Source organism: Lathyrus oleraceus, chromosome 3 (assembly GCF_024323335.1).
Source record: "Lathyrus oleraceus cultivar Zhongwan6 chromosome 3, CAAS_Psat_ZW6_1.0, whole genome shotgun sequence".
Classification (NCBI taxonomy): domain Eukaryota; kingdom Viridiplantae; phylum Streptophyta; class Magnoliopsida; order Fabales; family Fabaceae; genus Lathyrus; species Lathyrus oleraceus.
Genome location: NC_066581.1, coordinates 257,792,435 through 257,864,523, shown reverse-complemented (window position 1 = coordinate 257,864,523; position 72,089 = coordinate 257,792,435). Strand labels below are relative to the sequence as shown.

General features: G+C 35.5%; 2 protein-coding genes and 1 long non-coding RNA gene across 3 annotated transcripts; 2 read left to right on the top strand and 1 right to left on the bottom strand.

The window, feature by feature from the left end:
* Nucleotides 1-24,093: 24,093 nt before the first annotated feature.
* LOC127126749 (histone-lysine N-methyltransferase, H3 lysine-9 specific SUVH4) lies at nt 24,094-32,096 on the bottom strand. Its single transcript, XM_051055734.1, has 16 exons — nt 31,924-32,096; nt 31,202-31,831; nt 30,975-31,124; nt 30,751-30,816; nt 30,134-30,188; nt 29,886-29,995; nt 29,557-29,730; nt 29,249-29,347; nt 28,734-28,832; nt 26,201-26,250; nt 26,025-26,113; nt 25,568-25,727; nt 25,385-25,490; nt 25,129-25,311; nt 24,796-25,029; nt 24,094-24,456 (listed from the first exon to the last, which is right to left on the bottom strand). The coding sequence occupies exons 2-16, from the start codon at nt 31,823-31,825 to the stop codon at nt 24,343-24,345; spliced, it is 2,313 nt and encodes a 770-aa protein (XP_050911691.1). The 5' UTR covers nt 31,826-31,831; nt 31,924-32,096; the 3' UTR covers nt 24,094-24,342.
* A 6,623-nt stretch (nt 32,097-38,719) lies between these two features.
* LOC127126748 (uncharacterized) lies at nt 38,720-40,112 on the top strand. Its single transcript, XR_007805083.1, has 3 exons — nt 38,720-39,126; nt 39,229-39,438; nt 39,853-40,112. It is a non-coding gene; the product is annotated as an uncharacterized LOC127126748 (long non-coding RNA).
* Nucleotides 40,113-54,311: 14,199 nt separating this feature from the next.
* LOC127126747 (uncharacterized) lies at nt 54,312-54,958 on the top strand. Its single transcript, XM_051055733.1, has 2 exons — nt 54,312-54,587; nt 54,671-54,958. Exons 1-2 carry the CDS (start codon nt 54,382-54,384, stop codon nt 54,783-54,785), a joined length of 321 nt encoding a protein of 106 aa, XP_050911690.1. The 5' UTR covers nt 54,312-54,381; the 3' UTR covers nt 54,786-54,958.
* Nucleotides 54,959-72,089: the final 17,131 nt, after the last annotated feature.

The following is a 72,089-nucleotide window of genomic DNA, read 5'->3' as shown; positions in this document are numbered from 1 at the left end:
TCCCTAAAGTCCAATCTCAAGGAGTGTAGTATCGAGTATCAACCAACCCCAGTCGGAACCGAAGTCAGTTATCTCACTACTTTCTAATGGCTAGGATGAGTCAATTAGGGTTCTAAAGGTCTGGTTAATGCTTTGATGACACCACGCGGAAGCCAAATTTTTCCTCAAATAACATGAGGACCATCAGGACAACCAAAGTGTCACATTAACCGTAGCTATCATTTTGACCATTCCAGTATACGCCGGATAGTCGCGATGATCTATTGCTACTTACCTAAGGTACACTAGATCCGGGTGTAGGATCTTTCACTCAAAGCCCCCTTAAAAGAAGGAATAATAAAACATAAATGATTTTTTTTTTTTTTTTTTTTTTTTTTTTTTTAAGATGGACCTCTCTTTGTAATCCCCAGCAGAGTCGCCAGTTCTGTCATACGGTGAACTGGACTTTAGGTATTTTGCTTTTTATCGCAATGTCGCGGATAGCAAGAGTCGCCACCGACTTTTCTTTTATCCCATAAGGAAAGGTGGAAAAGAACAGGAAAGACCTTAATTTTAAATTCTTAGGTTCGGGAGGTACTTTATACAAAGGGAAGGTGTTAGGCACCCTTTGTATCCATGGTTATCCATGGGCTCTTAATTGCTCAATCATTTATGTTTTCTTTGTTTGAAAAAAAGCGGTTGAGAAATGTATGAAAATGTTTAGAAAATGAGAATTTAACTTTGTAATGATTCTTGCATGAATGTATACAAAGTGGTTATCTCGTTTAATTTAGAAAATAGTTTAGAAAAATATAACTCGGCAATGATCCTAGTACGGATGTATGCTAAGTGGTGATTTCCCAGAAGAAGACGTTTGAAAGGTGCGAGGTGCGAAAAGTATATTTTTTTAGGTTATGACTGAGCAATTAAGGTTATACCTGTCCGAGGTCTTTCCGGGCATTTCCCATCCTTATGAGGGTAAAACTGTCCTTACTATTGAGAAGTAAGTGGTTTTATCCTGGGGATGTTGAAGGGTCATCGTAGGGTCATCGATAGGTCATTGAAGGCAACAGTTGTAAGGATACCTTAGCATTCGAAGGGGCGATCATCATTTAACCGTAGGCTACACCGAAGGGTCGTCGAGGGACAAAATCGTATTTTCGAAGGCAACATCCGAGGGACCACAATTTATTTTATGATGATTTAACCGAAGGGTCTTTGCTAAGGGTATCCCCATATTCGCGGGACATGACCACTATACCGTAATACCGTAAGGCAGCAGAGAGAGGTCCAAGATCATTTATTTAAAGGTCATATTTTAAAGTCAATTAAGTAATTAAGTCCATACTAAAATCAATGCATTAAAATTAATACATTAAAATTAATACATTAAAATTAAGACATTAAAATGAACACATTAAAATTAATTAGGCCACTTAGGATGAGTCTCCACAAGGGTATCCCACAAATAAAGTGGGAGACCTAACAGCAATCTTTTCCCGGGACATATGAACCTTTGCAAAATTCAGCAAACGGGTTAGAATACCAAATCAGGGTGCAATCGAGAGTTGCACCAAAGTAATAGGTAAACAAAGCATGGTTATGATAAAACAGGTCAGATGGGCAAAGATCAAAATAGGACGAAGAACAGCGGCACCCATTACAACAATTCAAAGTATCCAGGCATACTTAAGTTACATGCAAAGCCTCAAATATATTTATGAATCTCAATTATGATATCACATGTGAATTAGGAACATAAGGCGATAATAGTAACGCAAACCTGTTTGCAATGGAGTCGCAACCTTGAATGGGCCGATCGGGTAGAATTGAGCGGAGGTGACCTTGCTGCCGCCGTAAGATTATATTCGGTAAAAAGGCACACAATAGTTTCCGTTGTAGAAACTATTGTGCGAAAAGAATTAACTAAATACCAAAAGGGAATCCGGAATTGCAAAAGAAATAGTGTAGCACTTGTAAAACACAATGCCTAAGCTGCTGGAAAAGAAGAAAAAAAAATGCAAAGGCGAAAACGGCAAAGGAAAAAAGAATCTCCGAAAAAGCTCCCCTTTTAGGTTTTCAAGGTGGCTATTTATATTGTTGTCATTAGGTCATGTATGCTGCCCAAAAAGTCTTCAACGTGCGCATGGATATAGTGGATGCAGGGCCCAACATTCCTCAACGGATCTTCAAATCTCCGAAGCGTTACCTGCGCCTACAAAGTAGGGGAATGGTGTGACGTTCGTCACACCATGTGTGACGCCCGTCCCAGGGGTGTGCTGCGTGACGCTCGTCACGCCTTCTGTGACGCCCGTCACAAGGCTGTGTTGCGTGACGCTCGTCACGCCCTCTGTGACGTCCGTCACAGGCACAACATTTGTGTCTTGCGCTTTGGGCTGGGCTTTGCTGTTTGGTTCGTTTTCTTTTCTTTTTGCACCCCTTTTTCTCCGCTTCCAAATAAACCACTTTCATATTATCACTGGGTGAGCGTGTAGGCCAGTTTGGGTCATTCGCGAGCTGGGCCTTTGTTCCTTTAAGTGTCATAAAATGAGTCGGAGTGCCCTGAAATGTCTTGAAATATTAATGGGCAAATTTTGGGGTATGACAATAAGCATATTTATATTCAATAAATCAATGGACGTTTTGCATTCAAATATTGCGCTCTTTGTCTTTCCTATTATCTTTCAAACGAGCTATGTTTTCTTACACACACGCACGTAACGAATTGCAGATCCCTATCCACTCTGGATCCTGTTGATAATAGTTCTACTACTGTTCATTATGACTTTGAAAATCCGATCTACCGAGCCGAAGATGGAAGTGAGGAAGATTGTGAAGTACCTGAAGAACTTGCCAGAATATTACTACAAGAAGAAAGGACTATACAGCCGCATGAGGAGTCAGTTGAGACTGTAAATCTGGGTACCGAGGTGGACAAGAGAGAAGTCAAAATAGGAGCAGGCTTGGAAATCAGTGTCAAAAGAAGATTGATTCAAATGCTACATGACTATGTGGAGATTTTTGCTTGGTCTTACGAAGACATGCCAGGGCTGGATACCGATATAGTAGTGCATCGTTTGCCGACGAAGGAAGATTGTCGTCCTGTTAAGCAAAAGGTTCGTCGCATGCGTCCTGAAATGTCCGAGAAAATCAAGGCCGAAATCATGAAACAATTCGATACTGGTTTTCTGGCGGTTACTTCTTATCCTCAATGGGTTGCTAATGTGGTACCAGTGCCAAAGAAGGATGGTAAGGTGCGAATGTGTGTGGATTACAGAGATTTGAATAGAGCGAGTCCCAAGGATGATTTCCCACTGCCACATATTGATGTTCTGGTAGACAACACCGCTCAACACAAGGTATTCTCCTTCATGGATGGATTCTCGGGTTATAACCAGATCAAAATGGCACCTGAGGACATGGAGAAGACTACGTTTGTGACGCAATGGGGCACCTTCTGTTATAAAGTAATGCCATTCGGTTTAAAGAACGCAGGAGCAACGTACCAGCGTGCTATGGTGGTTTTGTTCCATGACATGATCCATCATGAAATAGAAGTATATGTGGACGATATGATAGCCAGGTCTCATACTGAAGAAGAACATCTCGATCATTTATACAAACTGTTTGAGAGGCTGAAGAAATACAAGTTGAGATTGAACCCGAACAAATGCACCTTTGGAGTAAGATCTGGTAAACTCTTGGGCTTTATTGTCAGTGGTAAAGGTATTGAGGTCGACCCAGCCAAGGTGAGAGCTATTCAAGAGATGCCAGTTCCCCGTACGGATAAAGAAGTCAGAGGTTTCTTGGGACGTTTGAATTACATTGCCCGATTTATTTCCCATTTGACCGCTACTTGCAAACCCATCTTCAAGTTACTGAGAAAAAATCAAGAGATGATATGGAATGATGAATGTCAAGAAGCTTTCGACAAAATCAAGAAGTACCTCCAAGAACCTCCAATTCTGGTGCCACCAGTTGAGGGAAGACCTCTAATCATGTATTTAACCGTTTTAGAAAACTCAATGGGGTGCGTGTTGGGACAACATGACGAGTCCGGTCGAAAAGAGTATGCCATATACTACCTTAGCAAAAAGTTTACCGACTGTGAAACAAGATACTCACTGCTCGAGAAAACTTGCTGTGCTTTGGCCTGGGCTGCTCGCCGACTAAGACAGTATATGTTGAATCACACCACTTTGTTGATTTCTAAGATGGATCCTATCAAATACATATTTGAGAAACCCGCCCTCTCCGGAAGAATAGCAAGATGGCAGATGATTTTAACAGAGTATGATATCCAGTATACCACCCAAAAAGCAATCAAAGGAAGCGTGCTAGCTGATCATTTGGCTCATCAGGCCGTGAATGATTATCAGTCTATGAATTTTGAGTTCCCAGATGAGGATGTCATGCTTGTTACTGATTATGAAGAACCTGGACCGAATGAAGGACCCGAAGTGGGATCCCGATGGACTATGGTTTTTGATGGATCGTCTAACGCATTGGGCAACGGTATTGGCGTCGTGATCATTTCCCCCAAGGGTGGCCATACGCCTTTCACCGCTAGACTATGTTTTGAGTGTACCAACAATATGGCTGTTTTACCAGTGGAAGTTCAGATTCCCTCTCTAAGGATCATGAAAGAGGCGGGCTTAGACGAGGACGAATGGATTCAGACTCGACTCGATCAGATAAATTTGATGGATGAGAAGAGACTTGCGGCTGTATGTCACGGGCAGATATATCAGAAGCGCATGACCAGGGCATTCAACAAAAAGGTCAAGAGACAAGTGCATCAAATTGGCGACTTGGTAATCAAACGCATCATCCTACCACAAACTGACCCCAGAGGCAAATGGACTCCCACATACGAAGGGCCATTTGTAGTTAAGAAGGTATTCTCAGGTGGAGCCATGATACTCGCTACAATGGATGGTGAAGACTTCCCACATCCCGTGAACGCGGACATAGTTAAAAAATACTACGCATAAAAGAGACCCGCTAGATCGACGTATCTAGGCAAAAGTAAGGGCATCCCGGCGAACCAAAAGGGTTCGGGCAAAAATTAGGGATATATATAAAAAAAATGTACACCCGGCAAGTCGAAAACCTGAAAAGGCGGCTTGGGCAAAAAAGGGTATCCTGGTGGACTGAAAACCTGAAAAGGCGGTCCAGGCAAAAATTAGGGATTAAAGCGTATGACTATGTCCCGTTCTCAGTCAACTTTCATCCAAGTTCGAGGGACTGACCAAGCCAATCACTTCTATCCGACAGCAAGGGATGAGATGCTCGAAGACATAATGACAGTAGTAGACTTAAAATCAATAGGACTTCTTCCACATAGCTTTCTCTTTGTTTTCGACAATTTCCTCTTACTAGGATTTCTGTCTCCTTGTACACAAATTGCCTGTTTATAGGCCTTCTTTCAAAATCAATACAACCTTCTTTCAAAAGATGCTTTTGTTTTTTCTTTTTCTGTTTTGTTTGCGTAAACATCCATTGATTTAATTTGAATTAATATATGCATTTGAATATGACCAATGTTTACCAAAATACATGCATAGAATAGCAATAGCAATTACTACAAGACTTCAGGATCGAGGATAAGGTCTAACCATGCTTCCAATGAATCCGCTACCAATTCTCTTCCCCAGCAAGCCTATTTTTCCCAGAAGAAATTGGCAGTATTCCCCGGCACAGCCAGCTATTCCCCAACAGAGGTCGGCATCGCCAGACAGGCTGATCATCTCATCCATCTCCAGCCCGACTCTGCTGAATATTTCCACCATCAGACAGAAATCAAGCATCCCCAGCCGAGAAAGGGTCATCGACACAAATGTCTCAAATCAGTAGATGGGGATTTATTTTCCCCAGTAGAGTCCCCAAGCAGAACTTCTCATACGCATAACTCATTCATTACATCCTTTCACAGCATACGCATGCATACAACATTCACATTTATTTTAGCATAACACGAAACATCTCATGCATCATGACATAGCATGAAGCTAACTTTTTCTTTGCAGGTTAATTATCCTCCTGATATAGTCAAAGTAGAAGGTTCATTCAGACAGACACCTTTATCAATCACATTCAAGATTCAGATACATATTTCAAATACAGTTCATGGGAACATTCATTCTGACAACACTTCGATATCCTCCTAACGATGGCATCTCTAAGCCCATCCCAGACATTTATTGCAAGTACAACATATACAGGTTATCAGATACAGCCTAACGTACGGTTCATTCTGATTCAGCCCAACATATGACTTCTTCAGCAACTCTAATGCGGTCTAACGTACGACCCATTTGGACCTTCAAATCCTCAGATGCTGCCTAGCGTACGGTACATTCAGGGGTGTAGTCTAGCGTACGACTACTTTCTTTTTCAGATGCAGCCTAACGGACGGCTCATTCTACAACTCAGATACGATCTAACGTACGATCCATTCTGAACTTCAACAACCCCAACGCGGTCTAACGTACGACCCGTTTGGATCTTACAACCCTCAGATGCTACCTAACGTACGGTACATTTCTGAAGTGTAGTCTGGCGTACGACTACCGCTTTCATCATCAGATGCGGCCTAACAGACGACTCATTCTGCGACGGTCTAACGTACGACCCGTTCGGATGTCCATCCCCTCAGATGCTACCTAACATACGGTACATTTCTGAAGTATAGTCTAACGTACGACTACCCCTTTCATCATCAGATCCTACCTAACATACGGTACATTTCTGAAGTGTAGTCTAACGTACGACTACCCCTTTCATCATCAGATCCTACCTAACATACGGTACATTTCTGAAGTGTAGTCTAACGTACGACTACCCCTTTCGTCATCAGATTCAGCCTAACGTACGGCTCATTCTGCAACTCAGATACGATCTAGCGTATGGTCCATTCTGATCCTTTATCCCCAACAGCATATGACACACTCCGACTCCCCAGCGAAGTCGGCAGCCTAATGGATGACTCATTATACGGTCTAACGTACGACCCAGTGTGGCACCCATGTCTTCAAATTGGCCTAATATACGGCGCGATCTGAAGCTTTCGTCATCAAACCTCCCGGATGGCATCTTTAAGCCCATCTCCATCAAGACCAACTGTCGATTCTCAAGTGCAAATTTTTGGGGCATTCTAGTGTTCAATAATCTTCCACCTCCAGACCACGAATGGCGTATACACCATTCTAACTCTCTCGGTCCAAGAATATTGAACAGGGGCAGCTGTCATACCCCAAAATTTGCCCATTAATATTTCAAGACATTTTGCAAGGCATTCCGACTCATATATAACACTGATCTTGAAGAAACAAAGGCCCAGCTCACGGATGGCCCAATCCAGAAAATGGCCCAAACTGGCATGTTCGCTACGCGCTCGCCTAGCGAAGCTGACTGACAACAAAAATTTCGGGCTTCATTCTGAGCCCAAAAAAAAATAAAAAAAAATAAAAAATAAAAAATAAAAAAAAATAAAAAAAATAATAAAAAAAAAAACGAGAAACGAAAAAAAAAAAAAAAGAGAAATTTTTTTTTTTAATTAATTAATTAATTAATTAATTAAATAATTAAAATAAATAAATAAATAAAATATAACAAATTATTTTGGACTTGGGTCTCCCTCATTCCAAGCCCATTACCCACGAAATTAGTCTATAAATACTGAAGTTTCAGTAGGGGAGTGAGACTTGGAGTTTACACTGGGAGATTCACTGGAGAAAGAAGGAAGAGAAGCAAAACACTCTGAGGTTTCCTTGGAACAAAACCTTGAGGAAAAAGAAAGAAAGAGAACAGAGAAGGACGGATAGAAACTTTGGCATAGGAACCCTGCCTACCCGGAGAATTCAGAGTAAAGAAACCCTGAAGGCAGCCCATCTGCACCGAAGCCATCGCCGTCCAATTCCCGCTGCCTAACTTATTCCGATACTACAAGTGGTCAATCCCTTCAACCTTGAATTGGCAAACAGGTTTGCGTATCTCTATTGTTTATACTTTCAATTGGCCATATCTACATATATAATGCATCATGATTAAATGTTGATATATAATTTGCTTTCGTATAGGAATTTAAATATGCCTGAATACCCTGAATGTTTGACCATGTTATTCCTGTGATAAAATGCCATAAAATTCAAAGTTCCTAACATGGGGCTGTTTTCAAATTCAAAATCTGTGGCCGCTCGCTAGCACCTCGCTAGGCGAGCCTGGGGCGAGTATTCGCCTGGCCTTCGCTAGGCGAGGCAGAGGCGAACGAGACAGTAGCTGACTTTTCTATTTTTTTTTTATGTTTTATCATAGCCATGCATTATTCATCCTATCCTATTTATTGTTGTGATATTTCTCCGGTGTAATCTTCGATTGCACCCTGATTTGGTGTTCTGACATGTTTTTTTTTTTTTTTTTAGTTTCGTAAAGGTTCACATATCCCCGGAAAAGGTTATTGGCTAGGTATTCCACTTTATTTGTGGGATACCCTTGTGGAGTTTCACCCTAAATTAATTTTTAATGTATTAATTTCTAATGTATTAATTTTTTAATATATTATTTTTAATAATTTTAATGTGTAGTTTCATCCTAATTATATAATTAATTGTAAAACTTTGCCTTTGAATAAGTGATCTTGGACCTCTCTTTGTTGCCTTACGATTACGATATTACGGTCATGTCCCGCGAACGTGGGGATACCCTTAGCAAAGACCCTTCGGTTAAATCATCATAAAATAAATTATAGTCCCTCTGATGTTGCCTTCGAATATACAACTTTGTCCCTCGATGACCCTCCGATGTTGCCTACGGTTAAAAGATGATAGTCCCTTCGAATGCTAAGGTATCCTCGTAACTGTTGCCTTCAATGACCAATCGATGACCCTACGATGACCCTTTTACATCCAAAGGATAAAACTACTTATTTCTCAATAATAAGGACAGTTTTACCCTCATAAGGATAGGAAATACTCATAAAGACCTTGGGTCGGTATATCTCTTAATTGCTGGCTCACAACCTAAAACATTTTTTCACACCTCACACCTTTCAAAATACCTTCAGAAAATCACCACTTGGTATACATTCATACTAGAATCATTACCGAGTTATATTTTTCTAAACAATTTTCAAAACTAAACGAGATAATCACTTTGTATACATTCATACAAGAATCATTACAAAGTTAAATTCTCTTTTCAAAACAATTTTTCTAAACAATTCACAAACACTTTTTTTAGACAAAAATAATATAAGTGATCGAGCAATTAAGAGCCCATGGATAACCATGGATACAAAGGGTGCTAACACCTTCCCTTTGTATAATGTACCTCCCGAACCCAAAATCTAAATTAAGGTTTTTCCTGTTCTTTTCCACCTTTCCTTATTGGATAAAAGAAAAGTCGGTGGCGACTCTTGCTAACCGCGACATTGCGATTAAAACCACAAAAAAGTCCAGTTCACCGTATGACAGGTTTATCACATTTATAGATGACCATACAAGAGTATGTTGGGTGTACTTGTTAAAGGGGAAATAAGATGTTTGTCAGGCTGTAAAGAATTTTTTTTCCAATGATGCAGAACCAATTTCAAACAAATATCCAAGTCTTTAGATGTGATAATGGAAAATAATATTTTAACACTATCCTGGATGATTTTTTCTAAAAAATGGGATTGTACATCAAAGTTCATGTCTTAATACTCCTCAGCAAAATGGAATGACCGAAAGGAAAAATAAACATTTACTAGAGGCTGCTAGAGCTCTACTTTTTTCAAATAAAGTACCAAATTATTTGTGGGACGAAGCTATTTTAACAGCTGCGTATTTAATTAACAGAATGCCCTCCAAAATTCTCAATTTTCAAACTCTTATTAATGTCTTCAAATAATGTTTTCCTAGTATTCGTGTTTTAACTGATTTGACTTTAAAAATCTTTGGTTGCACAATCTTTGTTCATGAACATAAAAATGTTGGAAAACATGAGCCGCGTGCTATAAAATGTGTCTTTGTTGGATACTCCTAAACCAAAAAAGGATATAAATGTTTTGATCCAAAAAATAAGAAAATGTTTGTCACTATGGATGTTACATTCTTGAAAAATAAACCTTTTTTTGATGACACTCATCTTCAAGGGGGGGAGATAAACGAAGACTCGTTTCAAATTGAGGACATAATTTTTTAAAATAACTTATCTTTGCCAGTATCACAAAATTATGAGATTTTTACACCTGCACCAACAGAAAATGGCCATGATTCTTTATCCGATCCTACTCATGTTATGAGTAAGGAACCTTGTGAATCTGAGCCTACAGTTTCTCTTGTAAAAAACAATGAGAATCCTGAAAACGATAATAATGATGATCTAATTGAAATGCCATAAAATAATGAGTCATTTCAACAAAAAAAATTGAATTAGGAAACAGGACTTGGAAAGGAAAGGTTTTTGTGAAAAAGCACCATAAAGGAAAGGATCAGTCCACATCTTAACACTGTCAGGAATCTGAACCCGAGAATGATCAACTTCCTAACAAAATAAAATGTAAGTCTATCTCTTTTTCTGTGATTCGTATTTTGTATCCTGATATAGATGATCTTGTTGCCATTAGAAAACCTGTCAGATCTTGCACTAAACATCCCATGTCCAATTTTATATCATATTCAAATTTGTCTTCATCTATGTTTGTCTTCACTTCAAAATTGTCTAGTGTAGAAATTCCAAAAAGTGTACAAGTTGCTCTAGAAATTCCAAAGTGGAGGGAAGTTGTACTTGAGGAGATGAAATCTCTTGAAAAGATCAAAACTTAGTGTGTTACGTCACTTCCAGATGGCAAGAAGAGAGTTGGATGCAAATGGGTGTTTACTATGAAGTATAATTCATATGGGTCAATTGAAAGGTACAAGACTCACTTGGTGGCTAAAGGCTTTACTCATACCTATGGTATAGATTACTCAGAGACATTTGCTTCTGTTGCAAAATTAAACACTGTCATAATTCTTTTGTCTCTTGCTGCTAACATGGATAGTCCTTTGCACCAGTTAGATGTTAAGAATGTCTTTCTTAACGGAAATCTAGAAGAAGAAGTATATATGGACATTCCTCCTGGATTTAAAAACAAATTTGGATTAAATATGTGCAAACTAAATAAGTCTTTGTATGGATTAAAGCAATTGCCTAGAGCTTGGTTTGAAAAATTCACTCAGTCCATGAAGAAACAAGGGTACATCCAAGGACAGACTGACTATTTATGTTGATAATATTGTCCTGACTGGAGACGATACAATGGAAATGGCAAGAGTAAAAGAGAAATTGGCAGTAGACTTTGAAATCAAGGACATGGGATTCATGAGATATTTTCTATGTATGGAGGTTTCTCAGTCAAAAAATGGTATTGTGGTTTCACAGCAAAAATACATTCTAGACTTGTTGAAAGAAATATGAATGAGTAGATGTCGTCCTGCATATACCCCTATGGATCATAATGCTAAAATTTGGGGAGAAGGTAATGTTTCTGTTGATACTTGGAGATATCAGAGATTGGTTGGGAAACTTATTTATTTGTCACACACTTGACCTGATATTACTTTCTCAGTTAGTATAGTGAGTCAGTTTATGCATTCTCCTTTTGAGGAACATCTTGAGGCAGTCTATAGGATATTAACATATTTGAAGGTAAATCCTGGAAAAGGATTATTTTTTAAGAAGACTAGTGAAAGAAATGTGTCTATCTTCATCGATGCCGATTGGGCAGGTTCAATCACAGATAGAAGATCAATCCCTGGATATTGTACTTATGCTTGGGGTAATCTTGTGACATGAAGGAGCAAGAAACAAGGAGTTGTAGCAAGGAGTAGTGCATAGGCCGAGTTTAGAGCTATGTCTCAAGGTATTTGTGAAGGATTATGGATCCTTAGAGTCCTAGAAGAACTTAAGATGAAAATTGAGCTTCCATTGATATTGTACTCTGATAGTAAAGCTGCTATTAACATAGCTCATAATCCAGTTTAAGATGACAAAACCAATCATATCGAGATTGATCGACACTTCATAAAGTAGAAGTTAAATGAAAGAATCATATGTCTATCCTTTGGCAAGACCTACTTTTGAGTATTTGATAGACAAGTTGGGCATTCTAGATATCTATGCATTAAGTTTAGCGGGGGGTTGAAAAGTATATCATTTTCGATTTTATTATTTCCTTTAATACTACCTTTATTTTTATTTATTCTCCATTAAGGAGAAAATCAATTGTAATAATTGTGTCTTCACTATATAAACCAGCATAAGGCTAACAAATAAGATATAACAGCTTTTACCTATTTTTTCCAATATATTATAATAATAGAATAATAATTAAATAAATAGAGAATAAGAGGTAAAGAGGTTTGAGGGTAGAAATTAGAATTTTGGTAAAGTTTGTGTAGTAAAGAGTAAATGCACAAGAGTTGAATGGTAAAAGTATGAAAAAAGGGTTAAATATATTTTAGGTTAAATTAAATAGAATATATGAGAGGAGACAAAGTTAATGATGCATAGAAGTTGTGATAATTTAGAAAAAAAGGCAAGTGTTAGAGAAGGAGAACAATGGCTTGAGAAAGAAGAAGAACACCATAGTCAAACTTGTTTAGCTGCTAGAAATTCAGGAATCCAGGGGGTGGGTGGGTGGGGAGATTAATCTAATATATGTGTTATTGCATGAGGGACAGAGAGGGATCATCACCCTCCTCTATATTTTGTTATCTTTTTCACCATTATTGATATTTATGTGTTTTTAGATGGAATTGTGTGCAAACTATTATGTTTGTTGTGAAATATATGCAATTCGTATTCCGTTTCATAATGAAAATTATATATGATGTGACTATGTGTATATGAATGTTGTAGTTGTTGTTGATATGTTTTGGTTTTATGAATAAAAGATTAGATTAATGATTAATTGATGAACCTGATGATGATTATATGTTAAATTGATTATTGATGATAATGATACTTGATGAATTACAGGTTAAATCAATGACATGTGTGACATGTTATGATAGTTCATGTTAAAAATTGGATTGGGATAAATTTAGGTTGAAAAAATGGGTTTTAGAAAGAAAATTGTGTTTTTTTATCGTTACCTAGATTGATTCGGATCATGGTTTTAATATGATTCGGATCACGGGAAAATTTTAGCAGAAAAAGCCTTCAGCTAGGATTGATTTGGATCAAGGATTGCACATGATTCATGACTCCGTTTGAGGTGCAGTTTAAAGAGTTGGGTAGTTGACACGAAATACTACCTTATTATGGTTAATTAGAGGTTTAATATGTGCATGAAAATATGAAGAATATGTTTAATTTTGATAAGTCTTACAAGATGGTTATTGAATTATCATGTAATCGTGAAAGGATGGTTCCCATGTGTTGCGTTTGTGATGTTGGAATGTTCTGAGCGAAGGTTGTTATGTGTTGATGAAAGCATGGCAAGTTTTGGTAATAAAATATCACGATGAGTTTAATAAGTTATGAATTATACTTATCTGTATGAGTTATGAACTATCAGTATAATTATGTGTTGATGAATATAGTTATATGTTTCATAATGTTTGTATAATTATATGATGAGTTATAATTACATATTGTTGATGAGAGATGTGATATGACTTGTATAATTATGTGTTATAAATATGATTATATATATTGTGTTGAGGTGTGTAGTTCAGAAGTGGGGACTACTGTGAATGTTGTATTGCATGTTGTTTATGGTTAGAAGTGGAACCATAATGGTCGTTGTTGCATTATTTTGTATGTCATGCATCATTTTGTGTCAGTGTGTTAAAAGAGGTGAGTCAAGGGTTCAGAAGTGGGGACCGATGATCATTCGAGGTTCATAAATAGGGCCCCGAGGTTCAAAAGTGGGGACCCGGTTCAAATGAGGAACCATTGTTAAGTGGAGGAGATTAGTAACAAACCTATGATGTCCAAATTGGTACTACATGCTTAGAGACGAGTTGTGAGTCACATTGCATACATAAATGCTATGTGAATTGAATTGTTGTGTTATTGTGTAAATTGAATGTATGATTTAAGCTACCCTTGCATTCTTTGACACTGTTAAAATATTTGATTGTATCTCACCCTGTTATTGTTTGTTTTGTGTTATTCTGTACAATGTTGTCCAAATACTCAGGAGGAGTAAGTATTATTGTGAGTTGGAAGAGGACTATGGGACTGTCTTTGTTTTCTTTATTATTTTATCATCGTTTAGTTGGAAATATTGCTCTGATCTGTAACATTGGGGAACATGTCGTTTAATTTGTTTTGAGTTAATGTTTAAATGATGCTAATTTCATTAAGTACCTCATTTGAAGAGACAATTGAAATTATGTTATTTATTTTGAATTCCACTGAGATTTTCGAAATTAATTAGAAGGTATGCATGTTATGTTTGAGCAACATCCTAAAGTGTTCATTTTATTCTTTATTTTATGAGTCGATTTTAGGGTTTTACGTAGTGGTGTCAAAGCAGGTTGGTCCATATGGCTAGGTTGTGTAATTTTATCTCTTCCTTGGTATGCGACATATGTTAGAAACATTGTTCGTGCTCGTTTGTTTTTCTGACTGCTTTCCATCATAAGAGGGACTGAAACAAGTGAGGGAAGATATTTTTCTTCTCTAATATGTTTCAGGTGTGGAGGGTTGGTTCAACATGTCGCTCATTGCAAGATTACAAGTGTTGTTGAGGTTGTGTTGTTTCCCGAACCCGAAGGGAGTACATATCCGAGATTTATGTTTGTTGGTCAAATTAAGATGTCCTTGAAAGAGGATTATGGGGTGCTCGTCATGCTCGCTTCTTTATGAGTGGAGATTGAGTTTGTGGTTAGTGATATGCTTATGATGTGTGAGTTTCTTGATCTTTTTCCTAAAGATATTAGTGACTTGCCTCTCGAATGTGAAATTGAGTTTGCCATAGATTTAATACCTGGTACTAGACCCGTGTAAATGGCTCTATATAGAATGTATGCATCAGATTCAGGCGAGTTGAATAAACATTTGGAGGATCTGCTTAAGAAGAATTTTGTTCGACCTAGTGATTCGCAGTTGAGAGCACCGATGTTGTTGGTTAAGAAGAAAGATGGTAACATGACGTTGTGTGTTGACTATCAACAACTGAATAAGGTCAAAATTAAGAAAAAGTATCCTCTTCCAAGAATTGATGATCTTATGGATCGGTTGGTAGGTGCTTGTGTTTTTAGCAAGATTGATTTGAGATCAGGTTATCATCAGAATCGAGTGAAAGTAGGAGATATTCCAAAGATTGCTTTTAGAACCCGATATGGTCACTATGAGTACTCTGTGATGTTGTTCGGTGTGTTTAATGAGCTAGGTTTAATTATGAAGTACATAAAAAAATCATTCATCCATATTTGGATAAGTTTGTTATGGTATTTATCGATGCTTCTTCGTATATTCGAAGTAAGATGAAGATCATGCGGGACATCTGAGGCTTGTGCTATAGACATTGTAAGAGAAAAAGCTATATGCAAAGTTGTCCAAGTGTGAGTTCTGGTTGTGTGATATGAGTTTCCTTGGTCATGTGATTCTAGTTGTGGTATTGCAGTTGATCCATTAAAGGTTGACGTTGTGTTACAGTGGGAGACTCCAACGTTTGTTAATGAGATCAAAAATTTTCTGAGTTTGGCTAGTTATTATAGAAGGTTTATAGAAGGATTTTTGAAGTTAGCTTTGCCTTTGACTTAGTGACTCAGAAGGGTCAAACGTATGTGTGAGATGTTCAGTGTGAAGAGAGTTTTCAAGAGCTCAAGAAGAAGTTGACGTCAGCATCAAATTTGATTTTGTCGAGTCCAAGTGAGTCCTTTTGGTTTATTATGATGCTTCAAAGATGAGCTTAGGTGGTGTGCTAATGCAGAATGGTCATGTTGTGGCTTATGCTTCGAGACAATTGAAGGTTCATGAGAGGAATTATCCTACCCAAGATTTAAAGTTGGCACCTGTGATGTTTGTGCTTAAAGTTTGGAAACATATATGTTTGGCTCTAGATTTGATGTGTTCAGCGATCATTAGAGTTTAAAGTATGTCTTCAATTTGAGACAGTTTAGTGGTGTCTGGAGGAAACTGAATTTGAGTTGGATAAAAAGTGTAATTAGAGAAATTAAAATAAAATAATATATATTCTAAACTGAGATAAAAAATAGGTTTTAGAGACCTTTTTTCATCAGTACGTGAAAACAAGGGATATTGGAGAGAAGAACTTGAGGAGTAAGTGTTAGGGCTTGAGAGGAAAGATCACTAGAAGCTTGCTTTGCTGAATTTTCTGTAATTACAAGGTAATGGGAATTTTTTTTCATTTATGGGTGCTTAAATCATAAAAGGGTAAAGAGTTTTCCAATAACATCTAATATGAATTTCTCTCTTGTTGTTGATTGTGTTATGTGATGAATAACATGATTCAATTTTGTTTTGTACCGTGTTTTGATTGCAAATTTATATACTGTATTTGGTGTGATTATTGCATAGGATGTTTGTTCATAAACATGAGTTTTGACATGAAATTATGATTTTGAAAGTATGAATTAATTCTGGATTTTGTGGTTAAATCAATGAGACAATATGTTAGATTGATATGAATTAATATGCTTGTATGTGGGAATCATGTGGGTGATGTTTCTCCACTATTTGGGAGTTTTTAGAGTGAGTGTGGATGAGTTTTTTAGGTTCTGCAATAGTAGAATGAAAATCTGCTTCTGTTAGCAGGGTGGCGAGCTTCACCCTAATGACTCCCTTGGCATCATGCGCTGTGAAATGCTAACAGGCGTCATGCATATGACGTGTTAAGTAATGGTAAGGATGATGGACGTCATCCTGGTGACGAGTTACCCGTCATCATGTTAGAATGCGTGTTCTAACCTTCTGAGTGGGGTTTTGAGGGGGGTTTTATTGTGCGGTCGATGAGTTGACTGTTGTTTACTGTATTTTGATGAACATGAGTTAATTAATTAAATTATATAATTAATTGTGTGTTTTGAAGTGAAATCATATATAAGCAAGTATTATGTGAGTTTGAAAAAGTGTGATAAAAGTGAATGTATGATGTGATGTTGATTTATGTTGATGAGGCGTGTGACTTGAGATATGAGTTATTATTAATGCAATGACAATATATTTGATTTACATTCAAAGAGGGGTTGTGTTGCATATGTTGTGTTGAGTAGTTAAGTATAGTCGGAGTGGGATTGTACTGCATATTTTATGACATTCATAATATGTGTCATTGTTGTGAAATAGGCATGCTCGCTAGTTAATGACTTCTCCCAAGCTTTGAGTGGGGGCTTCGTGTAAAGTCTGACATTATTCTGAAGATTTCTTTCAGAACGAGATATGGTCATTATGAGTATTCAGTGATGTCGTTTGGTGTGTCTAATGCTCCATGAGTGTTCACAAAGTACATGAATAAAATATTCCATTCGTCCTTAAATCAGTTTAAGGTTGTGTTAATCGATGATATTCTGATATATTCGAAGTCTGATGAAGAATATGTGAAGCATATGAGAATTCTGTTGTGGACCTTGAAGGATAAGAAGATATATGTGAAGTTCTCTAACTGTGAGCTCTAGTTGAAAGAAGTGAGTTTCCTTGGCCATGTAATTTTTAGTGGTGGTATTGATGTGGATCCATCGAAGATTGATGTTATGTTGCAATGGGATACTTTGAAGTCTGTTACCAAGATAAGAAGTTTTCTTGGATTAGCTAGTTATTATCGGAGGTTTATCGAATGATTTTCAAAGTTTGCATTGCCTTTGACTTAGTTGACTCAAAAGGGTGAAGCTTATGTCTGGAGTGTTCAGTGTAAGGAGAGTTTTCAAGAACTCAAGAAGAAATTGGCATCCACTTCAGTTTTGATTTTGCCAAATCTGAATGAGTCATTTGTAGTGTATTATGACGCTTCAAAGATGGGTTTGGATGGTGTGTTAATATATAAGGGCCAGGTTATGGCTAATGCTTCTAGACACTAAAAGTTCATGAGAGTAATTATCCTACGCATAATCTAGAGTTGGCAACGATGGTATTTATCTTGAAGATTTGAGACATCATCTATTTGGCTCTATATTTGAAGTGTTCAGTGATTACAAGAGTTTGAAGTATCTATTCGATCAAAAGGAGTTGAATATGAGATAGATGAGATGACTCGAATTTCTGAAGGACTACGATTTTTGTTTAAGCTACCATACTGGTAAAGCTAATGTTGTGATTGATGCATTGAGTAGGAAGTCATTAAATATGTCAATGCTAATGGTGCGAGAATTAGACTTGATTGAGTAGTTTAGAGATCTGAGTTTGGTATGTGAAGAGACTCCTAATAGTGGGAAGTTGGATATGTTGAAGCTGACTAGTTGTATTCTTGAAGAGATCAAGAAGGTCAGAAAATGGATTTAAGATTGGTTAACCGTCTTGTGCTAATCAATCAAGGCAAAGGAGGTGACTTCAAAATCGACGAGAATGGTGTAATGAGGTTCACAGATAAGATTTGTGTACCTGGTGTGTCAGAACTTAAGAAGAGTATTCTTGAGCAAGGTCATAAGAACGGTATGAATATTCATCTCAGTTCTACCAAGATGTATCAAGACTTGAAAAAACTATTTTGGTTGCTAGGAATGAAGAAGGAGGTAACTGAGTTCGTTTATGCTTGTCTAACTTGTCAGAAGTCGAAGATTGAACATCAGAAGTCGTCGGGACGGATGCAGTTGTTGAGTATTCCTGAGTGGAAATGGGATAACATTTCCATGGTTTTTTTTACAAGTTTTCTGAAGACGACGAAGGGATGTGATTCCATCTGTGTTATTGTTGATAGATTGACTTAATTGGCTCATTTCATACCGATTAAGATCAACTATACCTTGCAAAAGTTAATCGAGTTGTATACTGAGAGGGTTGTTAGCTTGCATGGCATTCCTTCAAGCATTGTGTCAGATAAGGATTTGAGGTTTACGTCAAGATTTTGGAAGAGTTTGCAAGAAGTGGTGGAGAGGGTTATTTAGTCTTTGGAAGATTTGATGTGAGTGTGTGTTTTGGAGAAGGGAGGTAACTAGGACATTTACTTGCCATTGGTTGAGTTCACATACAACAACAGTTTTCATTCTAGCATTGGAATGGCACCGTTTGAGGTATTATATGGTAAGAGGTGTAGGACACCTTTGTGTTGGTATGATTCTGGTGAGAGTGTTGTGCTTGAACCTGAGATAATGCAATAATACTTAAACGATCAAGATGATCCAAGAGAAGATGAAAGCTTCACGAAGTCGTCAGAAGAGCTATCGTGATAAGAGGAGGAAAAAATTTGAGTTCCAAGAGGGAGATCATGTGTTCTTGAGAGTAACTTTGGTAATTAGTGTTGGTCACGTATTGAAGGCTAAGAAACTTATGTCGTATTTCATTGGTCTGTGTATATGAGGTGGTCTACCGAGTGGCGTTGCTGCCATATCTTTCGAATCTTCATGATGTGTTTCATGTGTCTCAACTGAGGAAGTATATTCTGGATCTGTCTCATGTGATCCAGTTGGTTGATGTTCAAGTTAGAGAGAGTTTGACAATTGAGACTTTGTTGTGAATTGAGGATTGTGAACTGAAGAACTTGCGAGGCAAAGATATCGCTTCAGTGAAAGTTGTTTGGGGAGGTCCTGCTGGTGCAATGTGACGTGGGAGCTCGAGAGTAGGATGAGAGAGTCTTATTCAAAGCTTTTCTCGTCGGATAATTTTTTAGGGCGGAATTTCTTTTAAGTGAGAGAGAGTAGTAACACCCCGATTTATTAATCATTTATTTAATTATTTATTTAATTTAATTGAGTATTTTAATTATATAATTACTTTTGTGAATATGTAACGTGTTTGGTTGGTGACGGTAATTGTGGTGTTTTATGCTAATTAATTGGGTTAGCGAGAATTAATTAATTAATTAATTGGAAGTTAGTGAGAATTTGAAAAGTTGGGCCAATTTTGAAAATTGAGAGAGTTTAGTGGTGAGTGGAGCAAAACTGAATTTGAGTTGGATAAAAAGTGTAATTAGAAAAATTATAATAAAATAGTATATATTCTAATTTTAGATAAAAATTGGGTTTTAGAGACTTTTTTTCATCGGTACGTGAAAACAAGAGATATTAGAGAGAAGAACTTGAGGAGAGAGTGTTAAGGGTTTAGAGGAAAGATCACTAGAAGCTCGTTTTGTTGAACTTTTTGGAATTGTAAGGGGAGGACTTTTCGTCCATGGGTGCTTAATTATGAAATAGTAGAGAGGTTTCCATTAACCTTTAATAGGAATCTCTCTCTTGTTGTTGATTATATAATATGATGAATAACATGATTCAATTATGTTTTATACCATGTTTTGATTGCAAATTTGTGTAATGTATTTTGTGTGATTGTTGCATAGGTTGTTTGTTCATAAATATGAATTTTGACATGAAATTGAGATTTTCAAAATATGAATTAATTCTGGATTTTATGGTTAAAGCAATGAGACAATATGTTAGATTGATAGGAATTAACATGCTAGTATGTTGGAATCATATGGGTGATGTTTATGCACTATTTAGGAGTGTTTAGAGTGAGTTTGGATGAATTTTTGTGATTTTTCGATAGCAGAACAAAAATCTACTTCTGTTAGTAGGGTGACGAGTGTCACCCTAATGACACCCTAGGCGTCATGCATTGTGAAGCATTGACATTGATGTGTTTTTTTATTATGTGGATGATTGTGTAAATGTGTTAATCTATCATGAATGTTTATGCACCATTTATTATTTGAATGTATTCTCACCTTCTCTTTGTGTTGTTGCGTTTGTGTTCCTTTATAGTACAGATAATCAGGTACTTTAATAGGAGTTTGAAGCTGAGGACGATGGTGTACCTCTTTAGTTTATTGTTGTCGGGTCTATAGTTTGAGTCTCTCTAATACGTAACACGAGGGGATCAGGTTGTCTTATATTTGTTTATGTTGCGTATCTTTCTTTTTGATTGGATTTTTGCGATGAACCACCTTTTCAAACTGATAATATTGTTAAGGTTGTTAGACCAAGTGTTTTATTTGTAATTCCGCTATTTATCAAATGAGTTTTTTTTACTATGTGGTTTAAAATGTTTTAATGGTTCGAGTAACATCCTGCTTGGTGAATACTTATGTTTTATACATGTTTATTTATTTAATTGTTGAGTCGAGAATTAGGGTGTTACATAGTAACGAGGCCGAATAGGGCGTAGAGTGATTGTAACACTCAAGTCGAAGGGGTGGGGAGTGGTCGCCCGAATACACATTAGAATGAGAGGATTCTGAGAGTGTGAAGGTATGAGACTGCATGGTTGAAGGAAGACTTATAAAAATTGATTGCAACTACCTATATCAACAAGATGAATCCTTTTTTCGGTAGTCTAACAAATAAGAACTTCATAGTTAAGTGTACTTGAGTTGGAGTAATATTTGGATGGTGGCCTTCTAGAAAATTTCTTAAAAAACGTGTGAGTGAGAACAAAACATGCTGAAAAAATATGTGTTAGTTTGTGGGATCAGTTGGTAATCCTGAAAGCATACTGAGACATTATTGCAATCACCTGAGGTGGTGGAAATAAATTAGAAGCAGCACTTATTTGTAGAAGATTTCAGTTACATTTACAACAACACGTTTTCTTGAGTGATGTCCTAGTTCTTCTGCTAGTGTGTTGTGAACTTATTTTGGGTATTCAATGGCTAAAATCCCTAGGTCCTATCTTATGGGATTTTGACAAGTTCTAAATGGAATTCCAAACTAATGGCAGAAAGTTTGTCTTATGAGGCGCCAAAATGCCTACAATCAAACTCATTAACAATAAGTCTTTTGCTCAAGCGATCAAAAAAGGGGCTGAACTTTGCCTTTTAACAATTGATAAGGACTTATATCAACAAGGTTCTAACTCTTGGATAATGATGACCGCAGATATGTCTAATCTCTTGCCTACTGAAATTAGTCAATTGATGCAATAGTACCAAAACCTTTTTGAGGAACTGGCAACACTACCCCTCATGGACTTAGGTCTGATCATAAAATCTCATTGAAGGAAGGTGCAGTGCTCTTTAATTTGAGACCTTATAGGTACTTACTAGTTCAGAAAAATATCATTGAAAACTTGGTCAACGAAATTATGCAACAAGGGATAATTCAGCACAGTAACAGTCCATTTTCATCTCCTACTATGTTAGTTAGGAAGAAAGACGGTTCTTGGAGGTTATGTTGGGATTTTAGAAGGCTAAACAACTCTACTATTAAAGACAGATTTCCAATTCCTCTAATTGAAGATTTACTTGATGAATTGAGTGGAGCTTCTATCTTTTCTCACATACCGCCAACTTAGAATGGCTAAGGGTGACTTAGATATGGTTCATCATATCATTTCAAGCTTTGATGAACCATATCTTCAAACCTTTTCTCATAAAGTTTGTAATCATATTCTTTTATGACCTTCTCATTTACCGTAAATCCATAGAAGACCATAGATATCATTTGGAACTGATTTTCGATAATATGAGGCTGAATAACTTGTTTTTGAACCAGAACAAGTGTTGTTTTGCTACACACAGAATTGAGTATCTCGGCCACTTTATCACTTCACAGGGAGTGTCTACCGATATCACTAATGATTTTGGCAAAATTGCAAGCCTTTAACTAATATGCTTAAGAAAGCTTCTTTTGTATGGTGTGCTCAATCCACAAAAGTTTTTGATGACTTGAAATTAGCTCTGACTTCTGCCCCAGTTTTAAGCCTTCCTAATTTTAAAGAAAAACTTGTCGTGGAAACCGATGCATCAGGGAAAGGAATATGTGATGTTTTGATGCAAAATACCACCCTATTGCTTATATAAGCAAGTCACTTGGGCCTAGACAGCAAGCTATGTCGGTTTATGAGAGGGAACTTCTTGCAATTGTTTATGTTGTCCAAAAATGGGGATCCTACTTAGCTCATGCTCCCTTTATCATAAAAACTGATCAACGAAGCATTAAGCACTTACTGGAATAAAAGTTGAATACTTTTTTTTCAACAAGCTTGGGTAGCAAAGTTAATGGGTTTTGAATTTGAAATTCAATACAAGGAAGGTGCAAACAAACAACCTTGTTGTTGACGCGCTCTCAAGGAAAGGTGTTGAGTTAATGTTTCAATTCTGCAGATCCACGCTTGTAGGACCTAATTATTTCAGTTTGGCAAAGTGACCCCCACCTCAAGAAAATTATCACTGAATTGGAAATTATTTCTCATTCTCATCCTAATTTTACTTGGACTAGGAATGAGCTAAAAGAAGGGAAAATTAATTAATGGGAATGATATTAACCTCAAACAGATTATCTTACAATGATTACATGATTCGGCAATTTCTTAAATCCCTGTTTTTCTGGAAGGGAATGACAAAGGAAATCCAGGATTATGTCAAAAAAAGTGGAATTTGTCAAAGGAACAAATCAGATTTTAGTGCTTCTCCAGGCCTCTTGCAACCCCTCCCCATTGTGGACAGAATTTGGGCACACATTAGCATGGATTCCATTGAAGGGTTACCTACTTCAGCTGATAAACAAGTTATTTTTGTAGTGGTGGACAGATGGAGTAAATATGCACATTTCATTGCTATTTCTCACCCTTACAAAGCTGCTGATATAGCTAAACTGTTCATGGATCATGTCTTTAAACTACATGGTTTTCCTGACTCTATTATTTTTTAGCAAATTTTGGAATGAAATTTCCAAATTTCAAGGGGCAGCTCTGAACAAATCAATAGGCATATCATCTTCAAGTGTATGTGTTGTGACCAACCAAAAAGGGTCCCCTATATATACTGGACAGAAAACTGGTTAAGAGAGGAAGAGTCAATGCCACAAAAGTCCTTGTCCAGTGGAAGGACAGTCCCCCAGACCAAGCTTCTTGGGAATTTTACTATGACTTGTTGAAGAAGTTTCTAGATTTTCACCCTTGAGGACAAAGGTGCTCTTGGAGGGGCACTCAGAATTTACAAAACTGAGTTAACTCTACAACCCCATCATATGAGAGGCAATATATGCATACAGTTTTGAAGGGTCTCTAAATAAATGTAAAATAATAGAATACTCAAAATCAAGTAATTCTTAAATTTAATTTTCGGAACCCAATAAAAAGGGTTACATCAAGCCGAATAAAATCTACACTATCTCTTGAATTTACAAAAAAAAATAATAAAGTTTCAATTTTGGCCCAATGCATACTGCAAATCAAAAGGTTTCAATTAGGAGGGGGCCTTGTGTTGATTCAGACCAAATATGTGCTCTAATAATTGTGAAAAATCTACTATTTATGCCTCCAAAAGGGAATAGAGATTTAGAATAATCGCTTTCTGCAGCCTGAAGCTCCACAATAACACGCCATTTGCTTTATCTTCCCATCAGAGTCCAAGACGCTATCAAGAGCATAGCCATAGTCATATGTCAGTTCCTGCAAGGGTACAATCAGAGATTTAAGACATTTGGCAAAACAACAAATAGTACTCCATCTCTTTTCATATGTAAAAGAAAAAAGAAACCCTCCAAATAGTTAACTAGCTCCAAATGGAAGAAAAGAGTATTTTTGGCCTTAGGCAAGATCAATAATTTGTACAAGCCATGGTTCATTTGTATAACTTACAGAACATGCATTGTTGTTAGATACAACCTAAAGAACTCATTTACATTTTGGACTAAAATGATTCTAATAAAAGATAAAGGAACAAAATGAGCATTAGGCCTAGATAGAGGATAAAAAATATTATAATTTAGACAATATATTAAATGGGACCTGTAAAGGGGGTATGTTGTCAGCGGCAAACAGCATCACTCGAGCCAGACGCAAATCATGGTGTGTGCTCAAAACACATTGTACAAACAAATTAGGCTCACAACAATGGTTTATAAACCTAGCAATATTTCCAGTAGATCCTGCGTCAATACAAAACTCTGGTGCGCTATCAGGACTTTGGTCATCGTATTTGTCCAAAAGCTTGGCAGCATATGGTACATTTTGCGACCGCCTCTGTCAAAATTAACATCACCAAAGACAAGAAAAAAATTCTCAAAACTGAACAAAAAATAACTCATAGAAAAAGAGTCATGATTTCACAGAAATTGTTACCTCCCTTCCTCCAAGACCTTTAATAGTCTGGAGGCAATCAATCTCAAATATATAGTTGTTTTCTAAACAACTGTCAACGTCGTCAGTCCTGCCGAGAATTCCCGTGTACTCGCATACGGGTGCCCCAGATGGAATAAAATCCCAGGATCGTACAGCCCATCCTTTTTTTGCTGTGCGAAAAACCTGGGTATTATCAAGATAAATATTTAACTTATTTAAAATTAATATTCAAAAGATGTAAGGAAATCAATACAACCTCCAGACGATATCGAGGTCCTTTTTGAGAAATCCGATTCACACAACTAGGACCACAACCACAATTGGGGCCACATTCAAACACAACATCTTTAGCTTCAACTAATCTGTCAATGTATTAAAGATGACATTATTATTATTGCAGCAGACATGATTTAAATGACATTTCACCAGAGTTTCTAACCTGCCACCATCCCTAGATACATAGGGAAATTCAGAGCCATTGCGCTTTGCACATTCACAGGTTGTTGGATCAGTACAGCTACCTTTGCATTTGCACCCAGTGGCATTCGCAGGAAGCGTAACACTTGTTGCAACCTTCAGAGCCTTAAAATACTTGAAACCTATGTAATGTTCAAAACAGTGATGCATATAAGAAATAGGTAGATACATCAAAAAAAATATAATAAGAATTCAAGTTTTCCAACAAAAAATGAAAGACTTAAAATGATGGTATCAAAGCCTAATGTCGATAAGTTGAGCCACCCGTTATTGGGTGACCAAGATTATATTTTAGATATCCAATTCTAGGTGTATGGGAGTGTTCAAGGGTTCCACAAGGGATAATGATAAGGTATGATTAGGGTCTATCTCTGATCTAACGGGTCACCCACTATATATTATCAATTAACTCGACATACCTGTGGGTGGAACAGGAGGGTCATCCACCAAATTTGTAGCAGGAATTGGTATAACTTCCTGACCTCCAGTGATATCCTCACATACTAGCCTAAACAAATGAAAGCAAGGATTTAGGGAAGTGTACTATGTATAAAGCATATTAAAAATTCAATTTTTCAGAATTACTTTTCATTACCCTCGTATTTCTGCAACAGACTGAGGTACGCGTCCACTTGTGAAATAAACCTGACATCAAAGGAAGATAAGCTAAAAAGAAATAAAGAGAACTGCAATTTGTATGCCTAATCTTTCTTCCAAGAGAATATGAAAACAAAGTGTACTTCTGTAATCATTGATAAAAACACACATGGAAACACATGACACATTATAAAAACCAACCTCTTGCACATTTTGTAATTTAATGAGATAAAATCTCAAATTTTCTTCTATTTAATCATTCCCCATTGCGTTGTAAACATCACTAATGTGGTTAGATTGGTATCATTATAAATACAAAACATTGAGAACTAATATCTTATGGCAGCTTAATTAACATTTTAGTAGTATTAATAAACTCAGTTGAGATAGACTAGTCTAGTAAGAGTTGCATTTGCAGTCTTCTAATGAATATAGGGAATAGCCGACGGAGCTATCAACTTTGTATCTTGAAGAAATGTAGCTCCCAATGAGCTTCAACAGCAACACCTAGTTTCTTCCTCTTCAACCACACCCACGCTCTATTTATTCCTCTGCCTTTTTATTTGTACACATTCCAAGACCCGGCACTTTACCATTCTCATCACGCCTCAACAGCAACTCCTAGTTTCTTCCTCTTCAACCACACCCCCATTCTATTTATTCTCCTGCCTTTTTAATTTATTCACATTCCAAGACCTCATAACCAGTGTACGCGAGTTGACTCGTGTACATGTCCGATCCAACGTGCCATTGTCACGCTGCATTTCAGGTGGGTCGCAAGTAACAAAAACGGTAAACCACCACCCAATAGCAGGACCTATGGAACCAAAACTAAATATCATCAAAAACACCTATCGATGTCTTACGTACACCAACGCCCAGATTTTCAAACATTGCAACCCACTTATCCATGTCTTACACCCCGCCACATTACCATTCATATCACCCAACCTAAATTCCAGCAGACCTATAGAACCAAAATCTAAGGTACCATTTGGCCCGGCTTTTTGTTGACCTATCTTCTACTTTAAAGGAGTAGTGATGCCAAACAATATTTAGAAAAATCTCCTTACAAAAAAAAGTGACTTTTCTATTAAGAATAAAAATACAATACAAGGAGCTTCTATTAAAGTAATTGAAATAAACTTTATAAAAAAAAATTGGAATATTTATTGGTACATAACTACATATATATTCGAATCAAAGTAACCACAATTTATACATTATAAATTCTTTTTCAATTCTTTACACCAGCATATTTTCATAATTCTTCCCGTATTACTTTATTTTATCTAATTTTAAAAAAAATTATTCACTCAATGTGCCTACATCATTGTTATTACTGTGCAGTATTTAACTACGATAGAGGATTATAGAATTTGTTAGTTTAATTTGTTAAAATTATTTATTTTTAAAATGTAAACTTTTTCCATAATGTCAATTGTTTTTTTTAGTTTGTGATTTATCCACTCTCACACACATTTTTAAATATTTAAAAAAATATCCATTTAATTTTTTATAACATATTTCATATCTTTTGGTAATATAGTAGTATTATATTTTAATTTGTATCCATTTTTGTGTAAACAATTTCTACATATATATTTAATAATTTATTATTTTTATAAGTATGAATAAAATCAATATTTTCACTCGCAAATATTATACATCAAACACTTGCACTAAATTGGTAGGAACATCATATTTTATTATTTTCTCACTTCGTTAGATTAGTTCATCTATATATCAAATGATTTTTAGTTTTAAATTATTTTTAAAGTTGGAAAAATATAAGTATTACCAAACAACTTTAACTTTATTTATAGAGCTCTCATTTTCAACTTTCTCTTAAAAGTAACTTTTACAACCGAAAAAAGTTTGGCCAAACGATACCTAAATTTCATTAAACCCCCCAAATTTCCTAACACTACCACCCTCCTAGCAAAGCACTACGTACACCAACACCCATCTATCCATGCCTTACATACCCCTACCCCAAAAACCAAAAGCCTAAGTGGCAAATTTTGAAAAACAACTAAAAATCATAATTTTACACCCCAGTGAAAACAAAACCTGAGAACTCAAATTAAAACTGAGAGGGAATAAGAAACAGATCAGAGCAAGTTAATATACCAAAAGCACAAGGAAAATGAAAACAATGAAGGGTAGTTTAATGAAATGGGCTAAAACGTGGATAGTGGCTGAAAAAGAATAGATGATACAGAAACTAAACTCAGAAATCTATGCTCAGTTATAAAGAAAAGTGAAATATCAAAGATGGAGAGGATGATGATGAAGAAGAAGAAGATGGTGAAGGTTTTGATTGAAGAACCAATGTACCCTAAAAAAATTAAATTGGGATGTTTTATTTAAAATATATATTGTTGATTTGAACCTAAAAAAATAGTTGGTTGTCGTGGATGAGAGTGCGGATGTGGAGATGCCGGTAAGACAAAAAGTTTGATAACAAACTTTACAAATAAAATACAAGTAACAATTGAAACGTGAAACTAGAAAAAATATGGCTAAACCTGATTTGTGGTCAATGTAGGCTGTCCCTCAACCCTCCTAAGCCGAAACTTGTAGACTGTGAAGCCGGATATTCCCTTCTCTGCCCAATAATTGACAACCTGCAAAACAAGCACAACATTTAAAATATGGAATTATTGTTGCTGATTAGATAATTGTAGTAAGTTTAAAACACAATAATTAATAAAACAAGTGAATGTAATTATTATGAGCATATCCTTCAACTACCAACCAAAAATTATTGCCCGACATTTAAACACTATATAGGCATATACTCTCTCGCTAAACATGAGTCAACTTACAAATTTATACACACAAACATACAGTGAAAAATAAATATGTAAAGACAGATGGCATGTGTCTTGTTTACCATTACTTGAAAAATTAAGATCTGCTTATTTTAGCTGTCTTTAACACATATGTGGGTGTGCCGTGTGCGCGTGTGCGCACATGCAAAACAGAGATCCAATTATTATAGGGAAACAGATTTAAGTAATAAAGTCTTCATAGAACCTACCTTGTACAATCCATCATATGTATAAACTTTACGAGTATAACTGTCACGAGAGTTATGACCTCGAATCACCCTTACTGGCACACATTGCTCTGAAGAGTTCTACACATGAGATCAAATCATGTTAGATGTGCCTTAGAACATCAAATAGAGTACAATGGATTAGAGAAACGTGCCATACTTAAAAGAAAATAGGTGCATGAAAGAATACAAAAGTAAGGTTCATTGGCTGGTTATTTATGATTTTGGGTGAATTGTAGGAAGCATTCTGCAGATAGAATAATGTTTGCTACAATCATTAGAAAGCATACCTTGAGTGCTAAGTTACCCCGCTCCATTTTCTGATCTCCCATTTGTCGCTTATTACCAGTCAGGTTGTGGCCACCTTGACCAGTGTAAATGACATCTTCGGCATTATCAAGGTCATCTTCATACATTCCAGAAATAACAATGGCCACAGCAATTGGGAGATTGTAGCTGTTGTACTGCAACAACCAAAGAGATGAACGTAAAAAGAGAGGGGTTTGTAAGGAACATTATAGTAAAAAATCTATTAATTAAGATCATATGAATCACTTGAGATCTTTTGATATTAAATTAGACTACTGAGTAAAATAAGGGCAACAAGAAGTTGTATTACCACTTTGGAATAAGATTGGCCCATATAATCAATTCCATTTAACCAGTGGCTATGAAAACCAATAGCAACCATTTCGGCACGAGAATAGAACTGATATCCAACCTCAACACCTTGAATATTAGAAAATTAAAATACATTACCAGCAAAAATGCATGATAATTAATGATGAAACGTGAAAGAAGCTATGTGAAATTTGTAATGATATAAAAAATCAACAGTCAATACACAGGCAAGATGAAGCTGCCAACCTGGAATATCGCCAATTCTTTTTTCAGGGTGCAGTATCTCGCTATTTTGCATCATCTGCAAGATCTCCAATACAAAGACAGTGTTAAAAAACAAAACAAGCTAGATACAACTAAATTGATTATGCTTTTGGCTTTAGCTTATTTTGACTAAATAATACTTTTTGGACAACTTGAGTGAGCATTAGAGAAAGATTGCTCCCCTAGCAACATTTGAAGTGAGTACTAAAATAGGAATAAAATCAAAACAAAGGATCATATGAAAAATAAATAAATTTAAACTGTTTTAGAACTAAAAGTACTCCTTTAAATTGTTCCAAAGATATGGCTCATAGCAAACAAAAATTAAGGCATCAATAAGAAGAGAAAAATCAAATAAAAAACACTAACAATCAAAAGATGATTAAGGTAAACTAATAACAAGTTAGCCACTAACGGCACTGACAATCAGTGTTATCAAATTGCGGCGCCATGGCCACTAACGCAGATATACATGGCAGTTTTTGGGCTCACCGCAATGGTAAATATTGGCCGATATTGCAGTTAAATCCTATACTAAATGATCAGATATATCAGCAGATTTTGTAGTCAAGATTAAACAGAATCAATTTTTAACTTGCCTTGGTTAAGGCCTTCAGATCAGGTCGTTTGGCTGCGCTCTTTGGTTCTATATGCGAAGTATCTTTCTACACAAGTTAAAACATTGAGTTTAGTTAGTAGTGAACTGCAAACAAGTTATGTAAACGAAAATGCAGCTCAGGCCAATTTGCAATGAGTATCTTGTGTGTGAAATTGAAACACAAATAATAAAAGCCACACCTCCACCAACTGCGGAGAGCTTTACCTTAGCATTTTTCTTCCCAGCAGATGACTTAGATTTTTTGGGAGATTTCTTCCCAGGAGATTTCTTAGGAGATTTCTTAGGAGACTTCTTGGGAGATTTCTTCTTCTTCTCAGCTTCAGCTCTTGCTTTAGCACACCTCTCCTCTTCCTCCTGTACATTCGAAAGATGAATTACTTCAAGCAAAACAAGGCAATCAAAAGAAACACTATAACATAAAAGTAACTAACCTGAACCAAATGGAGATAGTGTTTATTAAACAGTCTAATAGTATCCTTCACCTTAGCTGCATAACTCTTTTCAGCAGACGCATCAACTGTATTTTCCGAATCCACCTTCATTTTTTCATCCCAAACCTCCATCAGCTCACGCTTCGCATCCATTGCAGACTTCTTCTTCTTTGGAAGTTTCTCCGAAGCAACCTCTTCCTTGTTCTTCACCTGTTTCTCCGAAGCATCCTCTTCATTGCTCTTTGACTGTGACTCGGAAACAACCTCTTCTTTAACCGTGCTCTCTTCCTCGCCCTCACCGTGACTTTTCTTAACACGTTTATTCGACTTCCCCTTAGCCGTCACAACCACGCTCGATTTCTTTCGATCTTCAACAACCTCTACATTCCGTCGAAGCTTAACCTCTTCAACCTCTTTTAGCTTAGCAGCTTGGATTCGAGAGCTCGATCTCCGCTGCGACATTGGTGTATCTTTAGGTTCAGCTTTTTTTGCACCGTATTTCACTGATATATTAAGCTTAGGGCTCATCTCAATCTCCGCAGAAACCATCAAATGTTGTGAAACGACACCACTACCACCGTCGTTCGCAATTGAATCGTGAATCTCCAAAGATTTCGCAACCATGGAAACCTGCAAAATCGAAACGAGAAGGTAAAAGTTTGAGAAAATGCTAATCGAATAAGAGAATCAATGGTGAAAAACGATTGAGCATGAAGATTTACAATGGAGAAGACGATTCTGAAGGTTTTCTAGGGTTTGAAGAGAGAGAGAGAGTAAAGAGTGAGAAAATGAAATGAACAATTTCTGTCTCGTGTACGATTGAGTGATGATGATTAATAGCTCCACTCTCGAGGTGTAGAAGAGTGAAAGGCCATTGCCGAAATAATGGGAATTATTTTATTTTATTTTTTATTTTTAATTTTAATTTTTGGAATTTTGTTTTTACTTTTCGCCTTCCCGCTTCACGTTATTTTGATCTCCGATTCTCGCGGTATGGACGAAAAAGTTCCATGCTTCGCATGAGTAATGTGTGTTTGAATTAAGTACTCCTAACTTGTTACTATTGGAATGTTTTTCAAATTTTAAAACCTGATTTCATCTGTACTTGTATATCTCTTGCAACAAAATGTTTTGACCGTTTGATTATAATAGTACTACAATTCTCTAGATGCGTAAATTTTATTTTTTTATTTTTTTTATTTTCAAATTTTAAACCGTTATGGTGTTGATCTAATCTAGAAAGTCTCTCATTCATTGGTTTCCATTTTTAATATCACAACAATTAACCATCATTATTCAAATACACTAAATCTTCTTCATTCTTAATTCAGCGGACAAAAAATTTACACACAACACTTCCACTTAAATTTGAATTCAATGTAAACAATTGTATTGAAAATTTATTTTTAAAAAATGATTAACTAGATATATTTAAATGTATTCATATAGATATACTATTTGTATTTAAATAAAAAAATCAAACAAAATGATATTTGAATTTCTTTCAAAAAAATTAAATTAAATTTTCACAGAATTTAATTATTAGATTATAAAATTATTTTTATTTAAAATTTTGAATTTGAACTCGTGTCATCATTCTATCTTCTCAAAAGTTTTTTTTTATAAATATCGTACAATTATATAACATTTTGATTACAAGAGGATAAATAGCTATATTAATTCAATAATAAAATAAAAATTATATTATTTTTTAATATTTTTTATTAATATTATATATTATATTAATTTATTATTTATTTTTTTATAATTTATTTGTTTTAAATTATACATAAAATTTATTAATTTATCTCTTTTATAATAATAATATTGATAATTTAAAATTATTTATTGTTTAGTTAAACATGTTAATGTAGGTTGTTCATCAGCCTCATAAACTAAAACTTATAGAATGTGAAGTAAGGCAATTTGATAATTGGATTATAGATATATTTATTTAATATTTTGAATTCCTTTGCATCATCGTGAAAGGGTTGTTTTCTATAAATATTATGCAATTATCATAGATAGAGATATTTGATCAATTATTTAAAAAAATAGTAGGAAATGTTATATTAATTTATTATTTGTTGGTTTTTTGTTTCAATTATTTGTTTCAGATTACACATAAATCTACTAATTTATCTTTTTTATAATATTAATATTAATAATTTAATGTAGGTTGTTCATCAACCCTCTCTCTAAACCAAAACTTGTAGAAATATGAAGTAAGATATTTCCTTCTTTAGTCAATACTTGACTGTCTCAAAATACCAAAATATTTAAAATATGAACTATTTAAATCCCAAATTTCAATAATTTTATAATTTTCACAGTTTTTATTGCATTGATTGACATTGAAAAACCATTCTCACGGAATTGTTGGCTTGCCATGCTCACGGAATTGTTGGCTTGCATTTTTAATTTCACAATAATTAGCACTCATTCAATAAACTAGGGTGTTCAAATAGACCAATTTAAATTTAAATTATAATGTTCTTCTTTTTTATTTAATTCAACAAGACAAAAATCGATATATTTAGGTAAAATATTATTGTTTAAATTTGAACTCAAGTTCGCACAACTTTATTAAAAATGACTAAAAATAAATAATTAAATATATTTAGGTGTACTTTGTGAATAATAATTTTAAAGAAAGAAAGGTTTTTGAATTCTGTTTTAAAAAAATATTTTTTTTTTTCATATAGATGAAGATTGTAATTTTATTTAAAATTTTCAATTCGTTTGTGTCATCATAATTTTATTTTTACAATAATGTTCTTTCTATAAATATTGTACAAGTGTATATAGATTTCTTCTTCTATTATTGGAGGACCCCAATAATAAAATTAAAATTAGATTATCAGTTTTTTTTATTAATATAACATGTTGTATTGGTTTATTATTTGTTGTTTTTCGTCTAGAATGTTTATTTTATATTTTATATTTTTTAGCAGAGAGAGAGAAAGAAAGAGAGAGGAATGGGTTCAAATTATTTCAAAACTAATTTGACCTTCCCTCTCAGAGTCTGTCTTAGATTTATTGTTGGACTTTCCGCATTGTCCACCCTCTATATTCATTGAAGCCTAAGCGTGAGGGGTGTGTTGGACTTTTTATCTTAATTACGCTTAGTTCCTAGTCATCTTAATTGTGGCACTCTAGTTTACCTTCATTGCAGTCCATAACACCTTCATTGTGTTAGATTTGAAGGGGTGAATTTAGTCACACATTGCTTAGAGATATGACATGTGTTGTGTTTATAAGTGAGAGCAATTCTCACCTTAAAGTCGATTTTGTAGGGATGAGTTATGCCCAACCCAAATTCTAAGATGTTGAGATATAATATAATCCAAGTTGTGAGAGGCCCAAGCCCAAAGTTAATTAGGGTTTATGGTTGTTATATTTGCTACTTAGTAGTCAAGTCACTTAGGTGTATATAAATAGATATTTTGTAATTCAATTTTGTAACCTAGTCATTCTTCAATAATAGTAATCATTATTTCCTTATTTTGTTTCTTTGTTTCTCTCCTCACTAAAAGTGTCTCGCGCACTATCAAATTGGTATATAGAGTTTTGGTTAGATTCTTGATCGTGTTTTTAAGAATCACATGTCGGTGATCGTGTTTCCGGGATCGTCGGTTGTTAACCAATCGCTGCAAAGATGATTGGTACTAATGGCATTCCGAATTCTCTTCCAATTATTGACGGCAAGAATTATATCCGACGGAGAATACAAATGCAGTCCTTGTTTGGCTTTCATGAAACCCTTGAATTGGTTACTAATGGCATCCCTGAGCTTGTTGAGAATGCAACTGATGCTTAGAGAGTTGCGCATAAGAAGGCAAAAAAGAAAGATTGTAATGATGTGTATTGTATTCAATCGATGGTAGATTAAGCGAAATTCGACAAGATCCCTCATGTTGAATCGACGAAGGAGACATGGGATATTCTTGTCAAGTACAATGAAGAAGGTGAGAAATTCAAAGTCGACAAATTGTAGACTATGCGAAGGCAATATGAATTGTTGCATATGGGAGAAGATGAAAAGGTTGCAGGCTATGTGTCAAAGGTGCATAATCTTGTCCATCTCATGAAGGGTTATGGTGAAACCCTAACTGATAAGATGATAGTTGAGAAGGTAATGTGTACGTCAACCAACAAACAATCATTTTCTACTATAAACTATATATATATATATATATATATATATATATATATATATATATATATATATATATATATATATATATATATACCCCTTTCATCCATCGTACTCGATGGGAACCATCTAAGTTGTCTACACGAATAAGTGTTTATCTAAAGGTTTACTTTGCTAAAAGAGAAAATGATTATTTTTTTTATTATTGTGCTCGCCAAGGATTGAGGCCCTTGTGCCTACGTATCATCATTATGAAATGAAGAATCAGAGCTTCGTAGTTCATAGTAGAAAATGATTGTTTGTTGGTTTATTTACCTTGAAAAAGGATTTTCAAAGTGATGTCCAAAAACGCAAAAATGATATTGATGTTGATTTTAGGTTTTTGAAAAGAGATTGTTTTTTATTAGAATTGCACTAAATACTATGGGTAGAGGTGAATATTTCAGACACCCAAGTCAAGTGTCTCGTGTCTAAAATACTCAAAGTAAGGGTAGGAAAACTCCATTCTTACTCATTCTCTACCACCTAAGGCTCATATCGTGTAATTTATTCATATATTTTATTGTGTTTTGGATTTGATTGAGAAAAATGTCGTTTGACGTTGGTTCAAGGGTTTATTCTTTATTGCTTTTGAAACAGTGAGGTCGACCTAATTCATAAAAAGTTCAAAAGAAAAACAAAGGAGAGAAAATTACAACCAAAAAGGGGGAGGATACATGGAAAATTGCAAGGGGAATAATATAAGAAATAAATTGGCTCATTATAAGGTAACCCAATAGAAAGCCTTGTGTGTGCAAAGTGGTATAAGCTAACAAGTTGATAATGGACTCAAAACATGTATCCCTAAGGTAGTGTCATGAATGACATTCTTGCAATAAAAGATTACAGGTCCAAAGAAACTTCAAGTCAAAGTAATAGGTCAAATACAATAATCCAATGTCCAAATGCAAAGGGTCATAACAAGTCTCCTATAAGTCCAACATTAGGTCACAAATGATACATCTTTTTGGACCTTTCATTTTATCATGTTTTTATTCTTTTTGAATATGCAAAGTGATAAAGAAATAACAAGAAATAAAATAGCATAAAGTAAATGATATATGAGGTAAATGGATGATAATGGACAAAAACGTAAAGTACTTGAAACAAAATAAGCAATAAAAGTAAATTACGGAAAGTAAATTGCAAGAATTTAAATAGCGGGAAAATAAAGTGCAATAATGTAGAAGTTAGTAGTTAGTAGTTAATAATCAAAAGATCAATTAATCAAAATGGGGCAATTTGGCGCCATGTTGAGCAATCGTAAATGAACTTATGTAGAAGTCAGACCTTTTTTAGGTCGGTCAATAACAATCTATGTGCTTAAACATGTTAGAAAAATAACTCTCGATTGATGAGGTGGATTGTTGTTATATCGTCCTAAAAGGATGTACAAAGAGTCCAAGGAGAAGTATAGTTGATCTCAAAAAGATGGTCTTGATTGATGAATGAAGAATGATTGATTGATTAATAAATAGGGTAGCAATAAATGAGGTAGCTAGCGAAGAAAATGGGTTCTTCTGCCTACGTATCCTTATAGTGCAATAAAGAAATCAGAGCTTTTGTAGTTCAGCCCACTAGGGCTGAAAACAAGAATGATTAAGGAGGCAAGATGAGTGATAGAATTATTCAATAAATGAGTGGAATAAACTTGATAGTTATTAGATAAGAATCATTGTATATGAATAAAGGTGAATACGATAAGCAACGAGCCAAATGTCCCGCACTCAAAGATATTTAGAATAAGTGTAGGAAAGCTCTAGTCTCATTCCTTCTTTACTACTTAAGGTTCATGGCATATGATTCTCCTCATAACTTTTAAGTTGTTGTAATAGAGAATCTTCGTTATTGTTTCTTGCAATGATGAAGGGAGAAAGACCTGACAGTTGATTGACGAGGATCATACTAAAGTCTATGAATAAGAGTGAGTGCTTTGAATAGCTAGGACCTACGTTCAGTACGCAAAGTCATTTTAGACAAGGATATGAGAAACTCTGTCTCATCCTTCCCTACTACTTAAGGCTCATGGTGTGTGATACTTCTTATAACTGATAAGTTGTTGGAGAAGAATCTTCATTGTTGATCTTTGTGTTGATGTTGTTTTGTACGAAGAAGAATTTGTAGTTTATTCGATTCGTATTGCACTAAAGTCTATGAATAAGGGTGAGTGCTTTGAATATCTAGGGCCTACACCCCGTACGCAAAGTCACTCTAGACAAGGATGAGAGAAACTCCGTCTCATCATTCCTTATTACTTAAGGCTCATATCGTACAATTTGAATCGTATTCACTAAGTGTTGACCTTTGATTTATCTTGTATAACCCGTTGTTCGATGTGACTGAGGATGCTTTGATTGAGAATCTTGACTTGAGGCTGTGAACTTCATAACTTAGAGAAAAAGTCTTGTTAAGTGACCAAAATTCTTTTGGTCAATCAAATTAGACCGTGGGATTATACAAGTTTAAAGGATTTAGTTGATCAAAATTGTTTTTGATCAACTTGAATCGAAAGGTTTGAATTAATTGGAAACTAGGTTAAAACCTAATCTAATGGTTATAATTTGATCAAGCAAACCTGAGGGATCATGCCACTATTAATCAAAACTTTCATTTAAGACTAATTAAAATTCTAAGTCTAAATTAATTCTAAGGGGACATGCAATTCAAAGGTAAAAGGTGACAAAATAACCCCTAAAGGGTAGAATGGTCATATCACAAAATATTGGATATTAAAGTTTAATCAAAAGTTAACTATGCCTAAAATGTAATCAACTTCTAAAATTATTCTAAATGTTAGAAATTTGGCTTCATCAATTAAATTCTAAAAGACCATTAAACCCTAAAAACAATTAAATTCTAATTCCCTAATCCTAATTACAAATATTTCTAAAAATAAAATCTATTGTTTCTAATTAATTCTAATAATCCTAATTAAGTTATAATGTTCTAAAAATCTATTATTTTTAATTAATCCTAAATCCTAATACACAAATTAAGAATCCTAATTAATAGCCGAACTCTTGATTACCAACTAAAAGAAAATCTAATTGATAATTAAACATTAATTTCTAAACCAAAAACAAAAGACAAGCCCATTTCATAAATGGGCCCAAGAAAGCAGAAGGGGGGTGCGGATCCGAATCCAGAGGACACTGCTACCGAAGATGGGCCTGCGTACACCAAGACCCAAATCCAACCTAAGGATTCTATTCCTCAAACAAGAGAGGATGCATCAAGGATTAGGGGGGGTGAATTTGTTAAACCCGCTTGGGGCAAAGGCCCAAGATCCCCAAGCTTCCCAACCCGGATCCAAGCAGGACGAACTCATAAGCTAGCCCGAACTCATCTCCTCAAAAGCTTCGCAGATGAAATGGACGTGAACCAGAGCTTCGCCAACGGAAAATGCGGAAAGCGTCACGTTTGGGCCAAGTCGAAGTGAGCTCCTGAACGCCCTTCGTCGGTGATGACGGATCTTCCTCGACGGCACGTGATAGAAGACGGAAAATGCCAAGGGACTCAGTTCAAAATCCATGGAAGAATCAAACGAAATTGCTTCTTACTCAAGGTTCAATAACAATCGAGATCGAAAATGGAATTAGACGTGTCGTTCTTATGCGTGAAAATACAGTCCGTCGAAGAACGTATCAGATTTTGTGAGCGACATCCCTGCGTGCGTTGCGTGGTGATAGGTGAAGATCGAAGACGAAGAAGAACAACTTTCTCCCAAAAGGTCAGTGAGCTCCTTCTTCTTCAATTCCGCTTAGACTACTTTTGTTTTCTGCTTTCTTCTTATTTTGTCGAGTGATGGCGAGATTTACGAATTGCTCTACAGTGTTCTGTTAAACGGTGATGGTGAAGGGGCTCACTTGCGTTGAAGATGTGGGTGAAGAAGATTGGCTTTGAAGGAGGTTACAACAGATGGGAATAGGAACTCTATAAAAGGTGAAGTTGAGGACGAAGATGACAGGCGCAGAATCGAAAAAATGCAGGATGAAGAGAGATGGTGCAGAGTGCCGAAGACCAGGTGCCTAGCTGTAATGAGGTATTTATATGGTTTCAATTACTTCTCCCTATTTTTGTTTTTCCCAAATCTGTTAGAGTTTTTTTCCAGTTGTTAGAGTTTTTTTCCAGTTGTTAGAGTTTGTTAGAAATTAGTTAAGTTGGTTAGTTGTTAGTTGTTATGGACTTGGATTCAGTTAGAGTAGGTATTAAAATTCTGTCATGAAATTTCCTGAAAATCACTTGGTTAAATCAGTGCACAGTTTTGGTTATTTAATTTGAAATGGTCGTGATTCCATGTGATGCAATTTAGTTGTTATGGTGGAACTCAATTTGTATGTGTGCTTGCTAGTTTGTTTAAGCTAATTGTTACCAAATAAATTGGAATTAATTCAGTTATGTTGTAGATCTTTGATGGGTTGCTCCACTTTAATCCACTATTGTGAATTAATTGCAGGATTTGGCTTGATTATTACAATAATGTGGGACTGTTGTATTCCTATGTTGTCGTGGGTTCGAAGTTATGGGTTGCAGCTGGTTTGTGATATAGTTGGTATGTCGATTAAGATGCTTAGGTGGATATGGGTTAATGGGATATGGTTGGATATTGGATGGGTATTGATATATTTTGGGCTTTTGGGTTAATGGAGTGGACAATGGACTTAGGTGGATATGGGTTAATTGGATATGGTTGGATATTGGATGGGTATTGATATATTTTGGGCTTTTGGGTTAAAAACAAATCCAAAAATCAATTGGAATTGAAAAACCTAAAAATGAGACTTAATAATTCAAGGCTTAATATGATCAATTCCAATAATTAATTAAAACCAATTTCTAAAAATGAAGTCAAATCCAAAAAGTCCGAAATCCACTTAAGATTAGAATTAATTCAATCACCCCAAAATTCATTAATCCCATCATTCATTAGAATTAATTAAAAATCAAATTACAACTAATTCTAATATTCCAAAACTCATTAGAAATTAGAATTAATTTCATTGGAATTAATTCCAACATTCCAAAATTAAATAGAACTTAGAATTAGTCCGAATCAAATTGAAGTTAGAAACCAAATTGACAAACGTAACACCATGATGGATATGACAACAACATGCACTGGATTATGAATGTTGTCCGACTTTGGTCAGCAATTTGACCAAAAAACCGACAAACGACCAAAGTAGGATGTGGGTCTCAAACCAGGGTTTTTGTATGAGTTGTATGGGCTTTAGGGTTTCAAGAACATATATATTTCCAACAAAGTCTTTTGACGAATTAGGATGTTCCACAACTAATTCTTCAACAAGGTGATCTTAAACTAGGGTTTAGAGGTCAAGATGAGGCCTACGGGACAACCATGAAGCCTTATCACTAAATTACCAACAAATTAGGGTTTGATCCCTCTTGGGGAGAACCATGATGGATCCTTATTGAACTTACAACTTCAAAGGTCAAATCAATAAATTGAGTCTCTAGGGTTTCATTAGCTCCAACCTTGGCTTTAAGAGCCAATAACTTGGAATCAATAATGATCAATTGTAGCGGTAAATTCATGACCACCAAGCTATGGATAAGCTAGACATCAATAAAAACCAGAGTCGCTACCACGCTTTTATTATTTCCAAGGGAAAAGGAAAAAGTACGAACAAAATCCAAAAGATAAGAAGTTTTCAAATCAAAACTAATAAAATGCTAGAGATTACAGGTAAGGGGGTTGGTTACACAGAGGGAAGGTGTTGGGCACCAAAAGTGTCCTAGGTACTCCTAAGGAGCCATTTTTGTGTGCATATGTATTTTTGTACAAAATGATGTTTACAATAAATAGAGTGAAGGGACGAGAAAAAAACTCATTAATTATATTTTTGTGTTTGATAAGACCTTCGGACTTGTGCCTACGTACCAACATAAATGAGTGCATTGCTTTTTAACAAAAAATTAAGTTTATCAAAGGCACAAGAGGCCTAAAAGAGTTTGAATGAGTGTTAGTTCTTTTTGGCTTTTGAAATTTTAAGTCAAGTATAATTAAGTCCATTTACTAGTTTAATTAAGAAAAGAGTTTTAAAATGCAATGGCATAAGACCAAAGTTTCTAATTTGCAAAATGATATAAGTTTAGAAAACAAACACAATCAAAGAAGATTTTAAAAGGATAGAGAGATTTGAAATTAAAGAAATGGGGAGGAGATGAAGAGACTAATCCTAAGCACAAATTTAAAAGTTAATAGTTGAAAAGATCTTACCAATGGGTTGCAATCCAATAGACAAAAGTGTCATATAGAAACCCAAATTCCCTTGGACTTTAGAATTAAGCAAAATCAATACACAAATAGTAAGATGAAGAGCAAGACGTCAAATAAAGATAGCCACATCCAAGCTTAGCAACTTCATGATCTTCTTCATAATTTCCCATGTATCAGATGAACTCAAAGATATGCACTAGACACAAGTTCAAAATAACAGCTCCAAAAGACCATGTATCAGATGAACTCAAATGGGATCCCAATACTTGCTTAAGATGAAGTTTCAATTCACAAGCACTTGGTTCCATGAAAGTTGGCATTGACCAAGTTCTTTTGCACGGGGTATGTTGCCTAATTCTAAGTCCAATGTATCATAGCAAACCAACAGTCCACACAAAATGTCTTTTAGGGTTTTTGTTGTTATTATGTACATTAAGGTCAAAAGACCACAAACACAGACAAATATATACAAACACAATATAATCATAAGATATGGCTCAAATGAGCAAAGTGAAAATGACATTAAAGTAAACAAGTTAAATGGTATGCATAATGGCAAATGAATAAAGGCTCAAAGTTAAAGTGCATAAAAGTAAATGGCTTGAAATTAAATGTTAGTTGTTAGTTGATTAGAAATTAGTATTGCTTTTACTTTTGTTTTGTTTAAGTCATTCTTTGGAGAACACTCAACCCACTTGTCACAAGCATGGATCCTTGAACCAAGACATCTTCCAAAGGAAGGAAAAAGGCCAAGTTTCCACACAATACCATGAAAGAGGGGAAACTTACAATCTCACTTACTAGAATGATATGCCTTTTGTGTCAATAATTTAGCGCCATGTTAAGCAATCATAATTGTACTTATGTAGTAGTCACAACTATTTGAGGTCAGGCAATAGAAATTTTAGTGTTAATGCATGTTAGAGACATTGTATTATGAACCATACTCCTAAAACATACCACACTTAAAAAGAATATGAAAAGGGTGGACATAATCTCATCCACACTCGTGTTGATTTTACAATCAACTAGCCTTAGGATGTAGAGATATCATATGTCTATGACATGAATGAAGAGAGAATGGGATCAAGATGAAGAGGGAGGGGAAAATGAAATCAACATAAATTGGTCAAAGGAGGACTTTTACCAAATTAAAATCATTCATTCATTTTGGGAGATGAAATGTACATTTCATCAATCCCCTAAATTCAATGATTTTAAATTAACAAAGTCCAATCAACCTTGACCAAGACCCAACAATATAAGTCAAACTCAACAAGTCACTATCAAATGCTCAACATAATTTACTTTGCAATTAAACAATTAAAATCAATTAAATAATGCATTAAATTAAATTATGGCTTGTCAATTTCCTAAAACCTCATCAAAACACCAAAGAAATGGCCATGGAATTTATCAAAGGTCAAACAAGGTCAAAGGACCTTGGAGAAAAAATTTCATCATTTTTGGAAACTTAAAAGTATTTTTAAACAATTAAAAATATTCAAAAAATCACTTAAATCATGAAAAATATTAACAATTATCCAAAAAATAATTTTAATTCAGAAAATGGAAAAGGAATTTATTTAAATTTTTTTTGGTGAAACTCTCATTTTTTTGGATCAATATTAAAATTAATATGAATTAATGAAAATAAACCAAATAAAAGGAAAAATCAGAAAATAAAAAAAACGTGGACCACTTGATCTCCCTCATTAATTGAGATGGCAGATCAAGTGGTTGCTAGTGCGCTTTCCATCATAGTCACGAGTCAATGCGTAACACAAGTGGTAATCCAAACCAACATGAGAGATTAGATCAATTCAAATGGATCATGTGGCTCTGATGACTGCCAACTCACCACATGAGCCAAAGCTCCGGTCTCCTTCTCTGGTGAGCTTCATCAGACTGGTTCAGTCACAACCATCACCAAAATTAAAAATAAGGACATGAATTTAAAGTAAAAATGCCACTAAGCTCGAATATGGCCTCAATCTATCCTAACTCCAAGTATATTGAGAGATACGAGGAGTTGAAATTTGAGATGCACGATCTGAGTTGCTTCGATTTAACCTTAAAGCAACTCAATCTTGTTGCCTACATTGGTAGGACTTAAGACAACCAAGGATCCAAGAGAATTATGGAGAATTTAGTGAGAATCGAAGAGATGATTTTTTTTGGAAAATACCTTCAATGCAAGTTTGAATTTGATTGATCTTGCTCTTGCTCAGGACACTTGGAGGAGTAAAATTGAATGATCAAAAGGTTCAGGATCCTTGGAGATTTGAATCTCAAAACAGTGAGATTCAAACTCAATTTTCAATGGAAATTATCAAGATTATCCTCTAAAATGAAAAGGTTTGAAGGTTTGGAAGCAAAGTTGGCGCGCAGGGTCCTTATATCTGAGCATAGAGGGCTCTATTTATAGCCAAATGGTTTGATATTTGCACACTTGAAATGGAATTCCAAAAATAGTACTGTGCAATGCATGGGTGCATGGGCGTGTACAGGCCCATGAAATCACTTCTTCTGATCTATAATTGAGTACAAGCAATGTTGAGATCATGTTGGAATGCTAGGCAATGGTGTATGAAATGTTCAAGTATAATCTTGCCAAATGATGATCCAATGTTCAAGTCATGCGCAGCCTATTCATATCCTGTCCAAAATGGATGAAATTGGACGTTTTAGAAAGGTTAGATCAAGAGGAACAACTTTCATGTTTGATACTTTTTCATTTGAAGCTTGGATCACGATGAATTTTGAGGTGGAAGTTGAGAAAATCAAACATGTCAAAAAAAATTCTAAGTGTCAAGCCATATGTTCACTTATTCTACCTTGGCTAACTTTTTATGTGAGCTTCAAATGAGAAAGGTTCCTCCATCAAAGTTGTATCTCTCTCAAAGTCATTCAAAATGATCACAAATTTGACCTCATTTGGATTTAATATGAAGGAGTTATGCATTTTTGAAGTTGAGAAAAATCACTTGTTCAATGACATTGGTCCAAAATGACCTATAATGTACCCTCATATCACATGCACATAAAAGTTGAATTAGCTCTTCCTCTAAATATAAAAGTTTAAGTAGACATATTTAATTTGATTGTGAAACTTGTAAATATTTCATCTCATAAAAATTGAGCAAGTTATGACCTTGGGAAGTTGACCTCCAAATTAGGGTTTAGACAAAATGACTTGTAATCTTTCACCATAAAAAATGAATTCAAAGCAAAAATAGATCTAGACCTAAACATGAAAGTTGTTTGAAATGTCATTTATAGTAACTTTTCTCTTGGAGTCATTTTCATATGACAAACATTGTAAGAGATAGGGTCTAGGAAACCCAACTTTGATCAGATGAATTCCTTTGGTCAACCACCATCAACCAACTTGCTAACTTGCAATTATCTTGACTTTTGGGACCCATGGGAGATCATATATGCATAAGATAATGAAATTTGAAGTATCCCTTGAATTATTTGATCAATTGTTGAAGAAGCTTGTTGAAGAAGTTCCACAAGATACCGAGATGAATTAGGGTTTCCAAGGCAAACAAACTCCAAACTCTTGATGATTTCTTGATCAAAATAACATGTGAAACTCATGGGGATTCATATATGATGTCTAGATCCATAGTAAACCACTTCTTGATTCAGCTCCTCGCAATGAGGGTCTTAAACCCTAGATATGAGCTTGATGAATCAAAGGTGAGCACATGCCCTACCTACAAAAGAGTTAGTGCATATTGTCATACCTCAATTTTGTCCGGGCATTTTTAAATTTTCGTAAATTTGATTTCATTTTCAGTTTGCATCATATGCACAGCATGACATGCATTTCATCATGAATAATACCTAAAATATCAGTCAAAATAAATTATTGAAAAATACAGACAAATTGGTTAAATCATTTATTAAGAACGTGCAAAATCAGCGCGTAAAAAGTTTCAAAATTAAAATTGCAGACACCAGTATTATTAATCTACGGTTCACGTAGTTTAATCTGATGTGCTTGTTATATTTTTCAAGCGACTATTTCGGTTGCGTTTGGACCCGCCTGAGCCTTTTAACCGGTGAAAATTTATTTCAGAATTAAAATAAACACTGTATTTTTTCAATAAGTATATTTTGCACTGATAATTTTAATGCATTCGATTTAATTTTTTTGAACGAATTTTCGCCCGACAGTTATTCATTTCCAGTCATTTTATTTTATTCTTTCGCCGAAATATTCAGAAAATTTAAATAGGAAATTCCATGGCTTTATTTTATTTTTTATCATATTTATTTCCAAGGTTGTGAATTATATTTAATTTAATTGGTTTAAATTATTTTAGATTAATTAAAACATCTAGAAGGGGTAACTTTGATATTTGGAATTATTTGTGTTTCTTTGATTCAATCCAAAGCATCGATTCAAATTAATCAACGATCAACATTTTCTATCCAAGCTCATATCCATCATCCAATCAAAATCATCATAATAATAATATTAATTAAAAAAAAAGAGAATAGAAACAAACTTTCCAATGGTGGAGTAACGGATGGCCACAGAGGAAGAGGGTCCAGAACGTTACCCTTTCTACGTGTGGATTTTGGGAGATTTGGCCAAAATAGACTTTTGGATTTTTATTTGGTCACCCAACCACAATAGGCCACGCGTCCTCATTCAGAAGATGAGGCTGCCAGCTACACCACTCCCAACGGACGGAAAATAAATGCTCTCTCTTCTTTCACAAAAAGGGGGGCGATCATCAAAATAAGTTCCACTAAAAAGGAGATCTTTTACCTACTATACAAAAAATCTACTGACTGAAACGAAGAAAAGGAGAAAATATACATTCCTCCAAGACCACCTATAACAACCAAAAAGAAAACAAAAAAGAAATAAAACAAAAAAAAAAGAAGAAAAAATAGACTCTTCTTCTTCCAAAAACAAAACCACCGGACTCCATTTTTCACTCTCCCATCGTCCGCACCCACAACAAAACCCCTCCTTCATCTACCTTCTTCCATCACCGGAAACACACACCAGAAACCTCTCTCCATCATTACCGCTCAACACCAAATCCGCTTATCCTCCATTACAACCGCGAACTCTTATCGTCACCGCGATCTGTCGGCGATGGCACCTTCAACAACTCACTTTCGTCTACCGCTATCACTCTCTGACCACCGATCTACCCAACTCCGAAACCACCTTCGCCTCCATCGAATCACACCCTTACCACCATTTCTACATTTTTCACCACCGTGAAACGCTCCATTAAACCACTGCTCCTTACCGCGCTTCGGACTCCATCTTCACCAAACACAACCAGATGTCGCCGTTGAAAAATCTTGAAGAAATACAAGTTTTTCAACTTGGTCTCTCAAGGGTGACGACCATGCTGCAAATATGGTTTTAAATGGCCGTTGTTAGCTTCGATTCAGGTTGTGAAGTTTCTAGGCTCCTTAAGGTTTGAGGAAGTCGAAGATTCTCAAGGGATTTCGTTCATCTTTGCGTGTTGCTAAAAGCTCACACAAGAATCTCACGACAACAACATGACTCAGTGGCACGAGCGACCATTTCTACAAACAAAATCAAACGTCATTTCTCGAGAAGAAACACCCAGCAATAGCGAGTTCAACACGACACGATAACGCTTAGCCGACGGTAACGAGTCGAAATTAACTATATTGTCCACTGTTCGAATTTTGTTTCATAAAAAATATGATTATATTGCTTACTTATTGCGACTGAATCGCGATTATCGCCGACTATCTTTCAGATATGTTGTTACCGGAAATGTTGTTATCTACATTGCATCTCCGTTATTGCGTATTTGTTTCTCGTCTTAATTCTCGATTTGAGTTCATTATGTTACGGTTAGATTCCAAAATCATGTGTTAAAAGTTGGTAGTGACACAACATATTGTGAGTTACTGCTGGTTGCATTTGTGATATTGAAATAAGATATTTTGTAATGAAGTATTCCAAACTGTCAATTTCGATATGTTTAACTTTAAATAGCGATGTTGTGTTTATATTCAAGCAAAGCAATGTAAATAAGTGTTGAGGTTGCTCCATGAATCTCGTCTGTTGTTGTTGTTAGCGTTGCGTAAATCAGACTTAATTTGTGGCCTCCCATGCAGGATTTTCTATGCTTGTAGAAATTTATATAGTTTGAGCAAGTTTGGTTTCTGCTACCAATGGCAGCTTTAGGTTCGGCCCTTTGAACAAAGGAGTAGGGAAATATGGTGTTCACGTTTTTATTTAGTTTCTTTTGGGGCTTGATTACCTGATTGTCATTAAGTTAGATTCAAAATCAACATTAACTTATTAGACTTGGTTTAAAGAAAATTAATAAGCCTGATTGTCATTAAGTTGTTTCTCTTTTATATTTTATTGTTAATTTGGCTCCAATATAGTCCAGGAACGTAACATAATTCCTATTCATTTTTGGTTGTGGATCAATTTCTATGCATTGCGTGAATTAAATTTTGATTTGCGGATTCAACTTTTGTATGTCGTCATTCCACCAAGATACAATACATCAAAAGAATATTTTTCACCGCGTTATGATTACGCGAATGACATTTACCATGTTATCATTTCGCACAAACCGGTTTGAGCACACCAAATTCAATTAAATAAAAAAATGATATCGTTACTTAATTCTTTCTCTTTAATTATGATAAATTAATTAATTAAATTTTGACTAATTAATTAAATACTATTAAATAGTTTTTATTAGCTTAATTATTTGATTTAATTAAATAATTTTGATAATTAATCTTAATTAATTTAGTTAATCAATCTAATCGAACTTCAATCAATTAATTTTGTTAATTAAAAAATGGACCGACTTATCTTATCATCAATCCAAACCAATTTAAAAAAAAACACAAATCACACAATTCTTGATTTAACATCAAGCCCACTTTCAAAACAAGCCCTTTATAAGTCGATTGCTTTAGCATCGCCATCAATCTCACATGTAAATAATTTTACTGACATTCCATACAAATTCAAACCAATAAAATAAGGGTAGAAATGGTAGAAAAATATGTTACACCAAAAGGAAGTATTCCTTTTATATATTGTTATAGATAAGTAACAACCCATATAATATATATCTAGAATAATATCATACAAGTGTTATTATTTGATACTGATACAACATAAGAGCCTAAAGGCATCATTATATACATATGTCCAACTAAAAACATCAATGGCACATGTTATACAATAATGCCTAAAAATAAAAATCTAAGAACTATGTACAATATCTTCATTGTACACAACTTCACACCGGAAGATTACAATAACTGCATCCCTTGAAACATCAGTAGACATCCTCTCTTGAATTCAACCTGGAAGAAATACCTGAAAAATAACAACAATAATGGGATGAGATAATAATCTCAGTGAGTTCTCCTATCTTATGAGTCCACTCGGCTCTACGGGGTTTTTACTCGATTCTAACTCAAGTATTCACCTTATGTTACTTGTGCATCACTCGCACCTTGTAACTGGGACTTGAGTAACAAAGGATAATCACAATGTATAGAAACATGTCACTTGAGTGCATCCACTCAACAAATCACTATTCAGATTAACGAAACATCAATCCTTGAGCGTACCTACGTCTAGGGCAAGCCCAGTTCATGCATGCTCGTATGATTCGACTTTCGCGGTTGATATCGGGTCCTCTATAAGTCTCAAGCTCAATCCAAGTGATTGTCACCCGTATGGGTCTTTAACCCAATTAGGGTATCTTTCACCGTATGGGCCTCTAACCCACATTGGTTTTCACATATCCCTCACGTCCGCCATGGTTGGGGCTCAAACCCAATTGAGGCACAAATCATTAGTGTCACGTCCTATTGCTTACTCATCTAAGCATATCAAATAGGGATGTACACCTAGGTACCGTTGCATCCAAACATCACCGTATACTCATTTCCATAACCTAGATTATTTTTCTAAGTTATTAATCAAGTTATACTCCTAAGGTTTCCTCCCTAATCATCATATGTTTTTAACCATTCATGCATACACACACTAAAAATACTTCGTATATATCATAATATGATTCATAACATTCATAGGGTATACACAAAGTAATTATAACATGGTACAATAAACAAAGTTAAGTTATTACACTCAATAATTTTATCAATTTGTCATAATCAATATTTAGGTTAACATTTATTCATTGCATAAGTTTATCATTAGTATCATGAAAAACAAAAAACAACACCCTAATCCATCATAAAATATCAATAACAACATACATGAGATCATAATATCATATTATGGTTAAGAAGATGATGAAAATGAGATTATCATGATCTTCATGAACTTTTTCCTTCTTCATCCTTCCTTCCTCTTCTTCTCTTCTTCCTCTTTCTTTCTTCCATTCCTTTTTTTCTCTTTCTGATAACACTCTCTTTCATTCTTATCTCTTCCTACTTCTTCTTATCTATTATTTTCCTTCTTTCTTTCTATACCACACAAATATATATAATATATAATTAATATATATTATAACATTAGGTAGTAATACAAAATATCTCAATTGATATTTTGTCTTCTAGTACCAATTGATCAATTATTAATGTTACTAAAATATCTTCTTTTGTACTTATTAATATTGGTCTGTCTCTTTTATTAGTAATTAATCTCTTCATAGTTCACTGATTACTCTATTGGTTACAACTAACAACATTTAGAGCACATAAGAGCTCAAATTGTCTTAACTAACAACAAATAGAGTATATATGAACTCAACTGATCTCAGACAACTAATTGATCATTTAAGGGAATATGAGATATTACAAGATATTTAGTAAAAAAATCATGCAATTTTTACCCCATTTTTAGAATATCTGGTAAAAACTCAAGTTTTTTCGTTCCTTTTTTACCATATATTTCAAAGAAATCAGTAAAAATGCATAGTTTCTATCGAATATTTTGAAAATTATCGTAAAAATGCATACATTTTTCTACATTTTAAAAATATTTTGGTAAAAATACATGGTTTCTACCAGATATTTTGAAAAAACAAATGCATGCATTTTTACCATATATTTTGAAAAAACTGATAGTGAATAATTTGTATCGGAAAATTTTAAAAATATGAAAAAAAAAGTTTTCTAGATTTTTAAAAAATTTGGTCGTTTATTTTTTTTTTTGTTTTTCTTTTGTTTTCAATGAGGACTAGAGGATCTGACGACACAATTGCTTATAGGCAGCATGATCGAGCTGAATCTACTGCAGCAAGGGCTCGCGTGAGTAGATATGACATCGATGACTCATATATCCAGGCGAAGAGAGTAGTCTCGATCGGTTCTCACAGGAGGCGGATGGCGACCGAGTAGTTTCGTGCATTCCGTAGTATCAACATATAGGATATATACCTACTGTTGGATGAACCAGAGATCCTGATGATGAACCTATTGTTGAGGATGTCCAAGCAGTATTTGAAGATGGCATGCAGATGGTGGCAGAGACATAGGTGTCACATCCTTCTAAGATGAAGGGCTTGACTACTACAAAGGTTACTCCACATACGACTACTGAGGCGCATGCTACGATTGATATGGAGGTTACTCCTTTGGTTGAGACAAAGGTCACTCCTCCAGCTTGAATAGAGTCGTTTGTACACACTGATTGCGGGTTTCTTGGAGGGCCCAATGACTATTTTGTGCTTACTGGATATGTCGATCATGTGACATTAAGATTATGACAGAGAGAAGTATGTATATGTATATGTTATGTTGAAATTGTTTTTATTTATTATTGATACTTTGAAATTAACTGATGTTTATTACTTTGTTTTGTTACATGGATGAATTCCATTAAAGGTGCCCACCCATAGTGCAAACCTGAAAAAGTTCTTGGGATGTCCTAATGCCATAGAAGGTTAAAGAGATTGTCGAAGAGTGCAATCTTATTTCACTAGTGGATTGTTAGTTGACAATGTTGGACAGTCAACTACTGATAATGTTTGTTGAGTGATGACATAATGAGACATCTTCCCTTGATGAGATGACGATTACCTTGGATGATGTCTCCTCTCTGTTCCATCTTCCCCTGGCAGGTAGTTTCTTCACCGCTCCTTTCATTAGCCAACAACTAACATGTATTACTGCTCTACAGGACTTAGGAGTTACTAAGGAGCATGTAATAGAGGATTTTTGGGTTAACATGGGTGCTCACTTTCGCCTATCTTGGCTCCGGGATAGGTATGACGAGCTAGTGCGCCAGTCTATGTATGAGGCAGCTGTTGGGGTATACATGTTACATCTTGTAGGATGTATTATGTTAATGAATAAGTCTCATGTATATATTGATACAAAGTATATTTGGTTGATTAGTAGCCTTCCCTTATGTCAGTAGGATATATGTTGCACTTATGAATTTTTTGCTGCACTTATGAATTTTTTGTTACTTACTAATTTGGTTCTTATTTATGACATTTCTTGATTTATTTGTGTTCTTGTACAATGTTGGATATACGAGCATTTCTATTCCATTTGTGAGTGATAGGTTCTTCCTATCACCCCTGGCTCCACTTTGGCCAAGAGATGGAAGTCCAGGCATGCACGTACAAGAGGCGTTGTGGAATACACGTGGAGGATTGATGCACCGTATATAGACGATGTCATCTAGACACCCTACACAGTCCATATAATGCACCACGAGTTCAATGACACTTCACTTTTCCTAGGTTTCTGCGATGTGAGACCTTAGTGGCTAGATACTTACATGAGAGGTGTCTGCGCTAGTTTGGATATGTCCAAGACATCCTACGATCAACCCCTGCTATTCCATCTGAGGGTATTGATAGAAGGTTTGTTAGTCACGTTACCAACTATGCTGGTGCCTTCACAGATTGTGTAGTGCAGGTTCAGTTCCCTACGCAATGTGTGGATGGATACTTGGAGTGGTACCTTATTGTATCACACCCTCGCATCATCCCACCTACGTAGCATGGAGATGATGATGGCCCTTCTAATGACGTGTCACCACCTCCACCGTATCCACATGGTGTAGATGATGCTCAGTGCCTGCAAATGATAACCGTCATTATGGATAACCTCATGGGTTTGGTAAACCCAGATGGTGAGGTTTATACTTTGGCATCGCAGGAAACACACTTATCATGTGGGGAACCTATTTAGACATTATTATCATTTTTGTATTATTTGTATATTATGCGTATTATTACTCAAATATTTGCACCTCACAATTTATTATATAACCTTTTGTCACTTCCATTATTGCAGGATAAACATAAATTAACATTTGACAAATAACATAACTTAACACATGAGGATTAACGTAACTTAACATAAACGATTACAAAACTTAACAAAATAATAATAAATAACAAAACCTAGACACTACTTGACGATTCTGGATGTTTCAACATCTTGATTATGTTGTCGACATATCTAAAAATTGTCGCATCAAACTCGATATGTCCTTTAGTTAGCCTACGATGATATGTTCTCTGCATAGCCTTCAAATCTTCATCATTTTTCAACTTAATACGATTGTATTTCACGCTTTCATTAGTATAAACCCATAGTGCAAGAAACTCAATTTTACCCACCTTTATGTTCTTGGTGTTAGACAACATATTATTAAATTTGGATTTCTGAAGAGCGAGACATGTGGTATCCTCGGGAGCCCAAACTCAATAATAGGTTTCACCCCGTTGAAGTACAATTCTGACTTAAACAAATTGTGATGGATCGTAATATGTTTTTCTTAATAACACATGATTCTTATTTATATGAGTTTGGCTTCATCCGGTACCACACAAAAATTATCGATACAATCACAGTATACAAAACTGTCGACAAAATTTTAACTCTTAAATGAACACTACCAGATTTTTTGCAACTCTTTTTGTTAAAAATAAGAAAATAACTATATGTTAAAAAATATCCATAAATTGTTTTTAAAAATTAAAATCTTATTTTATAAACCAAATCATCAAAAAAATAAGACTTTAAAACTCTTATTAAGTCTCTATAAAATAATAGATAAAATTACATTAAAAAAATTTTAAATTATTTTTATGTAATAGATTGGTTCTTTAATTTTTTTTTAATAATTTGATCTTTTAAATTATCATTATACCATTATTTTCTTTAACAGAATAAAGAAGATAACTATGAATATCTGATATGAAAATGATGAAATATGATTATAAATATAATGGTCACAAATTTTTAAACTTTTAAATATTTAAAATGCAAAAAAAAATAATATAAAAGTTAATCTAAAGGGACAAATTGTTAAAAAAAAAGTCAAAATACCAATTTATTATAAAAAATTACTCAAAGAATGTATGATGTAATTTTGTCAAAATAATAATACTAATAGCTTACAAAAATAATTATTTAATAGAGACCTAAAAATAAGAAGATAAGTATGAGGTTTAATTAATGGAGCTGGTTTTTTTTTTTATGACACCTAGATATGACATGTCATTTTTTAATATACATTTAGCTAACCAATGTGGTACATTAAAGTCGTAATTAAATGCAACCGACTTTTATATATATATATATATATATATATATATATATATATATATATATATATATATATATATATATATATATATATATATATATATATATATATATATATATATATATGTGATTTTTATATCCTTCAAAATAATAAAGTAGTGTTAAACTAGGAATATATCAGTGTTGAATTCTAACTGATTCTCTCAAATGGCAAATTTGCATAGGATATTTCCTCTAACCATTATCATATTCATTACTCTCTTAGCATTTTTCACTAGCAATACCAAAACAGTTGCAGGTCGATCTTCTTCCTTCATAAAACCAACATGCATGTTTCATGCATGTATCGAGGATTTGCAGAATAATCTGAGATTAAGTTCATCTCCTCCTCATAGCTTTCATCGAAAAGCCAGGTTGAGTCCAACAAATTTAAGTTCAATATATTTTTTCTTTCAATTGTAATTTAATGATAATAATTTTTTGTTGCATTTTTCAGAGTAAGATTGGAAGATATAGATCCAAGACATTACAATTATTTTCAACGTTATAATGACGATGAAATTGCAAGACTCGTTCCATCAGGTCCTAATCCACTTCATAACCTTCGATAAAATAATGTAAACCAATTCTATTTGGATTTGGACTAGTTTGTGTGTGATTATCTTTTTGTTTTCATAATTGTATGTGCTTCTTATTTTCTTTTTTGTGGACGCTTTCTCTTAGAATTGAATTCTTAATCTTTGTGCAACAATTTATATATATAATTAACTACTATTTTTTTTAATCATATTTTAAATTTTTGTTTAGCTTTAATTTTTGGCTTAAAAAAAGAGAGCATTACATTCCAAAAACTATGGTGGTCTAATAAGGATGATGACGGTAAAGTTAAAAGAAAAGAATGATAACACTTTCTCTTCATTTTTTATTCATGAAAAAGGTTAATAAGACAAATAAAGTTTAAAGAAAAGGATGATAACACTTTTTCTTTTTCTTTTTATTCATGAAAAAGGTGAACAAGACAAATAAGTTAGTAGTTATGCTTTGTTTTGATCCATCCCTTCTTTATCGAAAATAATACATTAAGAATTAGGTGAGACAGTTGCAGTCAAAACAACAAATTACTTTCTTTTACCATAATAAATGTAGCACTTTTAAAAGAAATTGTAAAAGAGTTCTATTTTCTATTTTCGATGTAGTATTAATTGAAATTTATTTTAATATTACGTGCACCACATATCCTAATAAATTACATCATTATATTTGTAATATTGTTTGTTATTACTTTCTACTTTGCAAATTTATCCTAATAAGTTACACCATTTCTTTCTTTTCACTTAATTTGTCGTCTTTGCTATGAATTAACTAAAATTAAAGTAAGACAAAATATAAAAGTATTAAAAAAATCAAAGCTTAGGGAATTCATTAAGTGCACTCTGACTCATTAAGGAGATATATATCTGATATCTTATTATCCATAAAATAATATATATGATTTTTAAGGTTTAAATATATTTTGATCCATTAAAATATATATTTTTAAATCTTTTATTCCTTTTAAAAAAATCAGTTATTGAATATTTCTTAGTATTTTGGCCCCTTTTAAATTTGCAGAGGAAGTAACGTTCCACATTTTTCCACGTCAGATAAAAAAAAAGTTAATTTTAAATATTGATTAATATAATTATAAATTGAATATTATTTTCAAATGTAAAATAATTTATTGATCCCGGTAAGTTACGTCAGTTTTTTATATTATTGTTTTTTATTTTAATGTTAAATCCTAAAATATAAAGTTTAAAAAATGATGGCGAAAGAAGTTGAATCTATGACCATTGTTATTACAAACAACTAACTTTTCACTAGACGAAGACCTTTTAGAAATATTACAACAAATATATATATTCTATACCTGATTGATTCAGTATTATAAAATTATTTAATATCTTAATTATTAATTGTTAATTTATTTATTTTAACTATAAATTACTTAATATTTTATTAAGTGTTTGAGTATTAATATTTTATATTATTAAATAAATTAATTTTTATTTTATATTATTACTTATGGTTGAAATAACTGTTTAATTAACTAATTTTTATTTCAAACTCTTTAATAATTATTTGATATCATATTTTAATTTTAATTTTATTGATATATGAAGTAATATTAATATTATTAAATAGTGGATTAAATATTTCAATTAGTATAATAATTATGATATTATTTCAACTATTTAATATTCAACTATTAATATTTAAGCTATTAATATATCAATTATTTATTTTATTAAATATTTATTCTATTAAAAAATTAATTTATTAAATATTAAATATTTAATATATTAAATATTTAGTATATTAGTTTTTAATATACTAAATATTATTTAATAGATTAAATATTTAATATTCAATAAAATAATTATTAATAGATTAATATTTTATAGACTAAATATTTAATAAAATAAATAATATTAATAACAAAATATTAATAGGTGAAATTTTAAATAGTTGAAATAATATGACATGGTTATTTAATATATAATAGTTGAAATATTTAATAAACTATTTAATAATATTAACATTATTTCATAATATAAATAAAATAAAATATTAAATAGTATGAAATAAAAATTAGTTAATTAAATCGTTATTTCAACTATAATTATTAATATGAAATAAAATTTTGTTTATTAAATGATATGAAATATTAATACTGAAGCACTTAATGAAATATTAAGTGATTTATAGTTGAAATATTAAGTAATTTATTAATTCTGAATCCCTTATGGAATATATATTATTGTTACAATTATATTATTAAATGGAATGATTGGCCCAGTGGAAAAATAGTTGTTTGTAATTGCTTATGTGGAATTATTGTAGATTAAAATAAATGAAAAATGAAAAAAAAAGTTTGTCACGTCAGCAATGTTGGCCACATCATCTTTTTTTTAGCGGAATTTTAACGTTAGAGATCAATCCCAATACAAAGTGAGATATAATATAGGGACCAAATTCAAAAACTCGTTAATTTAATGGGACCAAAAAAATATTTAAGCCTTTATCAATTAATTATTTATCAAGTGTGAATCAAACTCACGCTCTTAATGAAAAGAATTAAGCCTTTTTCCATCTAATCGACAACTCAACTTTGATAATTTTATACATTCAAATATATATATATATATATATATATATATATATATATATATATATATATATATATATATATATATATATATATATATATATATATATATATATATATAACCTTAAATATTTGCAAATTTGCATAAGAACAAACACCTAGAAGGTAGATCAAGTAGCAACAACAAAAGAATTTAAGAAGTTGTGAGTGTGACAATTAAAAAAACAAAGTCGTGAGTAATTTTTCTTACCATTCCATTGTAGTCAAATAAATCATTCAAAATTCCCTTCTTCCCTCGTCATCACCATGTCCACAAACCCATTTCGTCTTCTTCACACCCATCATATAAAACACATATCTCCCAATATCCATGCATTCTAAATTCATCCCATAATTATAACCTCTCAACCCTTAAAAAACTTGTCAATATTAGCCATTTTAGGCTTGTACATATTTAGCTTATCTGTGCTTGACACGTAGCTAGTTAGTTACATCCTTCTATCTATCAGTTATTTCTGTTATTACCCTTTGTGTATATATAGCATAGAGTGTAACCACTTTACTAGTAATAACAATAATTACATCTTTAATCTTTACTTTCTTCCTCTTCTTCTTGTATTACTACAACTTTTCCATGGAGTTTGTGGCCTATTCACGCATTATCAACATGGTATCAGAGCCTTCATAGCTCTGGTAGCCATTGTTTCTCCTTCTTCTTCTTGCTTCCGCATACTCTGGTTTCCCTTTTTCTTTTCTGTCCTTGATTCTTGTTCATCAATGGCTTACCAGAATTATATCGATTACTCCACAAATTCCACAAACCCTTTCTACTTACATCCCAATGAAAATCCAACAATTAATCTTGTTTCTCCATTGCTTGATGATAAAAACTAGCACACATGGTCTTGATCAATGCACATTGCATTGATCTCCAAGAACAAGGAGAAATTCATTGATGGAACACTCACCAAACCTCCAGTTGCAGATCCGCTCTATGCACCGTGGATTCGTTGCAATACCATGGTCCTTTCATGGTTGCATCGTTCAATCTCTGAATCGATAGCTAAGTCCGTTCTTTGGATCGATAGTGTTGCGGGTGTTTGGCGTAACTTGCAGACTCGTTTCTCACACAGCGATATTTTTCGCATCTCAGATATACAAGAGGATTTGTATAAGATTCGTCAAGGTACTCTAGACGTCTCAAATTACTATACTCAATTGAAGGTTCTATGGGATGAACTTCACAATTATCGTCCGATTCTTGGATGTTCTTGCGCAATACCGTGTTCGTGTGGTGCTATTGCTTCGATGAAGACATATAGAGCACAAGATTGTGTTATCCATTTTCTCAAGGGATTGAATGAAAAGTTCACTCATTCCAAATCACAGATTATGATGATGAACCCGTTACCGGATATTGATAAAGCTTTCTCCTTGGTAATTCAACAAGAACGTGAATTAAATCACTTTGTTCCTGATACTACACCAGCCACTAGCAATTCTGAGGAAGTTGCTTATTTTCACATTAATTCTAGCACTGCACCTAACAAGACAGGTAACTCTAAGTGGAAGAATTAAGGCAATTCTGGTGATCGAGGCAACAATCGCATATGCACTCACTGTGGAAGAACAAATAACAGCTGAAACTTGTTTTATCAAACATGGTTTTCCACCAGGTTTCAAATGGAAAGCTAAGCCTCAAAATAATGGTAGTTCTTCGCATAGTGTCATACGGTGAACTGACTTGGGGTATTTTGCTTTTTATCGCAATGTCGCGGATAGCAAGAGTCGCCACCGACTTTTCTTTTATCCAATAAGGAAAGGTGGAAAAGAACAGGAAAGACCTTAAATAGATTTTGGGTTCGGGAGGTACATTATACAAAGGGAAGGTATTAGCACCCTTTGTATCCATGGTTATCCATGGGCTCTTAATTGCTGGATCACTTATATTTTTGTCTGAAAAGTGTTGGTGAATTGTTTAAAAATGTTTCGAAAAGAGAGTTTAACTTTGTAATGATTCTCGTATGAATGTATACAAAGTATTTATCTCGTTTGATTTCGAAAAAACAGTTTAGAAAAATATAACTTGGTAATGATTCTAGTATGAATGTATACCAAGTGGTGATTTTCTAGGACTTGCAAAGTGTGAGGGGTGGAAAATGTTTTAGGTTATGATCCAGTAATTGAGAGTTATACCTTCCTAAGGTCGTTATGGGCATTTCCTATCCTTATGAGGGTAAAACTGTCCTTACTATTGAGAAGTAAGTAGTTTTATCCTTTGGATGTAAAAGGGTCATTGTAGGGTCATCGATAGGTCATTGAAGGCAACAGTTGTAAGGATACCTTAGCATTCGAAGGGACGATCATCATTTAACCGTAGGGTACACCGAAGGGTCATCGAGGGACAAAATCGTATTTTCGAAGGCAACATCCGAGGGACCGTGATTTATTTTATGATGATTTAACCGAAGGGTCTTTGCTAAGCGTATCCCTACATTCGCGGGACACGACCGTTATACCGTAATACCGTAGGGCAGCAAAGAGAGGTCCAAGATCACATATTTAAAGGCCGTATTTTACAATCAATTAGGCAATTAGGATGAATCTCCACATTAAAATCAATACATTAAAATCAGCTAAGTAATTGAGGGTGGATCTCCACATTAAAATTAATACATTAAAATTAATTAGGTAATTTAGGGTGAAACTCCACAAAGGTATCCCACATATAAAGTGGAAGACCTACACAGCAATCTTTTCCTGGGGTGTGTGAACCTTTGCAACATTCAGCAAACGGGTTAGAATACCAAATCAGGGTGCAATCGGGGATTACACCGCAAAACGAACATAGCAGTATGCATGGCAGGCAAACAACGCAGAATTAACATAGAATAGATCAGATAAGCATAGGACATAACAACCAAAATATTTAGCGACTGTCACATTCGCCTCTGCCTCGCCTAGCGAAGGCCTAGCGAATATTCGCTACATGCTCGCTTAGCGATGTGCTAGCGAGCGGCTGCGGGTTTTGAATTTCAGAACAGTAAAATCTCAGCATGCTACAAGCCTTATGGTATTCAATTACAGAAATAATATGGTCAAACATTCAGGATAGGCAGGCATACTTAAACTCACATGCAAAATCTAACGACATATCCGAAAATTCGATTATGATGCATTATGTATTTAGAGATTACAACTTGGAAGCATAAAACAATAGTGATGCGCAAACCTGTTGCAACTAAGCTGCTATGTTGAAGAGACTGATCGCTTTTGGTATCGGGTGGAGTTGGACGGCGGTAACTTCGGTGCGGATGAGCGGCCGTCAGGGTTTCTTTACTTCGACCTCTCTGGACTAGTCTTTAGGGTTTCTATGCCAGGGTTTCCGTCCGTCTTCGTCTGTTTTTCTTCTCCCCTTTCATTACTGAAGCTTGGCTATTTATAATGATCTTGTTGTGACCTAATGGGCTCAGAATGAAGCCCAGAAATTCTGATATTCGCAAGCTTCGCTAGGCGAAGGAGTTGCTCGCCTAGCGAGCAAGCTAGTTTGGGCTTTTACTGGATCTGATGCTTCGCTGGGGCGAGTGTCATAACGAAGTGTTTGCTAGGCGAAGGAATTACTCGCCTAGTGAGCAGGCTAGTTTGGACCATTTTCCGAATTGGGCCATTTGTGAGCTGGGTCTTGGTTCCTTTACGGTCAATGTCTTGGAAAACAAGTTGGAGTGCCTTAGAAATGCCTTGTTATATTAACGGGCAAATTTTGGGGTATGACAGTTGCCCTTGTTCAATATTCTTGAACCGAGAGAGTTAGAATGGTATGTGCGCCATTCGTGGTCTGGAGGTGGAAGATTATTGAACACTAAAATGCCCCAAAAATTTGCGCTTGTCAACCAGGAGCTAGTCTCGATGGAGATGGGCTTAAAGATGCCATCCAGGGAATTTGATGATGAGAACTTCAGAGTGCGTCGTACATTAGACGATATCTGAAGACATGGATGTTGTACCGAGTCATACGATAGACCGTATAGTGAGTCATCCATTATGCTGTCGACTTTGCTGGGGAGTCAGAGTGTGTTACACGCTGCTGGGGATAAGGGATCAGAATGGATCATACACTAGATCACATCTGAATAGCAGAGTGAGTTGTCTGTTAGGCGGATGACTTCACTAGGGATGAAAGATCAGAATGGATCGTATGCTAGATCGTATCTGAATTGCAGAATGAGCCGTCCATTAGGCTGTATCTGAGGAAGGTAGAATTAGAATAGATCGTTCGCTAGATCGTATCCGAGTTGAAGACCCAAAGGGGTCGTACGTTAGGCCGTATGGGAGTTGCGGAATGAGTTGTCCATTAGGCCGGTGACTCCGCTGGGGAGGAAATACCAGACTGAATCGTACGCTAGACTGTATCCGAGTTGCAGAATGGGCTGTCCATTAGGCAGTATCTGAGAGGGGTAGTCGTATGCTAGGCTACACGTCAGAATGCACCGTACACTAGGTAGCATCTGAGGAGCTGAAGGTCTAACTGGGTCGTACATTAGACCGTATTTGAGCAGAATGAAGGTCAGAAGGGATCGTACGTTAGATCGCATCTGAGTTGAAGGAGTCATATGTTGAGCTGAATCCGAATGAACCGTACGCTAGGCTATATCTGATCGTATTTGTAGATGCTGTATTTGCAATAAATGGTCGGGATGGGCTTAAAGATACCATCCTTTAGGAGGATAATTAACCTGAAAAATAAAGTTAGCTTCATGCCATGTCATGATGCCTGAGATGTTTTATGCTTTCGACAATAAATGCGAACAATGTATGCCTGTGCATGCTATGAAACGGTGTAATGTATATGATGCGGAATGAAATAAATGTGAACATTATACGCAGGTATGTGACGTGAAATGATGTAATGAATGCACTATGCGTCTGAAACGTTCTTCCAGGAGACTCTACTGGGGAAATAAATCTCAGTCTTCTGATCGGAGGTATTTGTATTGATGACCCTTTCTTAGCTGAGGATACTTGATTTCTGTCTGATGGCGGAAAACACTCAACAGAGCCCGACTGGGGATGGAAGAGATGACCAGTTTGTCTGGAGATGCCAACCTCTTCTGGGAAATAGCTGGTTCTTGTTGGGGAATAGAATTAGCAACGGATTCATTGGGAAGCGTGATTAGACCTTCTCCTCGATCCTGAAGTCGTGTAGTAATTGCTATTGCTATTCTAGGCATGCATTTTTGTAAACATTGATCGTATTCAAATGCATAAATCAATTCAAATTAAATCAATGGACGTTTATGCAAGCAAAGCAGAGGAAGTAAGACAACAACATTTTTTCGAAATAAAATTGTATTGATTTTGAAAGGGGGCCTATAAATAGGCAATTTGTGTACAAGGAGACAGAAATCCTAGTAAGAGGAAATTGTCAGGAAAACAGAGAGAAAGCTATGCAGAAAAAGTCCTATCGATTCTAATTCCACTACTGTCATTATGTCTTCAAGCCTCTCATCTCCTGCTGTCGGATAGAAGTGATTGGCTTGTTCAGTCCCTTTGACCTGGTTGAAGCTGACAGAGAACGGGACATAGTTATATGCTTTAATCCCTAATTTTTGCTTGGACCGCCTTTTCAGGTTTTCAGTCCACCAGGATGCCCTTTTTTGCCCAAGCCGCCTTTTCAGGTTTTCGACTTGCCGGGTGTACGTCTTTATATGTTTATCCCTAATTTTTGCCCGAACCCTTTTGGTTCGCCGGGATGCCCTTACTTTTGCCTAGGTACGTCGACCTAGCGGGTCTCTTTTATGCGTAGTATTTTTTAACTATGTCCGCGTTCACAGGCTGCGGGAAGTCTTCGCCATCCATTGTAGTAAGTATCATGGCTCCACCAGAGAATACTTTCTTAACCACAAATGGCCCTTCGTATGTGGGAGTCCACTTGCCTCTGGGATCACCTTGTGGTAGAATGATACGCTTGATCACCAAATCACCAATTTGATACACCTGTCTCTTGACTCTTTTGTTAAATGCCTGGGTCATGCGCTTCTGATATATCTGCCCATGACAAACAGCCGCAAGTCTCTTCTAATCAATCAAATTTATCTGATCGAGTCGAGTCCGAATCCATTCATCTTCATCTAAGCCCGCCTCTTTCATGATTCTTAGAGAGGGAATCTGAACTTCCACCGGTAAAACGGCTTCCATTCCGTAGACTAAAGAGAAAGGAGTTGCCCCTGTCGAAGTGCGTACTGAAGTGCGATAACCATGAAGAGCGAATGGTAACATCTCATGCCAGTCTTTGTACGTTACTGTCATCTTTTGTATGATCTTCTTGATATTCTTATTAGCAGCCTCCACGGCGCCATTCATTTTTGGCCGGTACGGAGAAAAGTTATGGTGTTTTATCTTGAACTGCATGCAGAGTTCAGTTTAGTACCATTATCAGTGATAACTCTTTCAGGAGACAGCAGGTTTCTCAAATGGATATTTGATAGAATCCATCTTAGAAGTCAATAAAGTGGTATGATTCAACATATACTGTCTTAGTCGGCGAGCAGCCCAAGCCAAAGCACATCAAGCTTTCTCGAGCTGCGAGTATCTTGTTTCACAGTCGGTACCTTTTGCTAAGGTAGTATATGGCATGTTCTTTTTGACCAGACTCGTCATGTTGCCCCAACACACACCCCATTGAACTTTCTAACACGGTCAAATACATGATTAGAGGTCTTCCTTCAACTGGTGGCATCAGGATCGGAGGTTCCTGGAGATACTTCTTGGTTTTGTCAAAAGCTTCTTGACATTCATCATTCCATATCATCTCTTGATTCTTCCTCAGTAGTTTGAAGATGGGTTTGCAGGTATCAGTCAAATGGGAGATAAACCGGGCGATGTAATTCAAACGTCCCAAGAAACCTCTGACTTCCTTATCTGTACGGGGCACTGGCATTTCTTGGATAGCTCTCACCTTAGCCGGGTCGACCTCAATTCCTTTACCACTGACAATAAATCCCAAGAGTTTACCGGATCTTACTCCGAAGGTGCATTTGTTCGGATTCAATCTCAGCTTGTATTTCTTCAACCTCTCAAACAATTTGTATAAATGATCGAGATGTTCTTCTTCAGTATGAGATCTGGCTATCATGTCATCCACATATACCTCTATTTCATGATGAATCATATCATGGAACAAAACCACCATAGCGCGCTGGTACGTTGCCCCGACGTTCTTTAAACCGAATGGCATTACTTTATAACAGAACGTGCCCCATTGCGTTACAAACGTAGTTTTCTCCATGTCCTCATGCGCCATCTTAATCTGGTTATAACCTGAGAATCCATCCATGAATGAGAATACCTTGTGTTGAGCGGTGTTATCTACCAGAACATCAATGTGCGGAAGTGGAAAGTCGTCTTTGGGACTCGCTTTATTCAAATTTCTGTAGTCTACACACATTCGCACCTTACCATCCTTCTTCGGCACTGGTACCACATTAGCAACCCATTGAGGATAAGAAGTAACGGCTAGAAAACCGGCATTGAATTGTTTCATAACCTCGGCTTTGATTTTCTCAGACATTTCAGGACGCATGCGGCGAACCTTTTGCTTGACAGGCCGACAATCTTCCTTCGTTGGCAAACGATGCACTACTATGTCAGTATCCAATCCGGGCATGTCTTCATAAGACCACGCGAAAATCTCTACATAGTCATGTAACATCTGAATCAATCTTTCTTTGACACTGTTCTCCAAGCCTGCTCCTATTTTGACTTCTTTTCTGTCTACTTCAGTACCTAGATTTACAGTTTCGATTGTCTCCTCATGCGGTTGTATAGTCCTTTCTTCTTGCAGTAACAGTCTGGCAAGTTCTCCAGGTACTTCACAATCTTCCTCACTTCCATCCTCGGCTTGGTAGATCGGATTTTCAAAGTCATAATGAACAGTAGTAGAACTATTATCAACAGGATCCAGGGTGGGTATGGATCTGCAATTCGTTACGTGAGTGTGTGTAAGAAAACATAGCTTTTTTGGAAGATGACAGGAAAGATAAAGAGCGCAATATTTGAATGCAAAACGTCCATTGATTTATTGAATATGAATATGCTTATGAAATGACAAACCCTTAACAAATTAGCTATTGTGCCCCGGGCATAGACACAATGCTTTAAGAAGTTCAATTATAAACATTAAAATTAAAAAATTTGCAACACTAAAACAGACAATAACAATTACTCCTGACTAAAGGAAATCGGGATAGTGTCTTCAGCCTTCCAATTATTGAGTCCGTCGCCAATTGTTGGGAAAATCCAGCTATCCAGGTCGCAATCGCTATCAGCATCTTCTACAGCATTGATTTGATCTTTGACCCTCTTTTCAGAGTTAAATCCCAGACCAGATTTATCAGACTTGTAAGGTATGTTGATCAGTTGACCCCAACCAGTACGAACACCATTTTCGACCACAGCTTGAGCGTCTTTCAGAGAAATCATGGCAGGAGGAGCTCGAATAACCTCGGGCACAAGGGGAGTTGGCTTATGGACAGGGCTGGGCGGAGGAACCACTTCAAATGACTGAGACGGAGTCTCGAAGAATTCACCATCCATCTCAATGTATCTGAAGGTATGCACACTACTGACGATATACTCCTCTTCCCCGCACACAGTAACGATCTTACCCTCTACTGGATACCTCAGCTTTTGATGGAGAGACGAAGCTACAGCACCTGCCCCATGAATCCAAGGGCGTCCCAGCAAGCAAGAATAGGCAGGACGAATGTTCATTACATGAAAGGTAGTGCTGAAGACTTGAGGGCCTATCTTGACAGGGAGGATTACTTCACCATGGACGACACTTTTTGCACCGTCGTACGCACACACCACAGTATCGCTAGGTTTCAATTCGATGCTCTTACAATCAAGCTTATCGAGCACAGCTGTCGGCAGCACATTCAAAGAAGAGCCATTATCGATCAACACATGAGCCAAGGTGGTCCCCCTACGTTCAATGGAGATGTGCAGAGCTTTGTTGTGATTCTTTCTTGCTGGTGTCAGATCAGCGTCGGAAAAGCCGAGGCCGTTGTCAATAGCCAAGTGGGCAACATAATTTTCGAACTGATCAACAGAGGTTTCCTATGGTACATGAGCAGTCTTCAAGAATTTTATCAAGGCATTGGCATGAGATTCAGAAGATAACAACAAGGATAACATCGAGATTTTAGATGGAGTATGCCCCAGCTGTTCTACCACATCAAAATCACTCTTGCGGATGATTTTTAGCACTTCTTCCATTTCCTGTTTGGCAACATCCTCAGTAGTAACTTCGACTGATGTTTCTGACTGAGAAGGGTTGACTGGTTCCTTTCCTCGGTTTTCGGGAACTGGAGGTGAGATCTCTGGAGAGAAGATCCTTCCGCTTCGAGTAACTTTACTAGCCCCAACAATGTCATTAGGATTAGCGGAATTACCAGCTTGCTTTACACCATGGATGTAAACATCACCTCCATAATTCCACGGAATGGCTTTGCTTGAGGAATACGGTACTGGGCCAGGTGCAGTAATGATTAGGGGCGCTACCTTGGGCTCAGCAGTAATTTTCACAGGTACTCTAGGAGTGGTGATCTTCATTGGAACCTTGGACCTAGCAATCACAGATATCTCTTCAACACGATTTTCCACCTTAGGAACCTTTTCAAAGAGAATTGTGCGATCGTCCATCAGCCGTTGAATACCATTCCTCAATTTCAAGCAATCATCGGGTCGGAGTGCACAGAGATCGCAATCTTCAGCACAACCTGGAAATAAACCAGCTTGCAATAAATTCTCCTTGATGGTCAGGAGAGGAGTTGCTAAGTCAGATACGTTAGAAATGTGAGAATTGTTATTGTTGAAAGAGTATATCTTTGGCAAATATTTTTGTATCGTATCCACAGAGATTGGGTAATATTACCGCCGTTCGATAATTCAAATGTTATAAGTTTGGAAGGTAACAGGGTTGTTTTGTTTGGAGAAATATCTTGTTAATAGATGTTAACAAAAACTATGAAATGGTTTTAGTCAAATATAAAAGCTTGGCAAGATTGGAGTTCACTATTTCAAATATCTATGATTCCCTATGATAAATAATTAGATTCAAGATTATTGATGACGTTCAAATATCCTCTCAAAGTCATTTATGTCTAAATGATATCGTGATAGTTACTATATTGATCCTTAGACGATCTCTCCACCTAACTATCAATATAGTAACCTTAAATGTTCAATATCAAAGAATAGTAATGAATAAATCTATCTCTACAACTTATTCACTACTTGAAAATCTGTTTTATGTCTAAACTCGAGTAATCTCTCTCGACAACTACTCAAATCTGGTTTTCAACTTAAAGCAAAAACAGTTATCAATACATCAACAATCTCTATCTCATATATATATATCAAAATGAATACATAAATAGATGAGAATAGCTACTACCTCCAATCTTGACAAAAGGGAGTTTAGCTCCTCATCACCATTGTTACAAAGCAGAAAGATTTAGAAGAATAACTCTGGTTTTTCTCTATTACAAAAGCTCTACAGCACAATGTGTGAATGAATGGAATAATCTCTCAATACCCTAGGTTAAACTATTTTGTCTCTACCAAAAAGGTTGACATTTCCCTAATTGGACATTGTCATCAGCAGCAGAAAAGCACTTCCCAGGCAGACATCAAAATGGCAATTACTTTTTCTGCACAGCAGCACATTTGACCCTTGGGCAGCTTGCTGGATTCGCAGCCTTCGCGGCGCGAAGGAAGTTCGCGGCGCGAACTGTTGCTTTCCCAGCTTCCTTGTTTGGCAAGCTTCCTCCAAAATGCCATGTTGAAACCAAGGTCTTGTTTATCCATAATTCTACACAACTAACAAAAAATGTGAAATAACTATTCAAAACAAAATAAATTAAACCTAATTGCATTTATACAAATAAATGAAGATAAAAGTGTGTAATTACATCAAAACTTGGTAAAAGGGACCAATAAAAAGGTATAAAAAGTAGTACAAATTGGTCCCTAACAACTCTCCCCAACTTAGCATTTTGTTTGTCCCTAAACAAAAATTTCCACCCTCACAACCAAGATCATGACACAAAAGATTTAAACAAGCATTTATCAAGGACATTCAAATGGTTCAAAAGTGTTTGGCCTCTTCTCAATTCACCTCTCTCAATTCTAGACAAACATGAATAAGGGAAATGGTAAAGTGCAAAAATCATTCCAGGGATTTCAAAGTCATACATGTCAAAATTGAATCAAACTTACGCACACATCAATATTGATGAATAACATGAAGGGTTTCTTTCACTCATCCAAGCAGTTAAATCAACAACAAATCGAATCATGCGGCTATCACAACAAATACCAAATCATGTGAAAAATGAGAATCAAGAGGTCTTTCAAAGGTTGTAATGTGGCTTAGGTTGCAAGAAAGGGTATGATTAAGAGAATTCAACAAGGTTGCCTATCCTAAGGGAGCATTCCTAAAGACTCAACTCTACACAATTTCCTTTTCCTTGGTCCCTATCTTTTTCTTTTCAAATTCACACAACCATGAGCATTTTTTTTTTTTTTTTTTTTTTTTTTTTTTTTTTACATGCTCTATGGTTTCAAGGGTGATTTCTTTTTCTTGTTTCTTCATATTCTTACCCTTCCATAGAGACTCACTTTTCCAAGTTCCTAATCAACTCTACACTTTACTCTCCCCAACTTTAGATTCCACAACCAAATTTATTCAATAATGCTCCCTACTTAAACATAAGCAAAAGGCAAAATTTTAGCAAACAACTCGGTTTGAGGTTTCAACTGATACGAAAGAAATTAGGATTCATTTATTCCACAAATTTCAATTGATTTTACAATGATCAATCAAATGAATCCTAATTAGCTTAAAGGGGGTTAACTAAGGATTACTCCTCACAAGGTTCGTTGATTTAAGCGTTTTGGTCAAGTGGTTTTTCTCACAACAAAATGCCTCTATCATATTCAAAAATTTCACACAACATTAGATTGATGCATGATTTAGCATGATAAGAATGAGTCAAAATAATGCTCGGTTTCCCGCTTTTTTAGTGTACAATGGAAAGCTTCCTCACAAATGGTTAAGTCCTATTTTGATTCAAAACTGACATATACTTCAATGAATTTATGAAATGGAATTTGCACAAAACATCAACCTACTCATGCTACGTCTAGAAAGCGATAGAGTGTACCTTGAAATGCCGACACTAATTCTTATCATCACCACTCGAAGTATCCTATGCTTCTTTCTTTGCGAACAATTCTTGGTTGCTTTAGGCTTGACTTACGCGTAAGAACAATTAAATAGGACTGTTGGTAAACCAATTTGATTAAAAACACACTTAAATTTCAAAAAAGTACTCATGCAATTATAAAAAAAAAACTAAAGAAAAATTAAAGTGCTAAGATAAAGTCACGGTGAACTAGAGCCACCAAAAAGTACATTACAAAATTCCCAAAACAAAAACAGAATTGGTAAACAGAAAATCAAACAAACAATTCTCTTCAAAACTCCACAAATTCAATCCTCCTCCTCTTCATCACCACCAACACCTCCGAGAACATCTTCCATCTCCTCATTTGGGTCAGCACTACCTCCTGCACCCCCCATAAAATTTGGCCTGCCCACAGGCCAATTAGCATAAGCTGCATAGTCAGCTTGCGATGGAAAAGTGCGGGCCTCTGGTGCCAGAAACGTGTTTTGGAACTGCTGCTGCATGGCATCAAAAAGAAAGGATTGAGACCTCCTGGAGGCCTCAAAGTTCTCACAGCAGTAGTTGGCAAAAGCCATCTGATCAAAACCTGGGGTACTCTGAGGTTGAGGCTGAGAACGAGACCTGGCTCGGGATCGGGAGGAAGAAGTACCAGATGCATCAGTCTTCTCATTCGGGTTCTGCAGAAACCTGTTCAAATAAGCGTCACTGATCACACTGGTGATCGAAAAGTGCACTTCCTCAGGGATGTGGACATTTGCCTTACGGCACAGTCCCATAATAAGTCCTGGATAAGCTAACACACCAGCCTTTCCCCCGAAATTTGTTCCGCTTAACACAATCTTTCTCAACTCGCATGAAATGAGGGCTGCGACATCCACCGTCTTTCCAATCATGATGCAGTACAGAAGAAAACCGACATCCAAGGGAATTGTGGTGGTGTGGCTTCTTGGTCTGATATTGGTTAACAGTAGCACCAAAAAAGCCCTAGCATCCAAATTGAAATTTTCTCTCTTCCACAATCTCGGATGCCCTTGGTCATTCACTTCATAAGATTTTCCACGGAGACATAGGGTGGTATTGACTTCTTCCAGATTCCACCTGTTGGCAACCTCCATGACACTGTACTCACAGCTCTCGCCCTCTCCAAGAGTTAAGGGGTGGCCTAGATAGGAATTAATGTCATCCCTTCCAAATGAAACAATCTTCCCCCTTACTCTGGACTGGTAAATGAAGGTCGTACCTTCCTCACGATGCATCGCATTCGCGTAGAATTCTCGGACAAGGTCGTAGTTGATTGCGGCTTCCGGCTCACATAACTTCATCCATTTTCTTTGTTCGAAAGCCTCAACCACTCTGTGATACACCCCAGTTGGAGCCAGGCGGATAAACCTTTCAGGTAGAATGGTTCTCTTGACAAGGCTTTCAAATCGTGCTTCGTGTTCCTCACTGATGAACCTCCGGGGAGCACGGGCCTGAGGAGGTGCCATGGTCTTAGTCCTCTTAGACATCTGCAATCAAAACCAGCACAACCACAAAACACATATGACAGCATTAGTCAAAAAGCAAACAGAAAATGGCTGCTGGAATTCACAGTTCGCGGCGCGAAGGGTGGTTCGCGGCGCGAACCCTGCGATTTCAGGAAATCCCCAATTGCTTCCTAGGGTTTCACCATAGAGGGATTAAACATACCCAACCAGTCAAATTGCACAACCCTAACCTAATCCTATTCTAATTCACACATGCATAGCAATTCCAAACAGTATTCACAGAAAAATTCGATCTCTAACCATCCCTAAATTGAAAAACCCAAAAAGGGATTGGAAAAGAGGAAATGAAGATTACATACCTTTAGAATCTCTTCACTTGCACAAAGAAGAAGATTGGAAGAGTGAAAATTGAAAACGTTGAGAAATGGTGGAATTTGGGGATTGGGGTGAAAGCGCGGCAAAGGGGTTTGAAATGAAGAAGTTTGAAATGAAAATGAATTGACCTAAACAGTATTTAAATGATTTCTGTCACGCAAAGTTCGCGGCGCGAACAGGGGGTCGCGGCGCGAACTGCATAAAACAGAACCAATTAAAATTTTTTCATTCAGTTCGCGGCGCGAACAGGAGGTCGCGGCGCGAACTGCAAAAAACAGAAGCCACTCAAATTTATTCATTCAGTTCGCGGCGCGAACAGAAGGTCGCGGCGCGAACTGCAAAAAACAGAACTTCAAAATTTTAAAACTTCAATCAGAGCTAAAAATCACACAACAGAGAAATTTAAAATGCACACTAACAACGTTGGGTTGCCTCCCAACCAGCGCTTTGTTTAACGTCGTTAAGAGCTCGACGGTACCTCAATTAGCTTGATCCAGATAAGGAAAGGACACACACATCACGGTTTATGTCACCGCTATGATAGATTTTCAGTCTTTGACCATTGACAGTCCAGCTTTCTTGCGACTTTGGATCCTCTATCACAATGGCTCCATAATTCCGTACTTCCTTGACCACAAATGGTCCAGACCATTT

Excerpts from the sequence above, each read along its gene's own strand:
- LOC127126749 (XM_051055734.1), bottom strand. The coding sequence starts at position 31,825 with ATGGTTGCGAAATCTTTGGAGATTCACGATTCAATTGCGAACGACGGT. Across the intron at positions 30,817-30,974 it reads CTGGGAAGAAAAATGCTAAG|AAAGATACTTCGCATATAGA; the intron begins GTAAAGCTCTCC and ends TAACTTGTGTAG. Across the intron at positions 25,728-26,024 it reads CCCTCCTGTTCCACCCACAG|GTTTCAAGTATTTTAAGGCT; the intron begins GTATGTCGAGTT and ends AACATTACATAG.
- LOC127126747 (XM_051055733.1), top strand. The coding sequence starts at position 54,382 with ATGGCAAATTTGCATAGGATATTTCCTCTAACCATTATCATATTCATT. Across the intron at positions 54,588-54,670 it reads AGCTTTCATCGAAAAGCCAG|AGTAAGATTGGAAGATATAG; the intron begins GTTGAGTCCAAC and ends TGCATTTTTCAG.